Source organism: Diadema antillarum, unplaced genomic scaffold (genome assembly GCF_040938485.1).
Source record: "Diadema antillarum isolate AM-2024a unplaced genomic scaffold, OU_Dant_1.0 seq00000641_RagTag, whole genome shotgun sequence".
Lineage (NCBI taxonomy): Eukaryota > Metazoa > Echinodermata > Echinoidea > Diadematoida > Diadematidae > Diadema > Diadema antillarum.
This window is the reverse complement of record NW_027271555.1, coordinates 446,176-518,264: the sequence shown is the minus strand read 5'-3', so window position 1 is coordinate 518,264 and position 72,089 is coordinate 446,176. Positions and strand designations below refer to the sequence as shown.

At 38.4% G+C, this 72,089-nt stretch overlaps 1 protein-coding gene across 1 annotated transcript; it reads left to right on the top strand.

Annotated features, from left to right (window-relative positions):
* The first annotated feature begins 27,504 nt into the window (after positions 1-27,504).
* Positions 27,505-44,441, top strand: LOC139736366 (uncharacterized). The gene is made up of 2 exons (XM_071647121.1): positions 27,505-28,315; positions 43,264-44,441. Exons 1-2 carry the CDS (start codon positions 27,913-27,915, stop codon positions 44,439-44,441), a joined length of 1,581 nt encoding a protein of 526 aa, XP_071503222.1. The 5' UTR covers positions 27,505-27,912.
* Positions 44,442-72,089: the final 27,648 nt, after the last annotated feature.

Below are 72,089 nucleotides of genomic sequence, written 5' to 3'. Positions count from 1 at the left end.
CTCTCTCCATTCATGCGGGTACGACTGGTGTATCACACCAGCATTAATCAAAGCATGGAAAGAAATTAGAAACATTGTCACTCACGCATTCTCGACTTTTGCATTACATGGACAGGGATCATTAAGTCTATGATTATTGTCTTTTTATGTCCATGTCACAAGTTGTCATAAAAATTCTCATGAATCGTAATGGGGTCAATACAAGCAAAATATTGCTTGTACTAATTAAGGGCGATGTGGAGGAAAAGAAGGAGGTACCTGGAAAAAAAAAGTCATCAAGCAATAAACTCACATTTACTAGATCTCGTTCCATGGAAAAGACTTTTTTTTGGCTGTTTTTTTTTTTACCAGTACAGAAGACTAAAGTCTCAAAAATCTGAATAGATGAATGAATAAATAAAAATAATAAAAAGTAAAAGTAATAGTAAGTAGTAGTATTAGTATTAGTAGTAGTAGTAGTAGTGGTAGTAGTAGTAGTAGTAGTATAAAGGAAGAGAATGAAGCGGGTAAAATGGAGAAGAATAGAGGATATGGAACCCTTCCAAAAGAGATCTTCGATTGTTATAGAACATACAGAACTCTCGTCATCAAATTGTTATTCCGCTTGAAGTATTTTACCCTTGATGAGCAGCTGCCAAATCCATACATTACATCGAGATTGCGTGATTCCACTTCAGGAAAACAGACAATGGCGGGGGGGGGGGGGGGGGGGGGAATAAACTCATAATTTGGAGTGCGTTACTGCCCAATGGTTACCATGATGCCAACTTGTTTTTTTTTTTTTCTCAGAAAACAGAAGCACCTGTTTTGGCTACGACTCGATTAGATCAGGGAGGTGAGACTCTCACCTCCCTGATTAGATCTTTAGGCACGTTGCGCAAGCCACGGTGACGCAATGTTTGCGCTCCTAGTCGGTCGTGTATTGTTTAATTCATGCAATATATAAATCCATTTACTGATACATTAGAAATGCGTACTGTTTCGGGTCTTGCCTAATGATTACCCGACATAACAAAAAAGCAAAAATCGCCATTAAAACTTGGTTTCCTACTGCAAACGGCACATTTGCTCAAATGTGTAAGAAAATTTATAAAGAGATCACCACCACCACCTACAACAACAACGACAAAAATGACGAGGATGACGACGACAACAACAACAGCAACAACAACAATTAAGCAGCAAGCTGAAGGCTTGACACAAGGCAAGCCAGGGGTGTGTGTGATGAGTGCTGATGTCAAGTACCATGGATACGATTACTCAAGCGATGATCTGATGTTGCAACCTATTTATTTGTTGCATGGTTTCATGATATACAACCTGACGTCAGAAGCCAATCATACCAGCCAACCGCAATCTTTCAATACCCAGATGTCATTGATCTGGTTTGAATGACATTTGATGGGTCCTGGCGTAGATAACTGGCAAGTTATATCCCAAGCGCTCTAGTGTACATCTTTTTGACTGAGCGATACTAGTCTAGAGTACGATCAATGTTATTTTTGGTTTACCTTTGGTAGTCAGCAACATTTGTTTTCGACACAATATTATGTCGAATTAAACTCGATGGCTTTATGGTAACAGAATTATCTAGATTTAACCTCATTTTGTCATCCTGAGGCTGCAATATTAATTTGCCCTATTTACTTTCGTCTCTTCGCAGGACATTTTATTTCTCAAGTGGGTTTGATATATGTAACATTACAGAAGCCACCGGTGTTTATTTTCATGCAGCGCTCAAGCACAGAAGCAGTGATGGATCAGATTAACATAAAGTAAGTTTAACATATCTATACTCTTTCTCAAAATGAGTGGACTCCACTGCATCCCACATCTTTCGCTCAAGGCCTTTTTACATCGGCCCAATGAAAATCCAAGTTCGAGATTTGTTGTTGTTGTTGTTGTTGTTGGTTGTTTAGCTGTGATTAGACGTTAGTACCGCGTGGTCCTATGCAACTCACGACACATCTTCTCTACTTTCCTCAATACAAAATGTACGTAGAAATCACTCAGAAAACGACAGTGCAGCACTGTGAGCTGGTCCATTCACATCGATACTCGTATATCGTGCTCTGCGTCACACAGAATAAACATACAATCAGTCGCACACAGGTGTAAGAATGCGCCAACTAGTGTCAAATAGCCAACTTGAAATTGTCTCTCCTTATCCATACTATGTTTTTAAACTACCGGTAAGTATCATCTATAGATAATCGACGCCTTGTATACAGGCCAGAAAGTGAGGTTATTTCTGGCACTACTGAAGTGTGGGAGACCAACACAGGCAAATATCAATAACGAATTGAATATTTATTCTGTGTGATGACCTATCGCAATGATTATGACAAGAATGAAGAACTCTGTACAACTCGATGAATATTAGTTTGATAGGAAGTGCCACTACTGCTGATTCTTGTGTAGCACTGACTGATTGTATTTCTCGATGTCACTTGTTAGTCACATGATCTTCCGTTCCTTCCAATGAAAAATCTTCTAACATCTCAGTCAGTAAGTCCGAGCAGGAGGTGGGAGGATGAGATGCCATTGGGAGGTCTCAGACGGTCCGTCACCTGGTAGAAGTCATCTTTTAGACACTGATTTAATCAAATCCCTGCCAACATAAATATTGATATCAAATCAAAACTTTTTCTCATACTGTAATTCCACAATGTATTTCCATTTTGACAACCACCACTCTGGAAGTATGTGTTTGCGACATTCCTTCTTCATGTAAACGCGCACATTCAGTATTCTGTCCGCCAACTTATGTTCTCTGTCATATAGTATTTTATCTTCACTGTAAATTTTCGCCATGTGCACAGAATTTCTAATACACGTTGTATTACCAAACATCTTTCTACTTTAGATTATCAATATTTAAGGTCATGTTTGCACATGTTTACTTTTCAAAGTCACCGACTTATTCATTCAGAAGTTTCAGTATAATGTGATATAAAATAATATTATTCAAATTATGGGCTTTGTCTAATCCATCGATAGAAAAATCAGAAAAAAATAACACACACACAACAAAAACAACAGTCTCCCTTCAAATATTAGTTAAACGTTCTTCGTTTCGTAGATAAACTCTGCGACATTGAATGTCCATGAACTTATGTAAGTTGCATCATTTACACTTGAATGTCTTATACCTTGGAAATACACTGTTTGCGCTTTAATTATATATCTGTTATTGAAGTAAATAGCTGTATGTATATCACATTTACCATGATTCCCTTGTGCCACTCGAGCTCTATTGACGTGTCTGTTTATTTCAAAGCGCTTGTCGTATTAGAATGTTGAACTCTTTTCGTCAAATAATAGGAATAATGTTTATAGCACACCCACAAAAGTTGACTCTGTGAAACCCACCCATTATTCCCCTCTACATTGTTTCACCAATTACCGCTCGATTGCCAATGGACCTGTTGTCGAGTTGTGTGCCCATCTTCATAGTATAATGTGCTTCCGACATGTAGAGAGCTTCCATAAGACCTGACAAACACAGCAACAACCATAAAAATGTGTGCCAACTTGAGTTCAAGTATTACACTGTACTGAAGAATGATGTGAACTGCATAGGATTATAATGTAGCTCGTTGCTGCAGGTTCTCGGGGTTGAAGAAATCCATGAGTACATAGCAAACTTAACTATTGCCTGTACCGACCAAGAAAAGAATAAGAAGAAGGATTTCTTGCTTCACAGCTGTACTAACAAATCGTGTAGAAATGCTGGGTTGCATGTAATAGCCGACATAGAGACAAAAATATATTTTTAAGAGCCACTCGAAAGTCATGGGTGTAATGGGTAGAAGCCTACGAGTTTCACTTGGTATAGCAATGTATGCATCAGGTTCATACCGTTTTACTGACTGTTAGTGACTGAAGCGGTTTACGGATTTAATAAGTGAAAGTGAGAAACATGTTTCGTTGGTCAATACTGACCTCATTATAAACAAGATGTCACTGTAGAATATGGTGACCACACGAGGATATCGATGTCGGACACTGTAAATTGTACGCTCAGATTATCACTGTGTTTCAACTGTGTTTTAAAATGAACATAAATTCCCTGTTCCGGGATTTGGAAATGAATTCCCAGATGTTATCTCGGAGACTTATTTTGGTAAAATTAAGGAAAGATAATGAATTCACACCAATCAGGTTAGGCTCAATTTTTGCTATGCCATATCGGGGGGGGGGGGGGGGGGGATTCCGCCCCCAGAATTCGGGTATGGGGCTATACTCTGAGCAGTTCTTTTGTATTTTACTGTCTGTGCAATTTCTTATGCATCGCTCTGTTTTGAAAAAAAAAGATAACGAAAAACATAATTGTACTGTACAACTCTCGGTTCCTTGACCAGCTGACCTTGATTTTGAGGACTTCAACAAATATTCAAGCACATGGAATACGTGATTACATATTTCAATGATAAACTTGCAAACATGAAAAGAGTGATTATGATCAGTAAATGCTCTCCCTCAATAATGCTAATGCATAATTATGCTATACGTATGGGAAATTTGATTTTCAGCGCACGCGCACGACTGTCAAAATGAATGTCCTGTGGGGCAATAACCGTCTGAGTGTTAGTCGACATTTTTACAATTTGTTCTCAGAAAATGCGCAAGACTCTAGGCTCAAAAGTCACGAACATTTTTTTTTTCTCGGTTCGGAAATAATCTCCGACAAATCAAGGGGGTGGGGGCTTCCGCCATCTATTGTTTGGAGGGTTAAAGGAATTACCTAATCAAGAAGCGAATATTATAACGAGACAGGATGTTAACGAAATACGAGATACACATGTTTTGTAGCGTTACCTACATTTTGGTTCTGAGTCTTAAAATCTTTTTCACTTTATAGTTACCTTTTTTTTCGCAGGGTGACTAAATTTCAGATGAAACAAATAAGAAACTAAACATCCTGCTCAACCTTTTCAGAATGCGTAGACTTTGTTTGATGCCACAGGTGTGGTAAGTTTTAAACCCGATTTGCGTTACTCGAATGATTGTCCATGGAGCCCTGGTCATTTCCTTACCTCGCAAGCTACTGGATAGCAGATAATAATGAACACCTCAGTATCAGAGACATTTACCGCTCTATTCGATTTCCAAAGACAATATACCTCATGCTCTTATTTTGACAACGAGAAAAAATGATGTAATCATTTAAATAAATCATAAAAATAAATTCCAGTACCGTATGTCATCGAATGTTGATTGTTGAAAAGCGCTGAGGGCAGTGTTAAAGTGTATAGAGTGGAACATATCGAACACAAACTCCTCGGTTTAAAAAACAAAATGAAATAAAATAGAATAACACAAGCTAAAGTGATAGAGGGACAGACAAAAGTGGGTGTGTACATATGTGGAGTGCGTGTGCAGGAGTGTGTGCTCAGGGAATGAGGATACACGAAAGTCAATGAAGTACGAACATTAACCTCACAATCATTCATAATAAAGAAGGAAACATACTTCAATAAACATCAGAGGGAATTTGTGTTCATATTTTCTCCTGATGATAATAAACTCACTGCTAGTCTTTGTGTTCTTTTTCTTTTAAATTACTATCATTCAAAAACACGTGTAATTTCTGGCCGGTAATATTATTTACGTAAGCCCTACCGCCTCCCCTTCCCTCAAAATAGTTTTCAGGAAGTTTGTAGAGTTTAAAACTTGCCCCAAGACCTTCGCAATCAATCTGCTTACGCACTCCCACACACGCTTAGAATTTTTTTCTCCTTCCTATATTCTGGCGATCGGGAAATTTCATTTCAGGTGATATATGTATATATATACATATATATATATATATGAAGGGTTTGTTTGCAAAAACCGATAAGTCCATTTTTGAAAATTTTGAAGTGCGATCTCTGTCATAAAGTACAAAATAATATCTTTTAAATGATATATTGGTCACTACATATAAAGGGGTATTTTTTAAGTTGTGGTCAAAAGAAGCAAAAATTTTCTTATTATTCTCTTTATTTTTCTTGATCTTTAATCGCAAATATCTCCATTTGGCAAATATGGACTTATCGGTTTTTGCAAACAAACTCTTCATATATATATATATATATGTATATATATATATATATAAATATATAATATATACATATGTATCATACATTTTTTTTGGGGGGGGGGGGCGCGTTTAGGTCACCAAAATCATTAAATGTCTTTTTTTTTTCCTTGAATAGACAGGAAGGAGAAAAGAAGAGAAACAAAGAAAATAAAGCCATTAAAAAACATAAAAACCATGATATTGACGTGAAAATTGGACAATATGATAAAGTGCTTCAAATACCACACAGTGTGACTATCAAGTAAGAAAGAAAAACGTTAAGAAATGAAATAATTCAATAACGCACAAAGATAAAATCATAATTCAGTCATATGTAAAAGTTGGCAGGTATGATGATAAAGGGCCTCAAATCCCGCTTACTAATTTCTCTGAGTTCACTACCAGTAACGTATTCAGTACTGAGCTTAGCCATTAAGGATGTTTAACATGATTGTCTGTGGCACCACATACTTATTCATGAAATATTTGTGTCATCTGACAGGGGTATACGTGCTTCTGTTATTGGACAAATAAAATTTGGCCGTGAAATTTGACAGTGGGGAAAAAGTAGTTTGGCTGAATTTTGCCGTAAAGTAAAGTGAGTTAGGCTAGCGGCGATCTGGTAACCCTTGTCGGGGCATCTAGCTGAAATCAAAATCATCGGGGCATCATTATTAAAATCAAAATTGTCGGGGCATCTAGCTGAAAGCAAAAACGAACGTACATTTTCATATGCTGGATCTGTTGTCTGGAACGATCTACCAAAACAACTCCGGCTATGTGATTCAGAGGAAATGTTTAGAAGGAAACTCAAGACTGAACTGTTTCAATTGTAACTATGTTGTTCCTATACTTTGTGAATGACGTATGTTGATGTATGTACAGCGCTTTGATCAGGTCCTGTAAAAGCGCTCAATAAGGAATAATAATTATTATTATTATCATTATTATTATTAAATGCGTGCAGTTATCAAGCACTGGGCCTTGAGTTCTTCACCCCTCTCCTGAATAAGAAAAACACATACAAACACTGTACATTCACCGAAAATATATCATATTATTTTCTTAAAAAGTGATGGCAGGACGTCAACCAGTATAGCATTTCACTAATGGTTTGCATGCATGCGTAAGTTCTTTTTAAGTCGGTTCATCCCCCGGCAAACGTTCTGGTTGTATAGCTATGCATAAAATATGAATATGTCACAGGAACATTTAATGATTATTAATCAATAATCATTTGGTAATTTTTGACCATGTGATTCACCTTTGGACAGGCCTTCATCAGCTCACGAGAAAAAAAAGAGACAACCACGATGACAGTTATATTACATAAGACAATTGGTCTGGCCTCTGTGATATATTATTGCGAGGGAGTTGCGCAATATCAATCTGGTCATTTTTGTTTGAAAATCAAAATACACAACGCAAAGCATAAGACGTCATCTTTCAACGATGGGAAAGATATTTTGTATATTCATAGGCATGATAAACATGTTGGAACCACAATGAAGATAGGATATTGACTTGAAGGGAATGACCCTGGATATTTTGATGCAGGTTGAATTTTGGTCGGTCTCTGATAACTGGTGTTGGATAGACGTTGTTGTTACAAAATATGGAAAGAAGAAAAAAAAAGACCCTATCAAGGAAAAAACTTGTTTGTGGTTACCACATCCTTTAATCACATTACTCTTTCGCAATTCGGGAAGATGGGAGAAGAACATGAATGCCTGGTTCTCGGTGGATGCGCGTGGGTGGGGATTATCTCCCTATCACGGCTTTTTGCACAACACCACTAACGTCTCGAACTTACAGCGTGGTATCATCGTGGAGTATGGATGAAGAAATCGATGCATTATTGAAATCAACATGATTATCTCAAATTCGTCCTCTAAAATCAAGAAAATAGGATTAGATTGTTAAACATGAATATCATACTGTACATCTGGGTACTTGACTTGATACGGAAAGACGAAATGAGTTGATTCAATACGTTATGCCGGATATGGAGATGAATAGTGATATTGGATCAATATTCTGTGCTTTGTTCAAGGCTCTGCTTCAGGACGGGTTTATAACCTCGTCCTCTTTCTACTATATGTTAAACACTATGTAAACTAAAGTTTCTTTGAAAAAGCGCACACATTTCATGAACAGATTCTGTAGAACAAACTATACAAATTCTATATTTTTCCTTTGCTCCATCCATATCTATTCTATTCTTTCTGAAAGAAAACGGCCATTGTTGATCCTTCGGGGACAAACAAAATTATGCAAAGCTCAAGAGTGGGGGGGGGGGGGGAGGAAAACGAGATGGAGAGAGAAAACTTGAATGAAGTGTGCTAAATTTAGTTGTCATGTCGAGATTCTGTACTACACTCACAAACCCACGATGCCTCTTTGCGGTATTATGAAAACAAACAACGTGTTTTTTGTGCAGAGAGGATTTAGTTTCGAAAGTCTCCCACTTCTGCTTTGAACCTTTTTTTTCCCTTCTCTATTCATAATATATACGCTCACAACCATACACACAAAAGCACACACGCACACATAAAATGTATACTCGTTGGCTGCTTATTTTACGTCTTCCTCTCTTTTTCCTCTCTTACTTGTGACGTCATACGAGCGGTTACGTCTAGTGAGTATAAAGTTTTCTACCACGTTTCTCCAATCTGCCAGCAGTCTTCAAACACCAACAGTTTCTGTCCTTTTATTCTCGTATAAGAGCTATTCTTATTTTGATATCTGTCTGGTGATGAGAATATTTGCTCGCTATACATGACATTTGCCTTTATACTCCTTGGAAATATGACATTGATGGAAATTCACAGTTTTGGCATCAAGCGTCAACATTCATTTTTTTTTTTTTAATTCAACACACATTCCTGTTCTCTTTGGTTTTCTTTTCTTTTCCGAAAAGTTGAAGTCTAATTCTAACTATTTCTAGAAGAAGGGATTCTTTTCTTTTGAATTGGTAGCAAGCAATTTTGAGAAAGTGGTCGCTATTTTACTCTCCTTCGCAAATTCCCCACGATACAAAGAAGGATATACAGCCGCTCTCAATGCTAATCAGAGCTGAAAGCAAGGTTGTACCAATGGCTACTTTAACGAGGAGGTTGAAAAAATAGTTTGCGCAATAGGACCGAGATGAAAATCTTGATTATTTTGTCAACATTCATCCTAAACGTTGACGTAACGTTTCCAAAATTATTTTGTCATTTTTCTTTTCACCTTCCTTGTTAATGGCATACTTATAAATTTCACTTTTTATACATTGTAGTACCTCTGTATGCACTTATCTTCTATAAAAAAATAACATTTACAGGTTTTGTTGACATGAGAATTTATGAATAACAAAGCTTCTTCTTTGTCGACGAGTATAGATGAGCTGAAATTAAAAATGTGATAACAACGAATTGTACATAGACAATGATAATCAAAGGGATGAAGTTTTTTTTTCAGTTTTTTTTCTCATGAGGGGACTGCATACTACAAGCTCTGCTTTCTAGCAGTCCCCTCCATTTCCAGCAATTTTGTTTCTGCCTTTACCATAATGATATAACATTTATTTGTATCTCTGTTGATGATTTACCTGTGTCTTTATTACATGTTATTATGTTCATCGCATTGTTGTACTGATTCCCTGACCTCTGTATATACGAACATTTCATTGTATTCCCAATTATTTGTTTGTTGGAAATGAAATCAATCAACTTGAACTTGACTTGAAGTTGTACGTGCGAAAACCTCGAGAAATATTGTGCCTCACAATCTTCTTGATTACATCTTCAAAATGTGTCGTAGTTGAGCGGCCGGAACCTGATCAAGCAGTCCAGGCCATCAGCATTTTTTCTTCAGTTAGACTTCTTCAGGTTGAATCGTCGCCGACATGGGACTGTAGAAGGGTGATGACAGCATCGGTTTTTCAGTCCGATTGGTCGATGTTGTGAGTGTGGCATCGGGTTGTGGACAACTTTTTCGCATTGAGTCAAAGATGAGATCTGGGGTTGTAGCCATGTCTCCATCTTGACCTATTGAATGATGAAGGGAGCTTTGTGTCATGTATGAGAAAAAAATGGTTTGTATCTGCCCACATGCTCCACAAATCGGCCATCCTCGTTGATTTCTCCGTACCCACAGCTCACGCTGTGCCTGTCGAAATCTCCTATTACAATGTAAACGCTATCATCTATTGGCAGCATCAAAGGTGACAAGGCTGAGATGGTGGTTTGTAGACTAAGCTTGTAGGGATGCCCATGAGATTGATAGAAATGGTCTCAATGTTAAAAAGTGTCTGAGAGGGAGAATTTCTCCTGATAGGTAGGCCATAACGGACCAAGATGTCACTACCATACTGGTCATGAGGCTTCTCTACGATCAGACTTACACCAGGGATGGGAGGGTCAGTGTGAGATGCTTCACGATGGGTCTCCTGGAGGCAGATAACGTCTGCAGATTTCAGCCAATAAAGGCCCATCTTGCTTGGCCCCAGTAAGACCCTTCATGTTTGATGAGATGATGTACAGACAATAACCCATGTTTCAGTGGGCGTGGTTGTAGTGTAATGTGGTAGAAAGATTCGCAGATTGTAAACCAGACAGGGACTGCGACTCGAACGCTCCTTCTGCGACCCTTTCATCCCTGATGAAGGCATGGTATCACGAGAAATCCCTCCAACCTCCAACCAGGGAGACATAATGGACGCTCACCTCCCTGCTCAAACTCTTGAACAAGAGCGAATCTCTCTTTTATTTTCAGTTTCAGTTTAGTTTATTTTGCACCAAGCATTAAAATTATACAAAGAATACAATAAAAGAAAAAGGTACAAGATGAGATACAAATAAAAGAAGTTCATAAATGATACAGCATATTAGAAATAACGTGGCGGCATGACTACATTCAAAGACAAATGCCATTGGTGGGGGAAGCAGCAATTTTCTGGTAAATATGTAATGTCACTCCATCTTCAAAGTGACTCTAAAGTGACTCGAAATTATACAAACAAATGGTAGTATAGCCTCATTAAAATTAGACACAAGAATTGTATGGGTTTCAAGGCTTCTCAAAATTCCACAAAGTATAGGTAGCACATGTCTCATTTGCATATGCAAATTATATGAGATAATGACGTAATTTCCTCGCATCTGTGTGTGCGTGTGGTGTGTGTGTTTGTGTGTGTTTGTCTGTTTGTTTTGGGTATGAAATCACATACTGTGTCCTTTAGTATTTGTAATATTTGTTTGTAATTATAACTTGAAACTGATGAGTTTGGGGAAATGATTGTTGTTGTTTTTTTCTGAATTATTGACCAAAAATATGATCTTCAAACTTCGATAACCTACAAGTAAGCCGTGAGGTAATACAAGGTGTAACAGCATCACCTCATCTAGTTTGTAGTAAAGCTTCCAACCAATATCACTATTTCTCATAAACTTTGAAAACTATAGACTTATTTTTTGTTTTGCTTTACGTCCCATTGCAAGTTTAATGAAAATTCTATATTCTCTTTGACAGATTTTACTTTAATCATTACAATCCAGTTGAAAATAGCATGAAGTTGTATTCTAATGGCTTGTACGTCTTCCCCTTCCTTAGGATAGAATGATTTGATTTCATTTGTCAATCGTTTCCTTTATTTAAAACAGAATATTCACGCCAACATACTCTTCATGTTACCCTTCGCTCTGGGAGGGCCAAGACCGGATCCATCGATCCCGATATACGTTTTCGAAATTATCCCCGTTGTCACTTTTACATTTATTTTTGTATCGTTATTGTTTAGTCTTTTAAGCAAGTTAGTCTTTTTTAAATTGCATTTTGATTTTACCAATGTTTGCTTATTAACGGCGATTGTTTCTTTATTTTGACAGTAATCCACATAAATACAACCCCTACTTTCAAGTGGATTTCTCATTTCCGACATTCTTTTCTGATAATTTCGCTACCTACACACACACACACACACACACACACACACACACACACACACACACATATATATATATATATATATATATATATATATATATATATATATTCACAACAGTAGGTCAATATAAAAACTCCGTTAGAGACGTGAATTTGACGAATTTTCGCCCATAGGGCTTTGTCAAATTCACGTCTCTGACGGAATTTTTATATTGACCTACTGTTGTGAATCTATACTTTCTTAGGACTCCGAGCAGAATATATATATATATATATATATATAACATTTTTGTTGTATACTATAGATTTAAGAAATAAGATATGAATGTTATCTATTTTTATATGTTGATGCAAGATGTTATAGTTCAATGATTACAAATAGCAATGTTGAGTTAAAAAATAAAATAAAATAGTCATGAAATATGTTTCTATGAAGACCGAGGTTTTATTTTGATAGCAGCTGCACAAACCACATGCTTGTGGCGAAGTAGTGCAACGTATCCAAAGAAAACTTTAAGCCAACTGCAACACCTTTGCTAGTCGCGGTGCTATCATAGCGTTGAGATCTAGACGGACACAGGCGCATATGTTTCCATCATGAGTAGGGTCAAAAGGGCGTATCATGAGTATTCATGAGCACTGAAAAGTGGACCTGTGCGCTATACAAGTAGCCACTATTGTTATTATTATTATTATTATTATTATTATTATTATTATTATTATTATTATTATTATTATTATTATTATGACACTTGCGACCTGCGACCATTTCTCTCTCACAACGCACCCGTGATCAATCGCGCTGGCACTGCACCCCATATGCGGGGAGAGGCTGTGTGGGCCATACCAAAGAGTCGCGGATGTGATGTCGGGATTAAAAAATCAGAGCTATCTGCGGAGTTGAGACTATTAATCCCGGTTGGAGTCTTGGCCAAACTGAGACAGTGTTGCGTCTGACTGACATGCACAGCATTTCGGCGACATCGACGACCGCATCGAAGATGAATTTTACTTGCAGAGAACGACAAAACTGTTTTCAACTGGTTTCTGAGGTGAAGGGCTTCAAATGTCGGCACGATGTCTATTCTTCTAGTAATCATCAAAGAATTTCGTTCCAGTTGAAATTGCAAGTAAAAGAAGCGTGAGATCGCCTGGTGAATGAAGGAGTTTTCGTCGAGCAGGTTCAAATCTCGAGATGGGAAGCCCCCGTCGTAATACTGTAGTAGTGACAAATGACATTTTAAGGTCACCATCAACCAGGAGACAAAATAGTGCTCACATCCGATCGATTAATAGATTGATTTGAATATTTATCGGTGAATATTTGAATATTTATCGGTGTAAAATAGGCCTACCTTCTATTAGTGATATTTGTTAAAAGATTTGGGTCATGTCATGAATAGTTGAACACGTCACCAAATATGGGACATCTCAAGTTTCCCTTTCAGCCAATTCGCTTGGTTTTGTCTCCCATGCATGACACATTCAAGAATAAAGTACATGTAGTTATCCCCCAGCTCACTATAGCTAGTTTGAAGTCACAACATTTTAAAAGTGTAGGATATGCTGGCTTGGTTAAAGTGTCATTTAGAATTCGGCTTAATTAGGCCGTGTACGTGCAGGGGACTGGAAAAGCAAGCTGGCAAGACGCCATGAACCGGATTCGAATTCATGAAATCAAGGTTGGACATAGCAGCCACACTTGATATATATGTATATATATATATATATATATACAAGTATACTAGTATATATGGAGTGTATTTCGAGACGTGTCCCTCAAGTCAACTCCATGCCTTTAGTGGTATCGGAGACGCAGACGCTGAAAGAGGACATAACGGATTAATCAAAGTGGTGTAAAGGGTGATTTGTGCGGACACAACAGCGAAAATCAACTCCAGGATACATTTGATATAGCATTCTCAAATAAAACGTGAAGAACTTTGAAAGTTTAATTAAAATGGGACAAGAAATTCAAAAGTAATGTGTAATCTTTAATAACTCTCCAGAACAAATAAAAATGACGATGTCACGGACTTAAATATTGCATAACTAGTTGTACTATACTAGGAAATACAGAAGAATGCTCGAGGCATAAAAATGTACTAACTAGTCTTGTAGCCGTCCATTTCAAAAATATGAACAGGGTGAAGATCACGGCAAAGTAAATGTGCTCACTCTTTCTTGTGATCGATTGTCACAAATTAGCAAAAATATAAAATATAGGGCTAACGTTGTTGTAGTGCTTCGACACATACCTACCCACAAACAAAACTATAAAGAAAGCAAACAAAAATCTAAAAGAGTTCCAGGTTGAATGTGTTTGACGATTTTAGTCCAAGAGAAAATTTTTCTGAGTCTAAAGTAAGCAATTTCTTTCTCTTGCTCTCTCTCTCTTTTTCAGAGTGAAAACAAAACATAAACAAAAACAAGCGTGGCATTCCTTCGGGCTCATCAAAAATGTGTGTTTCAGTTTCAGTTTTATTCATCTTTTTCTACAATAACAAAATAATGTGATGAATCAACGACAAGTCATCTATGATGAGACAAGGTGACAAATCGGTTAAACTAAACTTCCTCATAACATGGATAGACATACAGGCACATGGAACAAAATAACCTTTTCGTGTAAACATTAACATATTTCGAGGTGCAAGGGAAGGAGGCCGTCATCACTAAGCACTGGCTTGACTGGGATGATGGCCGAGAGCCCCCCCCCCCCCCCCCCCCCCCCCCCACTCAGGTGGTCAACCATATGGTCAACCATACACATTATTACCTATACGAGGGAGTTTTGCGAGGCAATTCCGGTTGTTATTTTGCAGGGTTAAAGGTCAAGAGTTGTTATTTTGCAGGGTTAAAGGTCAGCAGTCAATATGCTTTTCGCCACGTCGCTGCGTAACAGTAAACAGTATGAGCAAACAGTGCAATCTTCCGGTTTGGGGAGGTGGGAAGAGAAAGAGTGGAATCTCTCTCCCCACCTCCCTGCTTTAAACGTAAACATTCCGATCGACCATGAAAAGAAATCATTCCAGGACGTCCAGGGTGTCAGTTACACGCACCGCAGAAGAACGCTGATAAATCAACTCATACAAGGTCGACCACTTACAGCAGCACTAATGACTAGTCCATTTGTGATCAGTAATTGCATAGTGACCATCAATTTTACAACTCTCAAACTTTAAACAGAGAAGTAAAAATAAAGTGTAAGAACGTTCAGAAGTTTGGAGTTTGCCTGTTACAACTACATGTATCTTTGAAGTTGGAGTTGAATGATAAACATTGATGAACAATTTTGCAATTATTCAACATGTTGATGGTCTACAGGTAGTCAAATGTGGCTTGATCTGTATCATATATAGTGTATAGCCGTATTTACATATTTTCTTAATAATTTACCTAGGGGGATAGGTAATAATTATGATATTGACTGGCCTTTCTTTCGGGAGGTACCAGATAAATATTGCCCGCACTGAAAACATATTGCCCTCGTCTTCGACTCGGGCAATATGCTTTCAGTTTGGGCAATATTTTCTGGTACCTCCCTCAGGTCCAGTCAATATTATATAATTATGCTTGTTCCAGGTTCTATACCCCCTTTAAGGAAGGAAATGGGTAGGATTTTGACCCCCCCCCCCCCCATTACGAGCTTTTGGAAGGTACGCCACCAGAATTACCCCCATCACAGCTTTTTGCAAGGGTAGCTAGCAAAGCAAAGCATGACATACATGCAACGCATGTGACGAAATGACCGTGAAAAAGAGGCCAGCTCGGCATGCTTTACAGCAACAGAGCATTATTACACAGTAAGTATGTACTCGGGGAAAATCCGGCCAAACACGAAGAAGCCGTGCTTTTTCTGCCCCTATTTCGGAATTTTTCGAGGGTTTGAAAGTAACTGTATTCGGGACCCTATTTTAGGGTTGTTCAAAAAAGACTTGAGAACTACCCCAATACAAGATATTTCGGGGGAAAAGATACAAAAAGAAAACCCTATTTCAACGAATTTCTTATTTTTCCCTGAACTATGAGCCCCCGTATTTATACCCTTTTCCCGAAAAATCGGGAACGCCCATGCGGTACAGATGTACAGATGACCACCTGAGTTGGGGGGGGGGGGGGGGGTAAAGCCCCCACCCCCACACTTCTGGCGCTTCAAGAAAAGAAACAAAAATCACAACAAAACCCGTGAATTTCCAAAGGTTCCGTCAAGTTCTATACAGCTGGTTCATGATGTCTTGCATATTTATGTTCTATGATAAGTTTTAGATTTTGCAAATGATAATCAGCTGTGTGACGGGTGGAATATGAATGGATGCTGAAGTTTGAAATAAAATGTTTCTTTAAATATCTTTATACAGGGAGCTGGTTACAGGTATATATTTAAACATGAACGTATATATATATATCTCCCAATTAGTCCTAGCCATGGCTGACGCCCACTCAATAAATCATCCAATTCCTGAAATGAGCCTGCTTTTGTCCTGTTTTTGTGTGAGTTTTATCAGGAAGACGTAACCCGTTTCACCGCAAGGTTAGACCTGGAGTAATTTTGTCATGCGGTGAATTCCAACAGAATTGTGGAGTACAAGCAGTGAATTGGCACGTGTTAGTATTACCAATTGGAATGCGTTCACTTTCACAAAGGTTAAGCACATTTATGATGCAAAAACATCCGCCTGTAACATTTCTGAATATGATAAGGCTCACGTATAGTTGACGGAGGTGGGGAAATGTTTTCCGTGTATACTTACCATTTTAAAACACCGCCAATGGCATCATTGATGCAAGCGGAGTAAGGATCAAAATCCTTTTTGGTCATTATTTTCATTTGCATTTTATTTCGCAACAGTAATAATACAAACGATACCAAAGGATAACAAACCCAGATAGCATACAGGCATTCTGTCGTTAGATAATGGTTGATATGGTTGATTTCTGGTTACCCTTGCCCTCACAACAGTGTTGTAATAATGTTATGTTCTATGACTTTGGTGCTTTACTGAAGGGCTGCAAGAGTAACGTCGTAGTAACGTTATAGATTGGTTTATACGTATAACTCTGGCACTGTGCGGTGCTAAAGTTAATGATTAAAAGACCAACATTAAAGGGAACACAAACCCAAAGAGCAATGTGGATTGAGTAAAAGCATTAACATTATAGTAGAACACATCAGTGAAAGTTTGAGGAAAATCGGACAATCGATGCAAAAGTTATGAATTTTTAAAGTTTTGATGTTGTAACCGCTGGATGAGGAGACTACTAGAGGTTATGACGTATGAGTGGACAAAAATATAAAGAAAATATAAAAGGAATTCCACAAAAATTCATTTTCTAGCAAAATGAAAGAGTACTTGACTAACCGCTTTCAGAAAGCAGGGGGAATAAGTGCACCCCTAACATATGTCAGTATCAAGTTGATGGAATGTGTAATTTTCATGAAAAATGAATTTTTGTGGAATTCCCTTTATATTGTCTTTATATTGTAGTCCACTCATACGTCATAACCTCGAGTAGTCTCCTTACCCAGCAGTTCCAACACCAAAACTTTAAAAATTCATAACTTTTGCATCGATTGTCCGATTTTCCTCAAACGTTCACTGATGTGTTCTACTAATGTTGCTGCTTTCACCCAATCCACATTGCTCTTTGGATTTGCATTCCCTTTAATATCCCCATGATAATGTTTTGGATAGCTTTTGTGTTGAAGTTACAGTAAAAGGCAAACGTTGCAGGGACGTTGAACTTAGGCCTACGTCATCGTAACGTATCAATTTGATTTGCGCTGGCACTGTCTAATATCGATCATTAATTGTCATGAGTATTGATCTTAAATTTTATACTAGTAGGGAAAATAGATACAAATGCATTTAGATTGTAAGTATTTATGTTTGGATTAAACTTTGAACTGTGTATAGATATAGGTTTTCCCGGCCAATTTCGCACTTTTGTCAGTCCATTTGATAAAAGGTTCATTCAATTTAGCGAAAATCCTCGTTACTGCACATTCTGTCATTCAAAATTGCAACTTGTTCGTTCAATAATGATTGGCATTTCGATCAATGAAATTCGCACATGTGCCTTTCGAATTCGTAAAACGGGCATTCAAATTGGCACGTGCTCTTCGGTCATTCAAATTCGCCAGCACTGGCGGAAAATGGTATTTCAGTCATTCAATTTCGCGTATGGGCAGTCAAATTCCAAACATGTTCATTCAAATTGGCGTAATGTTATTTTTATTTTGATAAGGTGAGAACCGTGATTTATACGTACTTAAATGCGAAATTTTGTTTCATCCACATACTGTTAAGTATATAGTAAAGGTATCTTTGACCCTATAGATAACTCAAGTTTGTTGTTCTGTAACGCCCCTCTTCTTTCATACATGTTATCAGAACTATACATGCACCAGTACCATAGATTCACTTCACTTTTTTATGTCCAGTCATGGCAGCACAAGTTAGATACAGGCGCATCTCTCAGGAAGACAGGGAAAGATTCATAGAAGCATTTGAGGGTAATAACCTTGACAAATTGATGGCTAGAGCTGATCCAAGAACTTTATTCCCAATGATAATTAACGCAATATGGCACCCACCAAATGAAAATAATGAAACATGCAGATGAAAGAAATAATCACGATGTAAATTGAAACATCCTCCTCCCAATCAATGTCAAAACAAACTTGAGATTAATGTATCTGTGAATGAAATAATGCTATCGAAAATTATTAACATATACACATATTTTGAAAGTACTATTGCAAAGATGATATCAGAATAAAGAATGAATACGAAAATATGAAATGTTATGATGCTTGCAAACAATGCCTATGACGAATGAAAATGAAGAAAGGACTAGAAGCATAAACGTGTCTGCTAAATTGACTGCAGTAAATGCGAAATTGGATGCCCAAGAATGAATTCGAAAGAACGAGTGCAGCGTATACGTGATCACGCGACTATATCATGCTAAATTGAATGAAAGATTTGCGAAATAGTGCTTGTCTTACGAACTTGAACTGAAAAAGTGCTGATTCGAATGATGTTAAAGGTAATTTTAATGCTCCAAAATGAATTTGAATGAAAAGATTATTGAATTGAAATACCGAACATGCCATCTAGACTAAATTGTGCTAAATTGAATGCAGCAATTAGGAATTGGACTGAAAAAGGTGTGAAATTGGCCGGGAAAACTTATAGTACTGACATTATTGTTATGTTGTACACAATTGCACTATGAAGAAGTATTTTCATATTTTAATGATAAAAGTCTAATAGTAACGATGTTTTCAAACCACAGATGCCTCTAAATATAACAATTGTGACATGATTTTCAGTAGTTTGCAATAGGTCGTAGTTATGGGTGTAGGCTATAGGAGCTATAGAAGCAGGATAGGGTTATTCAATGATCATATCCCTGTTGCAAAAGTCAAGAAATTTTGCATGGTTGAAGAATAACGTTTCCAAACATTGTGTATGAAAGCGTACTGTATTACACATCAGATAAAAAAACCCCAAAACAACAACAATTCAACCCAATGTCACTCAAAACTATATGCTCCCCTTTTGTTCAAAGAATAACGGTAGGATTTTTTTTTTCTGGGTCCGATTAAATTCACTGGAAATCTATAGCACTAATTCCCCCATTATTCTGAGGAAAGGTGTAAATTACCTACCTGTACAATATGCCAACTTGTTAGAGGAATCTAATTTCCATGGTTGCGAAAGGGACACACAAACTTAGATGTCATTATAATGTCTGATCCTGCAATCATCTTCGACATAATAAATCGTTCATTTATTGTGTTATTAGTCATTTTCTTTGGGTTAACGTTATCATACTCTTAAAGCAAATTATTTCTTACACATTATTTTATGGTTATTGTGCAAACTTTAATAAAACGTAAAATCACAGGAAAAATAAACTTTATATCAATTAACGTCATGCAAAAACTGTGAACGTAACCTACAGCAGACTAACATTAAATAACCATTATGTTAATGTTTATGTAGGCCTACCATTAAATAAAGTTGATAAAAAGGCAAAGAAAAGTACCAATAAAATTATGTCACTATGTAACAGTATAGATTTTGATGTTTGAACACCGTTTGGATTTGGTTAATGTGTTAACGCAAATGTAAAAGTTATAAAAACGTAAAAGCAATGAATGAACATAGTGTATAACGTCACATCAATTTCAAATTACTATCTTGGAAGATTCCGGAGCAATTAAAAGTTAATCTGATAAGAAAGAGATAAATTTTATGATGACAACGATGTGGATTTGATAAAAACAGAAAAAAAATATAGAAGTTATGAAATTGTGAAGTTTCGTTAATTTTCACAAAACACGTCTAGAATAGTCAACATGAATATGCACGTGAATGAGCTGACGATGTCATTACCGCACATGCATCTTGCCATTATAGTTTGTCCACAAATCTTGAAATATCTTTTTTTTTTGTTCAAACGTAATTATTCAACAGTCTAAAATCCTTATATTTCATTTCATTTCATTTTAGTTCTTCATTTTCATTTTCAACAAAGAATATAAGTGTACATAACATATCATGCAAAATAAATGTAAATATTCATCGTTATATCGAAATGATGATATACATACAAGAAACTATGAAGCCAAGGTGCATGATATGTTTTACATTCCTGTAGGAGAAACTTAAATTGAAGTTAGATAATTTTTTTTTTTCATGATCAATGTAAAATTGTGAGGTAATGACACCATCAGCTCACTGATTTGCATATTTTATTTCATTTCATGTCATTTCATTTATTGATATCAATTGATTTCATATTGATTGGTGTCATATTGATATTAACTTCGAAAACTATTTTTGCAAAAATTAGCGAAATTTCACAATCTCATCATTTTCGAATGAAATTGTGCTCTTTATTTTTAGAAAATCTTGAATGGTTCAAAATTTCCCTTTAAGAGCATGGGCCTCATATAACTACTGCACTTTAATATCAGCAAAGTCTTTTACGAAGAAAGATGCATTGATTACTGAGTGCGTTGACATTGAGATGGTCTTATATTTGTAGAGAGGTCATCAAGGTACTCAGAGAATTTGCTTTCGCAGCTTTCTTCTACCCTGGTCTGCTTTGATGTTGCCATATCAATAGTGACTAATCACCGAAGAAATGATTCGGTAGTATTCAATTTCTATACATGTCAAAATGTAGCTTTGAATAATCCAATATTCAATGAATACAATCCTCCCATTCCATATCGACCAATGTTTTCAAATGTTTTAGATGAATGAAAGTGTGCATTGACCAGAAAGACTGAGAGAGCGAGACTAATGCTAAGTCACTATCAAAGGCAAACAGAAGGAAACTGACCAGAAATGAATATAAATTATTAGTGGAAAATGAGCAAAGAAAATGAGATTCCATATCATTTTCCACTAATAATCACTATTAAATTCTCACATATCAAGGGATTAGTGTGATGAGCGCTGTTGTCTTGAGGTTTCATATAATGATTATTATGAGTGGCAATCAGCGCACGAAGAATAAATCCATGAAGACATTTTGTTCCCATAACAACCGTCAGACTGCATCAGCATCGCTTAAAATCGACTAAAACAACAACAGCACATTGTAGAGAGCCAATCCGAACGTAACTCACAGAAATTTGATATGAAAAAATCATAGATTTATTGTAAATCATTATGTAATACGCATTCCAGTCAATTCTTGCCCCTATTTGAGACTAGCAAAATGTAAAGGAAAATCTTTATGATGTGCAGTGATCATTGGTACTTTTGACGCTTTCGATTTTTGATTTTGCATGTGTGTTGGAAAATATCTTGATATCTAACATAAACTTGCCTCTGAATTTTTTTATCTAAGCATTTCTTTTTTTTTAACATGTCACGTGATCTTTCCTCGCCAATCGTGTTTTTGAAAAATACCTAAAAACCCTCACTTCCCCAAATCCACCTCGTTCACCAATTATTATCTCCAAGGAAGTTGCCCTTTCTTGTCAGAATTGCGACTTTCAATCGTCAACATGTAGTAACTCTCTCTCTCTCTCTCTCTCTCTCTCTCTCTCTCTCTCTCTCTCTCTATATATATATATATATATATATATATATATATATGTACATTATATATATATTATATATATATTCATATATTAGTTCTAATTAAGCCTAATGACCCTTTTCTTCCCTGCTAGCGCTCAAAAAGTTGCATTATGATTTATGTTCGACAATAATAAATCTTTATAACAAGTACGAGTGAAGACGGCTCATGCATTTTGCATGACACGTTCCTATCCACACCAGTACATGTATCTGTGTACGTAAACATGAATTTCCTGATATTGTGGGAAAGGTTTTAGTCGTTCAGTATGTAGGCTGCTCAAGCATACTTATGACCACTGCTTTACCGGAAGAACCGTAGAGCACTGCCGGAAGTATCTATTCTATTCCGATTCTGAACAAAAATAAGTGAATGTTTCGATAAACCACGCACAAGGAGAAGGCGTTTCTTATATCACTATGTGTAATCGTTGACAAAAAAACTTGTTTTTCACTTTCCATATCATCGTAGTTTTCGTTTCGCTGGGTGTACGAGATTTAAAATTGTAATATGATTCATACTTTATGGAAACATACGCAAAGGGTTGGGAAACTTGTCTGATAATGCCACAACCCGAATGTTCTTGTCGTAAAATTTCCATCCACGTCTAAGATGGAACAAGAAGCGAACCGAAAGCAGTTCCGTTGAGACCTACTAAAACCGTTTCGACGGCGAGTTTTTTTTTTCCTTTCGAGCTTCCGTAGAGAAGACGTGCAGTCACGCCAATCTTTTCAATCTCAACCTCCTCCCCTCTCCCTCCCTTCCTTCCCCATCTCCCACCTCCGCTCTCTCTCTCTCTCTCTCTCTCTCTCTCTCTCCTGCTATCTTTGTTTTTCCTCATGAAGAGGCTTCACGATAGTGCATTAGAAATACATTACAGGTGTTTGATATAATGGTCAAGATATCATCATTCAAATATAATACCAGATATGAATAGGTAATCAAAGATGCACAAGTTGATTTGAATTACGAAGGTAGACTGCACATTTCCAATGGTCACATATCTCGAAATTTGTTCCTTGTGCGTTTTTATTATTACAATTCTAGACTCTGGTTGTACAAAATCGGTTTTGTTATCTATTTTCTTTGGCCTTACATGCACAGAGAATATTTTGAGCATTTGCTTTCTCTAGCTAAGTTACATTTGGTACGCGGGTTTTTCCTCATTTCCACTTTCGAAATTCTAAGTATATTCTTGAGCAAATTCACCTTCGTCGAACATTTGACACCAACCATATTAAACGACCATGCTCAGGAGTACACCTTGATATAGACCTGAGAGCTGCCTATCTCGGAAAGCGAAACTTTCCATCCTCGAAACATAGCACTGGATTCACCTAAATCGCGCGATCAGTATTTATATTTATATAAAGGAAGTTTTCCAACGAAATTGGGAAGTTTGAGACAGGTTGATATAAAAGGAAGAAGACCTCTGCACGCACTGCAAAACGTTGCGATAGAATTTTGAATAGTTCATTTTGATATTGATATTAAAGTATACCCTTTATATAACTGTTTTTTTCTCGGACGATCCATTCGCTGATGCCTCTTGCCCTGTTCTTGACTATGCAATTGATAATTGACGCTCTGGAAAACAATTCTAAGTGATATTTACATCCTTATAAAGCTATATGGAACACGATGTACAGTTTGAATGTTAATGTAATATGACGCTGAAGAATAAGAAGAGCATAATCTATTTGAATGAAATGCAAATATCATTGTTTATCAATTAGAACTATTATCATAAAGAGAAACTGTCACTTATTGTACCTAGTTTTTACCTGACCTAAATGTAGATTCTTTTTTTTTTTTTTTGGGGGGGGGGAGGTCAGTATATGATTCATGTCTATATTCTTACTGAAATATTTTCATTTTGTGTTTTTACAGTCTCCGAATGCTCTTTAGTCGACATAGCTTTATCTGTAGCACGCTTCATTCTCTTAATCCAATATCCTATCAGAGTATCCTATTGCTCCTCATCTTTTGACATGCGAACATAGATAGATAGATAGATAGATAGATAGATAGATAGATAGATAGGTAGGTAGAGAGATAGATAGATATACATAGATAAATACATACAAACACACACATACATACATGTATTCATACATTCAGCACATTCCTTTGAAGTTTTTCTTGGAACATTCATTGCAACCCACTGAACTGCTTGTCATACGTATGTGCACATTATCTATGACATTATTTTTCGAAATTGCAAACAACAACAGCTACACAACAACAAATAAAAGTATTGATACAATTTTGCTTCTTGAAATATGAAACATAATATCAAATTAATCAATTTGAGCGCTATCCATTTGTGGTTTCTTAAGTTTTGACAGTGTTGGTTGTTTCCACAGCGTACTTTGGGAAAGGTCCCATAATAGGGGTGTTCTGTAATAGTCTATCAGCAGGAGAGCTGAATCTATCTGTCTCGTCTCCTCTAAGAAAGCCCATAATTTGTTTCTTCACCGCCATGTATTTCTGACACGAGTGTCTCTTCTCGATTGCGCGTAAAAAAGGAAGAAAAAGAAAAGAAGAGAAGAAGTTTCTCTTACAGATGTGATCATATGATTTTTCAATGTAAAAGCTTGCCTGACGTTTACCAGGGTTTTCTGTGACAAGACAATAAATAATGTACAATCTGCCTTCTACTTGGATAGGTCAAATGATTGGATTGTTGATTACCCATGCTATTTGGACAGAAACATATAAATGTAATATTGAAACTACCCTGATGTCGACATAACCCCCAACATCAAGTTGTTTGAGTGAGGAGGAGGGATCGGGGGAGATAAGTCAGTCAATGCGACCAATCAAGGACCTAATATACGGCACCAATTCCTATCATGCAGGCACCTAATCTGCTCTTAGTTTATGCGCTCTATAACCATTCCCTTTGTCTTTGTACAACGGCAGCAGTTTAACCATGTGAAATGAATGCTTGAGGGCGGGTCATAACTGACGAATTGCCTCCTGGTCAATGAAGCAGACAGTGGAAAGCCATCTGAAGCCGCTTTGATATCCATCTTCTCTTTGAAGTGCAATTCCAAACCATGTACAACTAGCCATTGAATTCATGTATCAGAGTAAAATACATAAAGAAGAATGTAATGTTGATGTTTCATCAAAATCGGACCTGAAATAAAAAAAGAAAGCTAATGAAATATCTATCGATCTGTTCTGATTTAATTTGACTCTATTTATTTAAACCAAACTGGTGTGGCATCGCACTTTAAATCTTCCCTGTGTCCACGCCTTGAGGGCGGATACACAGCGCAAGCTTATTCGTCTCACCCCATTACAGTTTCAGAGTGTTTACTCTACGCTCATACACGCTAACTTTGTTTGTGCGGTTCAAGTTCCTACATGGGGAAACCCCTTCAACCGCCTACGCTTCATTCCACGAGATGATGATGACGTCATGTTGGATTTTCATGATCAAGAAGTATAGAATTGGCAGCCTTTCTGTTTGAGATTTTCTGTCATTTATTTGTCAAAACCTTTAATGAATTTCTCCTAATGGTCTGTTCAAAATGTTCGCTTTAGTTTACTTCTTTTTCTGTCCAAAGTGAGTTAAAATGTAATGACATGAAAAGATGAATATTCTGCAGCACTGAACGAGTCTAAAGCGTTACAGAACACTTTTAGGAGTATACTTTTGTGTGCGTGAAACTAGGTTTAGTCCGACCTAGAAACATTTAGCAATATAGTCATCGTTTTTCATGTTTCATTGTTCTCTCTTTCACTCTCAGTTGCTTTCGCAAGACTTCGTCTTTCTAAAATTGATAAGTACTTCGCTGACACGATAATAATGCATATATTCTGTATCGGTTTTCTATCCCTTTCTTGGTCTCATTCACGTTTATACATTACTAGATGTGTGTTTGTTCGTTTGTTTATTCAAACCTACCTTATCTTACCTCCCTCAAACACAAGAAAAAAAAAACCACCACAACACACAAATATACACAAAATGCTTGCAGTAATAACCAAAGGCACATCAATAGACAAAGACGGTACACAAATATATCTTATATACACCATTGTCAGATACAGCTCTCATTATATATATGGCATGTATTCTCATGAACCTATCAGTTGCAGGGTGGTTTTGTGTGAATGTATATTTGTGGGGTGTGTGTTTGCAACACAAGTGAACTACGGCGAATAAACAAGTTATATCTGAATTCATGGACAAATTAACTGCTGATGAGTACACTGACGGTCTAATCCTTTTCGTTTTAACCTTCTTGGTTTATAATACAGAAGTTAACTAGTATTTGCTGAATTTCATTGGGGGGGGGGGCAGGTTATTCATTAAACGATTTAAGATTGTTATCAAGTTGTCATCGTCGTTGTGTAAGTTCTAATAGGTGTACAAAGTGCAAGCAGAGAAAAGAAAGAAAATCACCAAGAATTATCGAAGTCGAATTGTTTCAGAGCACGCTGTGACCTTGTGACCTTGTGGCACTGATAGACAAAATAGACGTATGATATTTTCCTACTGTTAAATGTCTGTATACTACCCAAACTCTGAGAGGATGATGGTGGAGAATCTTTAGACCGTCATCGATCGGACGCAGAGTAGAAGATTGATGGCGTCTGATCGAAGTTTTGAAGCTCATCAGTAAAATCAAAGTCTCTACAGAATATAATACCTGGGTGACCTGGATGGGAGAGAGATGATTGGGGGAAGACTTCAGGCCTATGTACCAGATATGGGCTAACTATTGCTGACAAAGACATGTCTTATCTTGGCATTTGGTACACATACTTATTGAGATATTCACCCTACAGAACAAAGAACACTGCCAGAGGTCTCTATACAATGATTGAAAAAGAAATGAAATTCAAGGAATAGACCTACTCTTATTTCCCAATGGTCTAGACCCGAGACAACATGAGGTTTATGTTGCATGCTGAAGCTATCTTTGGAGGGAATTTAAAAGAACCATCTGCAATTCGCCTAAAAGAAAACAATTACCTCCACGAGTGAAATTTAACCACCTTTCACCGTATCTTAATATATTTGTTCCACCCCCTCCCAACATTCCCCCACACATACATAAATCGGAGATGCGGAGTACCTGTACACCACACACACACACACACGTACACACACACACACAACCCAAGCGCCCACACATACTGCTATTGCAACGAACGATCGACGAAAACAGTCGCGCGCACTTCAAACTCATGAGCACGATTTATCGCCCACTTCGAAATTCGCAGAATCCGGGTTTACCCTTAGGTTGCGTAGTATGTGCAAGATGAAATCAGAAAGAGCATTGCTACTAGAAGCAACAAACGCACGGACGCTAGAGAATCTTCGGACGAAGTAAAAAGTATTGACAAATTAATAAAAAATTGTTTTGAAGCTACAACGCACACATCGATCAGAGCGCCAATACACTACCTCAGTGTTCTGGATCGTACTCGTGAACTCTTTACCCGATGTGGATGGCCGGTACCACGTGATTACCTTGACTCTTTGTAAACGCTCAGGGGACGTCATCATCAACGATCAGCTTTTTTGTTTTTTCTAACTTTACGTTTAGCAGCCCCTTATTTCTAAACGTTTGCTCACCGAGACAACATCATCTTATATTAGCTTCAATTTACGACACAGCTTATTCGTCAACCTTAAGTTTGGAAAACTTACATCGTAAACTTCATGTATAATATTATTTAGAGGACGAGTAAAAAATTAAAGCAAACGAAGGCGTTAAACTACACGCATTAACTGATTACTGTACTGCTTTCGTCAAAGGATTTATCATTTTGGAGTAACAACAAACATGGACAGACAGGGTAGGCATTGGACTTTTGCTCCCACATCATCGGACAAGGATGATGAGGTGGTAAAAGATGACTCTTCGACAGTGTCAGACCGTTTGTCTGGTCTTACAACAGCCGCCACTACAATTTCTGAGACACCGGTTCCAGTCGGTGCGGGAATCTCCAGCGGGGCCGGAAGAACGGAGGTGGCGATAGCTCCCGAGCCCATGGACCTTGACGAGAGGCCCTCTTGCCGATATGCCAGCACAGCAGCCACGGGGCCAGCACATGCTTTGTTCGAACGGGCCAGCTCCGGGGAAGGGGAGGGCACGTACCGCGCAAACACACCAGCGGTATGGTCTCCAGAAGTAACATTACCGAATACGGATCTACTGACTTCAACCAAAGAGGGAATTTTCGCTGGTGAGTTCACGTGCCTTTCTTCCTCAACATCGCTCTCTTCAGGGCATAAATATACACATGCAAAAATACCCCCTCTTGACTTAATGTCGCTTTACGGGGTCTAACTTCCTAGTCCGAAATGGTCAATCAATGATCACTGGGTGTAGAGCATGCATGACTAGAAATTTTGACCATGAAGTATTAATGATTCACGAAACGTCCTGCTAAATTTAGTGCTAAGGTGACTTTGACATAAACATAGAAATGTACCAACGTGCAGCTAATCTTCATTCAACATCACCGTGCAATATTTCAAAGGAAAAGACAAAAAGGGAGAGCAAAGTCAGATCACACGAATCAGTCTTTTTTTAATAAGGTGACAATGAAATGGAGGAGAGAAAGAAAAAAAAAGATAACCAAAGAAACAAACCTACGTCAAATTTCAGCCTATACAAGGAAGGCAAAATGTAATCTAATGGTAGGTTCTACCCAGGGACTAAACTGGGTGCATGGATGCTCGAACTTACAAAGGCAACACTGGATATCCTCCGATCACGCCCGAAAATTAGGGAAACCCTTGAAAGTGTACTTTGTGTGGTGAGACGAGCGTGGTCGACGCCAGTCGCCGCTTTCACGGGGGACGAGGGTGGGTATGAGCACACCTACACCCATTGCCGGTGTGCCGGCTTGGCAGCCTGTATAGGAGCGACTCTCGGGGAGGTCACGGGAAATCTTTTTGGAGCGTGGGCCGTGACTTTCCGCAGTTACTAATGAAGGCATTGTAATGAATTCTACGCTTCATGTGAAGGATGAATCAATGTTTAGACCTTTTGAAGAGGAGAAAGTCTCCTCTCACACTATTAATAATCAGCATTCATAAATGATTGTCATTGTCTCACAAAAGTGAAGAAAATATCCCAGTAGAAGCGTGAAAAACATGATTACTTGTTTCCAGCATACAGTTGAAAACTTGATTTAAAGTACAACTGCTGAAATACTCTTTGCTAAATACTCCACGATCTAGCAGCAGTACAGATACATGTATTGCTACTATCCACAGAATTCCTGATACCACTACATGTTGATATGTGTTGCTTTTAGAATTGTTCAGGAACTTGTTTACTAGTTTACTAGATACCAGACACGCCCAGTACCTCCCTGGTTTAACAACCTGAGCCTGTAGGCCTGCTCTGCATATTCGTTCCTGGTCACAAGCCCTGAACTAGTGAATGATTTTATTGATAAATCGCATTGTATCATTCCATATCTTTACATTCCTTTGTATCATTTAAACTAGGAAATATCGAATAATTAAGCATTCACACATGTAATATGACTATTAAATACCGATTGGTTCTCGTCCCTCTATCATGACACAATCCCTATCTTGCAGCATATCTTCTAAAAAGAGGCATAATATGATAATGTTAACACAATGTAGATGAAATATTACCAGCAACCGACCTGAAGCGTTTATAAATATATATAAAAAACTTATGATATCAGTGCTCATGTTGGCATAATTGCTGATAATTGTTGGTAAATATAAAAATGATGACGGTGATTACGATCACATCAACAAGCATAATGGTCATCGTCGTCATAGCGGCTATCGTCACGTTCAGCATGTTCAGGTTTAATATCATGATTGCGGTAATAATCTTCTTTATCACATGCCACAAACCTTAACTCTTATTCCTATATCTCCAGCTAAGAATCGCTCCTGCATCTTACTAACAAACCAACAGAACTAAATAACTGATTAACTAACCCTTACAGCTTTTTATGATGTTGGTAACGTTACCATGACTACCTGATCGTATTTCTGGTTTCATTTACTGTCGTTTGGAGTTAGATTAAGTTAAAAAAAAAGTGAATATAAACTAAGAATGATACAACATCTCTTGAGAAGAAAAGGAACATTTCCAATGTAAGGATGATGTAACGGACAAGGAAGGAGATATGAGAAGAATGAAGGGTGGCTGGCATGCTTACTACCCATTTTTAGAAATGCAAAAACCTCGAGTAATGCCATCTAAAATTCCCATATACAGCCCATATTTTAGAAATATTAAAATCTCGAATTACTAAGTATGTCGAGATGCCCATGAGTTCCTGATCTTACATAGGTATGAGGATTTGGTGAGCAGAATTGTCACGAAATTCCATTATCTGTGATTGGATGAAAGAGAAGAAGAAAAAAACAGAAAAAAGAAAATGGAGATTTGGACGTCATGTGCAAAAACATCAGGTATATTGTTATTCTTGAATGACTGATATTTTCCTAGAATATGAAATTATTCTATTGGGCGTTCTTAAGCCTGTGCCACAATGTAGATACTCCTCAGATTGTGAGAGTATGATACAGGGATAGAATTCACATTTTGCTCAGGAGGTTCATCTAGATTTCACAAAGTAGTAAAGGGTAAAACAATAGAACTATGGTGTAACTCCAAGAAACAAGATATAAAAAAGCGCAATACAAACATGATGTCCAGCGTGAATTACTGTAATCTTAAACGTCCTTAAGAGGACACTTACATCAAAAGTTCCCAGACATGAGACCACATATTGTGTACGACCATGCAGGTGTCTCTGGGAGCGAGGTGGATGAATGGTGACTTGCTTGTCTATGACAGTGCCAGAACACTTGAGTACCTGGGGTATTTCCTGAATTGTTATCATTGTAACAGTAGTTAAAGCAACAAAAACAAATAAAAAATAGGAAAAAATCAGCAGTAGCAGCAACAGTAGAAACAATGACATCAGATATTAGAGGTAGCTGTCCCAGTAAGTAGCTCAGGAGTATTGACAGTAATCATAACGGCGTATGATAATAGCAATGAGAAAAATCAATATAATGATGTGAATCTGTGTACTGGTAATATTGATATCAATATTGAAAAAAACCCCGTACAATTACAGTTTTTACTAACGGATACAGAAGCTCCTATAGTTATATTCTTAATTCATGCCTTTTATCTGTGGTACAAGTAAAAAAAAAATGCCATGATGAAGTAATTTAGCTGCATCGTAAAAACGCAGCTCAAATGTGCACTGTGTCTGCAATCTCTTGTTCCAATTCCGAATTTGTTTCTTGTTTTTCTTTGACCCAATGATAATAGACTGAAAAAAAAATTCGTTGTTGTTGTTTGAAGAAAGAAACTCATTTGGCGTTTGATTCAGCAACAATGTTTGCAGGTAGAGTTTCTTGGAAACATTCCAGGTAGGAAAAAATCGCAAAACTTCCTCGTGGAAAAACAACGACAAAACAACCAGAATATGTGCGTGGTCATTCATAAATGTGTCTCCTTAATGACAAAAAAAAAGAGTCAAACTGACAGTTCGGTTATGACACGAAAAAAACATAAGAAACCCCAGAATGTGATTATTACCGTCAACAGTTGTCGGGAAAACTATTTATATACATCCAATGATAATTTTAACCTTATGATAACAAGAAAAACTATTGTAAATTTCCGAGTAAGAACAGCCAAGTCGAACACAAAAAAAAAAAAGAAAATAGAAGCACTTGGAGTGATGTTAATTAAAGCGAAATTCCAGGAAAATGTTTCGTGCTAACACGAGCCAACCGACAGCAAAACGACACTATAACAATGAGGGAAAAATGGAACTCCAAACTTCCCCATACCACTGCCATACACAAATCACGTGAGTCTCACAAAGTCATCCCAAAGGTTTTCTATCACAAAAGTACACCGTGGATATGGTGAACAGTAACTTTGTACGATAACCTGTCGTGTGGCTTATGACGTCGATTAGAGCGATGACCGTTTCCAGAACTTTTGTCTTAAGGAGCTACATTTCAGCTTATTATCGGGAGCCTGAATGATGTACACCCACTGATTAGATTTCAGTTCTCGTTTGCTAGTCACTTCAAATGAAATTATTCCAAGAATTACCAATTGGATCGGAGGTTTATAATATATGATAGGTTACATAATAAGTTACTTTTAGCAGGAAAATAGAGAAGTTAGCCTCAGGTAATATATGATTATCCAGGCTTCAATATATGATTATCTAAGCTTCATTTCTGCTTCTCATTATCTATGTGGAAGCAGATGCTTATATCTGTCAAAGACAATTTGTCCTTTGCCTCTTCTCTCCACTCTCTTCTTTGACTGAACATTGTAAAGACGAAATATATCCGTGCAAACAGGCGAAGGGAGACTCCTATATAGTCGTTGCAAACAGGCTGTCTCGCGTCTCATTATCTTGCGGTTTAAGGAAATTTTGAAAGGTGCGACAATTCCAGCGTAAAGTTGTAACGCTTCAATGAACAACATTCTTCAAAAATGTTTTCATTTCCATATCATGGACTTTGGGAGACATAAGCAAAGTTATATTTTCAGCCTTCTCAGAAAGATAACATGTATATCTATGTGGAAGCAGATGCTTAGCTCGATTTGTTCAGGCGCCTAGAATAGTGGGCGGAAAACGATCTGAATTGAGGATGGGTGCTTAATACAGGAAAAAAAAACAACTAATTTTCACATTACGAAGACGTCATTATAAAACACACTTAAGGTTATTTAGACTCAAAATAAAAAAAAACTTAGCAGTGGACCCCAGCTCCCTCCTCCCTACCCAAGAGCCAAAATTTGTATCCGACACAGTGACCTATAAATGAACATTGAATTTGAGATTTGAGAATTTAGGCATTGAGACACAGCCTAGGAAGATGGCTGACACAGCTATAGTATAATATTGTTTTTGTAATGGATAGAGGTTGGGATGGGAAATGGTGGGGTGAATATTGATAACTTTCATCACTTGGTGATATAAAATCTGTGGTCATTTCGAAGCTGTGTAGATATGTCAGTTGTGTTGTCATACACACAAAACGAGTTTCTTATCTTAATTTCCCCCAGTTAATATGTGAGTTCATTTTCAAATTTGACTCGATGTATTGGGAAATCGATGGCGATATTGTTCATGAATATATTTGTGCAAGCACACACCAGGATGTGTAATTTGTATGTGTGTGTGTTTGTAATTTTTCGTGTGTATGTGTGGTATTTTGGGGCAATTGTTTAGATTTCATCTAATTTAGAAGTTATTCATTACTTTTCAAAATGCTGCGGTCAGGTCATTATGTTGTTACGACTACCAGCAATATTTTGTAGCATTCTAGTACAAGTATGTGTACATTTATGACAGATTTCAGTTTAAAGTGTAAAGGAATATGTTTCCTTTTTTGTGGGGGTGTTTGGAACACGCACTCTCGCTCTCTCCTTATAGAACCTTGGAATTGTGTCGTTTTACTTTTCCGCCTCTCCCAATATATCAAATACACCTCCCCCACTCTTTGGCACGATCGTTGTAGGAAGTATGCTCTGCGTTTCTGATATTTAACTCAAATGACCGGATCTGTGTATGTTTATTGTGATGACATCAAAATATATGTTATTGCACAATGTTGACAGGAAAAATAACCTCCTGCATTTCTATCTTTAAAAATCTGCTGTTAGATGTTCAGACCTGCTCAGTCCTGATGCACTGTTGACAGGGAACATTCGTATTCTGAAAGTGGACATTTGATTTTTTTGTTGTTGATAAAATTGCCTTATGGTCGGAATGCTATTCTTAAGTTGATGTTGCTTAACATACAGAAAACTTACATGCTAACCAATTTGCAATGCTAATCAAGGATAAGATTGAAATTTGCTGTTGGAAAACATACCACTTACTACTTGGTATCTCCCCAAACAGTTAGACTTCCACTTAGAGTGTTAGAAGCAAGAAAGAAACAGGCCTACATCCGCTATGGAGACGTTGCATGATTTCATACCGCAGATAAAGAAAACCAAAAATTGTAATGCTTATGTGAAGGAGTTGATATCCTCGAAATTATACTTGCAACAGTTTGATAGCATGATGATGATGATTTTAATGTTTTATACACTTTATATATCACTCTTTGCCCCTGAGTGATATGTTCATCAGATATCAAATGTTCCTTAAATATACAGGTAAACTCAGAGCTTTTTTCATTCTTTTCATAACCTCCGGTCATTAGTCTTTACTGAATTCTCAAATAATATTTGTTCACTTCCAATCAAATAATACAAAAAAAGAAAAAGAAAAAATCAATTCCCTTTTGTATTACTGTACAAACATATTAATATATATATATATATATATTTTAAAGATAACTGAAATATTTTTCATTAAGGATTTTATATAGACAAACACACACACGCACGCGAACACACACAATACAATGTATATATACAGTGATGAAGTTGATTTAGCTTTATTAGTGCTGCAGTAAAGGGTCGATTAACCTTACGGTAACACAACGATATGGCTGTGTTGACAATGTACACATTTAATCAAATTGCAGAAGTTCTTAGTTCAGAAAGACTGCTGTTATTATAGGGGAATCCGAGTTTCAAACAGACGGAGGTGTATTTGCGACTAAAGTATTGTATTTATGGAAGGACCCGCTGTCATAAAACATTGATTTCCCTTTGACGTGTTTTGTAGGCATGTTTAATCATCACAAGCAGAACGCACATATTGATATTGTTTACTGGCAATTCACAGAAGCCTTTTCTTCCGATACACGTACGGCGGTACATGGGACTACAGCATTTTATGCAGTAGTCCTGCTGGTCTGTACCGTTACATAAAAAATAACGCAAGAAAGATGTGGTTAAACAAAGAAGACTGAAAGCCGGTAGCAATCATGGTGCATGAAATGTGCTCTAAACTTATTCATTTTCTCATGAAACTCAAAATGACTCGACGAGATCTTGTATGATCAGTTTCAACTTTAAACCGGATGTAAACAGTTAAGAAGATACCGTCGAGACTCTATACTGCCTTAAATAAAACGCCGAACCCTCAAAGTGAACACATCACTTGTCGCTGTAACTTGTATTTGACAGTCTTACCAACATCCTGTACCCGAAGCCGTTATTACGTCAGCGAAAACAGATTCGGCTGTCATAACTTATTGCAGTTTACAGTATTGTAAGAACCAGAACAACCATCATGTAGAGGAAACCATAAAATTGTACAAATATTGTCTCCATGTATAGATTTGAATGAATATATTTACGTTGGTTGGCCTTGAAATCTCAAAGTTTTGCCCTTTCTATTCACAGAGTTTATACACGGCATAACTTGCATGTACTCGCATCAGCGTTTCGTTCATGTTCTAAATCTGCAATATAAAATATTTAAGGGAAAAAAACAGAAAAGAAACCATGATTAAAAGCGATAAGGAAAAAAAAAACCCGAATACATACTAGTATTTACACACTGCATAAAACAAAAATGGAGACCATTCGCATGAACGAACGTAAACGGAAATACCAAAAACAAAATGTTAAAAATGTTAGAACTAGTTCCAGGGAAAGTACAATAAGAGCAGGACGCAATAACGATTCTGATATGCAGGTCTGTAGTTTTGTTTCTACAAATCAAACTACTTTCCTATGATTTTTTAATGCATGAAATCAAAGTTATTCTTCATTATATCAATGTGATAGACAGAAATATGAAAATTGATAGATATATCAATATCATATATATTACAACGGTTAATTTCAAGACGTTCGGTGATGACAGTTCTTCTTTTTCAATCCTCATCTTCAATCTAAATTTTATGCTGAAATATTCAAAGGGTGGAATCACCTATGCAAAAAGTTCGCAGAGCAAAAATCGTCACATAGGAAAAAGCGTTACAAAGTGGATTTCCCCATCTCGCTTGTCGGGTTAGAAATAGAAGGGAAATATTAAAATAGTTGTCATAAACCGTTTTGTAATTCCTTGAACTTCTTTCAAGGTGTTTTCATTCATAATAATAATTGCTTTTCCCATCAGCAACACCAGCAACAAAACATGGAACCAAAACGTTTTGATGGGAGACTTCGACACGGGAGAAAATTTCGCGAGTCGACTGCGTCCTATGTGAAGCGAAACTTCGCCAATATTGACTAACCTCGATCAAAATGCAGCCTGTTGAGCAAAAGACAGAGAGAGGGAAAGAGAGGGAGAGAGAGAGAGAGAGATGGAGGGAGAGAGGGAGATAGGCATATGGACTTACATGACTGATGGGATATTTGTAAGTGAAATGGCAGACAAATGTATCCAAAATGGAATAGAAAAGATAACACTGTTCCATTACAGTTTGTGGCAATGAATGACAAACTTCTTAACGAATAAATCTAAACGGAGAAGATTCAAATGAGCAACTCATCACTATTCAAGACCATATGAAACAGTGAAGTCAGAATCACAGTTTGTTAATTAGTTTTTAAAATCAGTTCTCAGAATGACAGAGATGAAGTGGAAATTCTATTAACCGAGATAGGTAGTCAATCTTCTATAGTCCAGCGCATCCGAGGTGGCAATGCAGTCATTCTTATGTTTTTCGCTGTTCACCGTTTAAATGTCGTTACTAATTAAATACGGTCGCAGTAACGCCACGAATGATATTTAAAAAAAATCAAATGTATGATATTCCTACACAAAACAATGGACCAGATACCATCGCGTACAGTAATTTTAAGAAATTACGGCAATACAATCAAAAAAACTTAAGGGGAACCTTAGTAATTAAAGCCGGAAACTCTACCACTGACATCGGGGATCATCCCTTGGACATGACGCAATTTCACATCATTTCGCAATAACTTAACCCATTAAACAAACAGTTCCACTGCTGGAACGTTGTTACCATGGCTCCAGGATTCCATGGGTCCCACAATGCATTGCGATAGGAGGATACATTCGGTTTTTAAGTGATTCTATCTGTGTAAAAGCTAATATCGCCCAATGCGAAATGAGTCTATGTCACTGAGAAAATGATAATTAGGTGAGGGAGGGATGTTACGCAATCAATGCGCTACCACTTTAAAATATTGTACCTATGTTCTATTCGATTTTGTTTTTCTTCATCGAGAGCACTGTTTTTGTTTTTGTTTTGTTTTTGTCTGTCTGTTTGTTTGTTTGTTTGTTTTTTGCTGTAAAAACCACTTCGCTTGAAAACAAATGTCAAGCGTTTGTGGGAATCGAACCCATAACCCTCGCGCGACGAATGTTTTGAGAGTCGCATTTCATGACATTTCAAAAATGAAGAGGAACAATGTATCTACAATGATGACAGCGTATGCAATTCGATGACCCTTCATATCAAGCTTCAGACAAGGTGCATGGAAAAACCGACACTCTTCGCGTATCGGGAGGGAAGCGGAGTGAGTACGATCAGGGAGGTGACCTCCCTGGTACGATGTCGCTTTTTGCAAACTCCGTGTGTATCTCTCGGAGTTGCATGCGTCTGGTGGAATACTGAGCCAGCCGTCTCGTGGGATACTGAGCCAGTCGTCTGGTGGAATACTTAGCCAGCCGTCTGCAAATTGATTACATATAGCATTTAGTGTTTAGCAAGACGGGTAATAACATACAAACTGAAATGATTCCTTCTCGAAACACCAACAAGTATTCATACTCCATGTAGGGTTTGGATTTTTAGAACGTAGCTTCTTGGTTAATGCAAATAATTAGATCACTGATGGCAGGTATTTGCCGAAGCTTATGATTCCAGGTATGGAATTGGTTAATACATTGAGTTCGGTTTTTTTTACATCAATATAAATTTATATGACAAAAGATTTTACATTTACATTCTGCAGTAAAGTGGAAAGCACCAAACCATTACAAGCACTATGACAAGTAACTTTCGATTTTTTGATTGAAAAAATGAAGCATTTTCAAATGTTGAGTAATTTACTATTGATTGATTGATTAATTGATTGATTGATGCTATTTCTGCATTTATTTTTCATACGCAATTGTTACAATTGATCAACTGGGCGAGCAACATGCGACTGCAACCCAAGTCATGACAAGGCCTAGTACATAAGGGTTATTATGGCGGCGGAGCCGAATGATTCTTTCATGCATCGCATATCAAATCTTTGGAAATGACAAAGATTTCACAGTTACTTGAATGCTATGTCGGAATATCAAATATCAAACGTTCAGATGGCACCTCATGCGCAGGTGACATGTGAGTCCACACGATGACTATAGGGCACCTCAAAGGAGAAGCACAGGCTGTAAAGTCAACTCGGTCCCAACCGAGATGACACTATCTTGTCGATCCGAAGTCGTTCGTCACAATCACCGTCATACCAGTCGACCAAACAGGTCAGTGAATAATCTTACTTGGCAGATACCTCTGAATACTGAGGCACGACGCACCTATCGAGGTCGTCAAGAGAAGCCCATGATGGCTCGTAAGTTCTTCTTTGCCATACTACAATGCTCTGTATTCACGACATCGAAGTGCCTCTTGGTAACCCGACCTCAGGCATTGTCAAGACAATTTAGTTGCACGGTATACCGAATACCCATCTATCCCTTATTAACGTGTTGCTATCGTATATAGGCATACCAGGGAGGCCACCTCCCTGGGCATACAATGGAGTCCCATTCCAACACGCCACTCCACAACCACACCCGCGAGTGAACTGCATGGCGTCACTGTCCCTCACCCGCTCGGCAAACACCATCATATGCCAAGTCACTGAATTCATGTTGTGACAAACTTCGATAGATAAACGAATTCACTGCTTACGGACTTACGAAAGCATTGAACTACGAACAGCATGACCTTCATTCGGTTCTTCTCACTTCTTCTATCTACGTACAGACATACAATTCTATACACTGTCGTATTGATGCTTACTTATTTCCACTTTAGAAAGTGAAGCAAATCACAAGAAATTATCATTTCATCCAAATATTCTATAGAGAAAATAATATCGATTAAGTAAAGTTTCGACTGTTTTCATGGGGAAGTTCATGGCGTGCTAGATATCGACATTTAAAAAAGTGATGGGAGAGTTGTGAGACGATGTCGTCACTTCATTAAATTAGGATAAGATGACCTATATCACTGTTTGAAACATATGAAAGTTTGATATATCATATATATAAGCATGAATATACGAATCACTTTTCACCTGGTGACAAAATAATGTCAGGAAGTCACACACACACACACGCACACACGCACACACACACACGCACACACACACACACAAGCGCGCGCGCACGTATTACTAGTATATATACAGAGAGAGAAATGATAATGCTAATGCAACTGTCTGAACCTAAATTGCGTGGAAGACCTTGTCAGCTAGTAAGTGGTATTGTATTGTACGATAAATAGTGAATGACTTCGCTGATCTAAAAATAGAATAGTTTGGAGTGTTGTGAGAGATCGAAACTCGTCACTCATAATTTGTGCAGTTATGTCAGTGTACAACGGTCGTCATATTCAACTGGTTGTTGGATTGCACAGCTTGGGTTCGGTTTCGCTTCTCTAGCGAGACGGGATTGCCTGCCAGGATGAAAGGCGTGTCGTCTAGTCAGGGTGGGGTCATTACACCATGGCAGCTTTTGGAACAACTATTTATACGAGTATCTATTCAATATGAAAATAGGGAAATAAAAAGCAGACAGTTTAGACGTCGAAATCCCAGCTTAGTTTCGAAATCGAGTGATCGAATGAAGGGGACGTACTGGCTTTGATAATATGCGGCAGTTTTGTTGTTGTTACTGTTCAGACTCTAAACTATTTGTTGATACTGAGAGTCATTTCCCGACGAGACGTACGTGCCAAGCCATTGCCTGTAGCGATGAGTAGTTTACTATTTACAGCTGTGAAGTACGTACAACCGTTACGACAAATACTGAAATTATCATCGGATAGCTTGGAGAATATTAAAGAGGACATTTATGAGATGAGGAGAAGAAGATTTATGCTGAAAATGTTTGTGTATTTTCTATTTTATGTTCAGTAGAGGAGTGACAATTTAGCAGGATAACTGATCACTAGGACTAGGGAAAGTTATAGCTATAAATTTTCCGATGGAATCCCCATTTCTTTGCTCATTTTTCCCCTCAAAAGAAAATGAAGATTAAATCATTGTTGCATGTGTTGGAGGCATAGCATCACCGAGTTTGTGAGTGTTAATGGAAGAACAAAGAGCGTATCATCGCACAAATGAAGACTCGGAGAGTAAAACCATTTGAACAGAAGACGTCTCACAATTCTGAAAAGCGGAAGTTCGATTGTGTCTATTGAACTATAAAATGTTTATCGTACAACACATTGCTAACACGCAAAGCTATTATCTAATACGTGTAGTAGGGCAAACAGGAAGGAAAATAGAAACGGAGAATGATGGTGACATTCAGGTCTACCTATGACTATAAGCAGGTATTTAGTCCCTTCTCCCACTGACCTAAAACCGATACCTCTTTCACTCCCCATTGCGAAAAGTGAAAGTGAGTTCAAACGATTTCCATCATTTTTATCAACTGTGTCTGTCTAAATTTAATTAAATGATACATTGCTGTAAAAAGGGGGCGTTTACTCAGATTCTATTTCATTGAATCATTGATATTGCAATTAAAATTCATTATCTTCTGTACTTTATTAATTCTGAGCTCTTATGTCGTTCATATCCAAAGTCATATAGATCGTCCCACGCTCTTCTAATTTCGCGCAGTCATCAAATACTATAAGACATTCAGGATGACCACGGGCTGAGAAGTGTTACATACACACTCTCTGTGTGTGTAAGTTTGGGTTTTGAATACGTAAAATATTTCCAAGCTCTGATTTTTATAAATGCAATCGTAAAGATTTTTTCCTTCTCATATGTTGGACCACGTGTACCTCACAACTGCTAATGCGCCATATACAAAATAACGTATGTTTGTCAATATGTCAAAACATATGTCAATATATACGTTACATGTAAATATATATATGAATATATATATATATATATATATATATATATATATATATATATATAGTGTGTGTGTGTGTGTGTGTGTGTGTATGCGTCGTTGTTGTCGGTTTTTATGCTAACCGTTGACCTTAAAATACACTCTATACGTATACTCAGTATACTTTAGAGAAGGACACGTAATTCCCCAGTCCTACTAAAAAAGGATCGCGAGAATGAAACCCAAATGTCCATGTCAATATCGAGAGAATGCAGCAATGTTGGGAGAACACAGCAGCGATTTTGAAGAAAATCGGACAATCCGTTCAAAAGTTTTGGATTTTTGAAGTTTTTTTGCCAAGATCAATGGATGAGAAGACTACCAGAGTTGGTGATGTCACTTATGTAAAACGATATAAAGAAAATGAATATAAATTCAACATATTTTCACTTTTCTAGCCTTATGAGTGAGCACATATAGACTTACCTCTGCCAGAAAGCGTACTATTGGGGGTATTACCTTATGTCAGTTACAAGCCGGAGGGAATATGTAATTTTCATAGAAATGACGTTTCGTGGAATTCTCTGTTATTTTCTCTATACATTTGTCTATACTTGACGTCACAAAGTGTTGTAGCGTTCTCATCCAGTGAAAGCTGCCATATTAGAAATTCATATCTTTTGAAAGGACTGTCCGATTTTTCTCAAAATTCTCTGTGTTTTGCTCTTGTTGCTGAATTCACTCAATTGATCCACATGTTTATTTGGGTTTCATTCCCCTTTAAAGCGCCACTCCACACTCGATGTGCAACTTGGTTTTAGTAAGTACAGTTAAGCGAATAGAATGGTACAAGTTTAATCAAAATCTGATCTTACATATCAGAAAGTTATTAGTTCCTCATATTGTTACTACTCAGTGTTTTCAGTCGAAAGGGCATAGAGTGAATACGTGATGATGTCATCAGCTGATACGTGTCTCCCTTTATCTTCACTGACTTTTCTTTGTTGACACGAAATCATCGAAAATTAGATGCATTCTTCATATAATATTGCATTCTATAGTCTTAGCTGTAAGCTACCAATGGTAATTTTTAAAGGGAAATGGTTGCTGTTTCTGAATCATCTACAAAAAAGGAGATGTTTAAGATATTTGGGATGTAAACCAATGGGAGATTGGAGGTGTGAGGGTTCGACATCATTGCCCCCTCCATTCCCCCGTAGCTTTCTATTTTTTTTTTTTCGTCCGATTTTCATGAAACTTATTCCGTATAAGAAGCCGTATGTCTTGACTATATTGTTTTAAAGTCGACTGGTACATGATGTGGAGTCGAACTTTAATTTCTATTACACGTTGTTGTTTCGTTTTGTTTTTCATTTTCGAGCTTAGTAAATCTATTGTTTCGTGTAACAACACTCCGCCACTACTCCATCACCCATGCGATGAAGGGAATTGCTTCGAGTGTCGCCCACCTCTAGTTTCTGAAACTGTATCTGCGGGGCACTAACACGTGCTAGACGCGGAACGACAGGACAACCTATGGTTGACCGGCCAGTATCTGTTGAAAGTGACATTCACGCCCATCACGTCGCCCATGATACACTGTTATATTGTCTTTACCTTAACAGCCTTGTCACTCAACAAATGGAATTTATTGACAGCATTGACAGCAATCTCAGTCCTACTATAACAGAATTATGAGCAATAGAAACGAATTATGTCGTCGAATATATAGAGTGTCTTATATTATTACCTACATAATTTTGACATAACGATAAGTTTGATATTCTTTTTTTTTTTTTACATAAAGGGAAAAACTGACTTCTTTGTAACCATCTGAAGACGAACATATTTTCCCCACATCGGCAGATGGGTCTCAAAGTTCTTACCTCGTGTCAGGAGGAACGTATGGTGCTGTCAAAAAAAAAAATGTTATTCTGACTACACCATGTTAAGAACCCTAAAGATGTATTCTGCAAAGTTCACCATCTGGTCACCTGTGTACACAATAAACATAGTAAAAAAGCGCGTCAACCGAAGCGAAGCCAGGAGAGAAAAATCATGATAGATAAGTAAATATTTCCATAGGGCAATTTGCTTATTTGAATTAACGAATGAAGTGATAAAGTATGAATATCAAGTTGAAATGGGAATTTCTTTCACAGTGTGTTTTGTCTATGCTGCATTCACAGACTCGGATCATTCTGGACAACACACCCATGCCAGGAGTAGGCAGCATTCAGATGATTCTGCCGCCCAGGCTTCATCCCAGATTGACTCAAGACGTCACCAAGCCTCAGGGAACCTTTATCCTGTTTTCCAGTTCCCGCCATCCAGCTTCCAGACACCCTCGGCAACCCGAGTAGTCAGTTCGGAGATGAACGCGAATATCCCTTCCTCACCAGGTGCTACACCAGGGGTACCCACTTCGCAGGCAGCTGCTGGCCCTCGGCAAAACCCGATATCCTATCACCAACAACTTCAGGCCGTCATGAAAAGGCTTCAGCACCTTGGCTCCCCGAAGACAGCACCAAGGCAGAGTCAAGATAGGGACTCGCAACAACAGCAACAACAACCACAACATCGTCAAGATCAACATTTCCCTCAACGACAACTGCAGCCACTTCAGCGCCGCAACTCTGCACCAGAGGAAGGAGCGAACCGTCATGCCAAACATGCAGGAATCAAGGGCGTGCTACAGGCGCCCCACTTGTCAAGCATCTCATCTCAAGGTACCGGTCAGACAGCTTCTTGCTCCGGTTCATCAGGAAGTGCCGCCACCACGTCCGTGCTTTCTCAAGCATTCATAGGCCACCACAGATATCCCGCGTTTCGCCCCCAGTCACCAACACTAAGCGGGATGTATGGGTTTAGGCACCCTCGTGGCGGCGCCTCTGGAACCATCAGGCAACTGCTGCAAAATCGTACCACAAGGCCGTACACCGTACCGTCCGCCCATGCCAGCAGGTTGCCCTACCGTACGCTGACTGGAGCGGGCCCCTTGTCACCCCCACCACTGGGTAGCAGCCATGGCGGTATGGTATCAACCCAGTCGACTCAGCGGCGCTACTCCGTGCCCGCCTACCCTGACGACGTGTTCATGAAGGAGAAGACTGATGATCTGTTCTCTGGTGTTACTGGCAGTGATGATGCTATCCAGAGTGACGATAAACAGGGAAGCCAGTCGTCTGCACCCAAAGCGTCTGATGTTGGGGGCTTCGCCATTCTTCAAAGAGGTAAGTGTAACACACAAACTTCTTCCGTGAAATTTTCAGGCAAAATAATCATCTATCACCTTGGTTTTGGACGTGACATACTCTTCATTAGGAGCTATGCATTTGATTTTCAGCTGTGGGAGAAGGAAGGATGATTATCCGTTTGTATCAAGGCAATCACGACGACTGGAACATCAACATCCATGAGTAAAACACATGGGATATTATGATTCTAAACTGCCTGTGTATTTAATTTCATTAAAATATCTCGGTCCTAGCTTGACATCATGGGGTCAAGATATGGAAGAAATATAGGTGAATTAGAAGATATTGGCCTTGGTAATATCAGTGGTTTGGAACGTAATTTGCTTACACATCAACGAGCTGAATAGGCGCGTTTGTCTGCTTGTTTGTCTATATCTATACATGTATTTTATTTAGTCATGGAATCTAAAAGTCCCCTATCAGCGGAAAGGCTGTCATTTAGAGAGGCAGTAAGAACATAATAGTTGACGTAAACAGAACAATTTAAAGATACAGAAATGAAACAAACTGCTGAGTTAAAAAATACAAAGGTAGTACAAATAACAACAAAGAAACACAAAACATAAACATAACAAGAATTAACCATATTATGGTAAACAAAAATAATAACGATGATGGTCACTTAAGGTGCTTGTCTTCTTGTGATCAAGCGCGTAAACCAAACAAGCCTTGACAATCTTCTTGACGTTATCACATAATCATTGTTTATCAGGTCATAACGATCAGACAAAATGTTATGCACTTGACTTTCTGCAAGTATCGGCTGCCCTGTTCTATCCCTATCCCTAGTCATGTCTGAGCCGCATGAAGTCGTTGAATATTAACAAGTACTCAGTGAGGGCTGCGTAGTGATATTGACATAATGTCTGCCTTACCGTATTGTACCGGGAGCAGTCAAGGCTCACTCGATGGGAGCCACGTATACGACGGGGTACAAAATTATTTCAACGCTTGTTTGTTGACTAGGTTGGCCTTATTTATCGTGTCATGTAGTTCGGCCTTATTCGCTCTTCATTTGTGAACTGGAAACAAATTCGGAAGTCCGATATCACACACTCAGAAAAGGTTCATTTAGGCACATTATTGTAAAATTCTAGAGGATTGTCACAATAACGTCACATTTGATGCCTCGGACACCTCGTTATGAAGTGGGTCCACTGTTGACTGAGGCAAAACTCTCATTATGATCTGTATACGTCATTTATGTTAGAGAAATTTGAATACCCGCCTTGCTTATAGGACACGCATGTGTTAACAAACAATTAAGCACGGAAACAAAAACCGAACAAAAATGAATTGAAAAAAAAAAAAAAAAATATATATATATATATATATATATATATATATCTTTATATTACGGAATATAGCATATATAATATTTCTTTCATCACAATTTTAGTGTTACCAAAAATGAAAATTCCAACACTACGCAAGAGCAGATGGAGACAGCAGAAGTACTCACATAATCATGTGACAATGATATCGAGGATATTAATACACATCACATTTATCAGTATCACCACTTATAATGACAATAAGGTAGAGACAAATGATAATAGAGATAGATAATAATATACATTTATCATGTTCATTTATGTTGGTTTCGGTATGAAGAAAACAAGGTACATTGCAAAAGACACAGTAAGCAAAAGAGCTTCTCGGTTCACAAAAGATAATGAAAAATAATATCGTTGACCTGCAGTCTACATGTATTGTGTAAATCACATGCATTATACACCTACCCACATTGCTCTCACGCACATATTAGGCCTATTTAGTTTCAGTCTCAGTTTTATTTCATTTTAGCAGTTTTCTTGGAAATCATGCGTAATGATACATGTATATTTGGAACAAAAATCTACAAAAGAAATGCGTAGTGTATAAGTCACAATATTTTCAAAATATTTAAACAAATATATGAAAATCACAGAATTCAACAGTAGCATCAATTCCAATTTATGTGAGAAAAAAAAGGATGTCTGTCATCTTAATGCGATAATTGCAAATTGATAGTACCCCCATACATACACACTACACACACACACACAAACACACACACACACACACACACAAACACAAACACAAAGAAATGAGCAAATTACCATGGAACAACTTCTTTTGTGCAGACTTAGGATGGGGGGGGGGGGGAGGGAACCAACAAAGGAAGAAGAGTGGGGAAGGAAGGACAGAAGCAAAGAATTTAAATAAAACTTGAGGGCTGATTGCTCGTTATCCTGGTCTAAGTTCTGTACGTGCTAGTAAGCGACCAATTGCCTACTCCTCAGCATTACGAATGCATTTTCTGGAGTCACAAAACTGGTATACTGCCTTTAAACCTGATTTCCCTGGGTACAAGGACTATGGACTATCTGAACACACTTAAGACCAGCCACAAAAACAACCTTTTAAGTGAGCACTACATGGACTCCACCAAAGTTCACTTCGGATGGAAAATATTATATAAAAATTACTGTAAGAGATCTTCATTATCAAACGTGGGCTAAAAAAGTTACGACCGTTAAGGGAAAAGATTTCAATCGCGTCGGACATGACGTATCACTAATTGCAGGGGAGTAAGACCCAAATATACGGGTGTACATGTGGTTTGATCGAATGCAGTAGGTAATGATAGTAGAACACATCAGTGAAATCCGTTCAAAGGTTATGAATCTTAAAGTTTTGGTGCCGCCATCCCTGGATGAGAAAACTACAACAGTTCGTGACGTCACTGCAGGACAACGACATAGAGGAAATATGAAGAGAATTCCGCAAATTTCTGTTTTAAAAAATCCCTCGACTTGTTACTGACGTAAAATGTTGAGAGTAATATTACTTCCCCTGCTTTCTGAAAGAGGTAAATCAAGTGTTATGTTATTCTGCTTGAAAATGAAAACATGTTGAATTGTTCACTAAATCCATATAGATATCATATATTTTTGGCATTCATTCATAGTGATTAAACAGATATCGTTACTCTACGTAATATTCGACGGTATAAAACAATAACGGGAGGGAACGTACAGGAGTAAAGTCACAGCGTCCTTTGTATTTTGATGTCGTAACATAGTCGATTAGTGCTTCATGAATATGGCATATCATTGAAAGACAACGTATTTTCACACTCTTTGCCATACAAAAATAAAAGATAATAACAAAGTGAATAGATAGACAAATGAATAAAAATAAATGTCATTATCGAGATTGAACTTTTTCTGTTCCAGGGACTTTGGACATCTCAGGCATCTCAGCCATTTCAAAACCGGTTTTTCATCAAATAAACTTTGAATTCCTCTTAGAATTGTATGTTTTTTGATATTTCATAAGACGTTTCTCATTATCTCACAAAAAGTCGGAAGCCTAGCAACGGGTTTAATGAGATCTCTTTGTAAGATGTGATGTGCATTGTAAATACCCGTTTCATATAAATCACACAATAAAAATACTCTCTCCCTTTACACAAATATTCATATTGTTGAATACCCGTTGGTTCGTTGTTCCATCCTTAAAATTTTTACATTTCTCCTTTTCCTACTTTGCCTTAAAAAAAAAAGGTGCGATTTGGTTTGTCAGCGTCAATTTGGACCACTTATAGTCACTTAAAAATATGAATCTTCCTCCCACTGTTAGGAAACAATAATCGAAATACATTTTCCATCCAGATTTCTTTTCACGTTTCAACAACTTGAAATTTATCATTCGAGGTCCTCCTCAGCATAATCTTGATAAATGATCTTCCCTTTTACACGATCTTTACCATTCTACAAAAATTCCAAAATTATCTTATCCAGATCTGAGAAGAATATCCATTGAGGAAACGCTGTAAGTGATGAAACATAATTCTGTCTTGAATATGCATACGTTTTTCCTAACAAATTACTTTTGCTCATAAGTGTTAAATCACGCTCTTTCCACCATCATAATATCTTTTTTTGTTTGTTCGTTCTATTTCTTTACAATTCAGATCATTCTTTACTCTAGCATCTTTAGAAAAATAAGCCCTTAAAATTTTAAGTTCGTGCGCATTATTTTCCCATTAAAGGTTATATGGGTTTCTCTACATGCGTCCTTGCCCATCCACAGAAAACCTCTTCATGAACTGATAAACCACTTACTTTTCCCAATTTACCCAAAATATATGACAGATCACTTTTGTCTGAACGTAAATTGCTGTTTGTTTGGATTTCTTTTCCTCCATATATCTAATGATATCTACTCACGAAATCATCAAATTTTCATTAAATACAGTTTTAAACATCTTCCTTGGTCCCACATAATCTACACTTCAATTCATTATCAGATCAAAATCCCCTCCTATAAAAAGTAACAATACACGCTGAATATACAAATATCTAATTTCTGCAAAAAAACCACTTGCGTTCCATCTTTATCTTTTGTAAGGGATTTAAAAATTTCACATCAACAAATTAAACTTATCCCTTACTCCTTTTACATTTAAAGACAAAAATGTACTAGGTCACATTCTATTCATATGCTATACATAAATTATATCCTGTATAAACTGTATACTCCACAGAAGTAAAAAAAATCTTTTCTTCGAAATTTCTTCCCAACTGAATACACGAAAAAGGAATCACAATTTCCGAGCTTATGCAAACTGAAAATAAGCACTCAAGATAGAAACAAGTGAACCCTATATACCGACAATTCTCATCCAGTAACATTCACACTCACAGCACTCCAAACACACAGCACACGCCTCACAACATTTTGTCGTAGAATTAACCCATGATGGACGACCATTGTAACAAGTTCAACGAGCCTTCAAAACAAAATTCATTATCTGACTACCAAGTACTCTTATCTGTTAGCACTTTGATCCCCCCTTCTTAATAAAGCTAAATGATACATAAATTATAGTTCATAATAACAAGGGCAAAAAATTGGACATAGAAATCAGACCAATCAGTTAGCTTTTATCTACGACATGGATATTTCCCTTCAAGTTTTCCATCAAAAATAAATAAAAAGAAGAAAAATGAGAGGAGTCCACACCCTCTGATTAGGTGCATTCATGTTTTCAACAAATAACAAGTCCATATAGAGTCTAATCAGGGAGGTGATAAGAAAGGAATGTAATTTTAAGATGTATTTCAGAGGAAATGCTGAAGTTCTGTATGGAACTTGGTGGTAATCTTGTATTGAACAACTATACTAAAGGCCCTGTCACATCTTTCCGGGCAAGCTACGCGAGCTTGTTGCGAGTAGGGATTTTCCAGCACGTATAGGAGAATTTTCTGCGGGCGGACAAGGATGTTGGCGAGTTTCGCAATTGCATCTTACCTGCTGTGTATAGACGAGTTCTACGTACTTACCTTCTACTTGCGTGCATTCCGTGTGACCTGCGTGAGAGCTTCGAAGCCGATCCGTTTTCAGTTACAAGCGACATACGGGGAATGCGAAGTACCTGCGTTGCAGCTGCAGTTGCAGCTGCCAAGTAAATGCGTGGGAGTTGCCTGCAAGGTGCTGCCGCTAAGGGCCTCCTACTAGTGTTCTGCGTGTACCTCTGTGGGCAACCCCCCCCCCCCCCGCTACTCACCCGGAACAAGTTTTGAGCATGCTCAAGGCCTTGTCTCACCGTGTCTGGGGAAGCCTTGCGGGTTGACTTGCGGGGACAAATTCTTGCTTCCCGGAACTCCCCGCAGTTGGCCCGCACCTGACAGTACCTAGCACGAATCTCGCCCGTAGTTGCCCGGAGGTGCGCACGGAAGTCCGATTTACCCGCTGCAGAGTTTTGAGCATGACAAAACTTTTCCGGGGATTGCCCGCAGAGGTCCACGCAAAACACCAGTGAGGCCCGTAGCTGTCGCAAGTCACAGGCAGTTGACTCGCTTGAAGTAGGCCTACGTAAGTTGCCCGTGGATCTATGCCTATATGCACCGGAAGCGAGTGCATGCTGAGGATCAGTAGTTTCCGCCTTTCTGCTGGTTAGTTGAGAGTCAGCTGCGGCCAAGATAATGACATTCCGTGGGACCTCTGCGTATATCAAATTCCTTCAGAAGAATTCCTTCACCGAGTTGTCAGCCCTCACTCACCACCCATGTGCCTGACACGCAGGTCACACGGAATACACGTAAGTAGAACATAAGAAGCACGGGTTCAGCAGGTAAGACGTACGCGAAACTCGCCCAAATCCTTGTCCGCCTGCAAAAATTGTCCTGCATGCTGGAAAATCCCCACACGCAACAAGCTGGCGTAGCTTGCCCGGAAAGGTGTGACAGGGCCTAAACTTGGCTGCGGGTAAATAGGATTTGCGTGCGCAACTCCGGGCAACTACGAGCGAGATACGTTCTAGGTACTGTCATGTGCGGGTCATCTGCGGGGACCTCCGGGTAGCAAAATAAAATGTTCTTCGCAAATCGCACGCAAGGCTTGCCCGGAAAGTGTGACAGGGCTTCAAGAATGTGTTTCTTGAAATCTCCATGTTATTAATACCCATGTACTAAAAAAAAAGAAGAAGATTATTAATATCTCATTAAAAAGTTTACATATAACCATCTTGCTCACATTTGTGCATATTGTTCGTCAGGTTTAGCACTTGAATGTTAAGTCCTTCGAATTCAGTAATTATTGGCCAATGCGTATTTCTGCGTGTATAGTAGCATTTTACAGTTAAAGAAGTTCGATTTTTTACTAATTTCCTTCCTGTATTCTTTGCACACTAAACCCACAGTTACTGTTTTGTTGCTGGGGACAGCGAAGTGCTGCTGGCATATGTTGTATTTTAGGAATGTTGCATATTTTAACAAAAGTGTTGTCTTTTGTCAAAGCAATAAATTCATTAACACCTGCGGTAGAGCTCATAACTTCTCGGCTGCACGGAGCATGGGTAGAAGTGAGAGATTCTTGTTTCTTCTCCTTCTCTAACACCTCCCTGGTCTAATCAGCATTCATCTACTAGTCTTGGAATGGACCATTCCTGTAATATATTACAATTTATTGATGTTTCTTTTGCCACAGCCTATCTAAGCCATGTTCAGACGTATTTCTAGTCGGAGTGAAATTTTATGGCGCAGCACTTAGAATTCAAATTTATGCTTATCTTACCACGACCCTGTGTCCACACGACGGTCGTGGGAAGAAACTCCGACCAATTTACCACGGCCTTCGTGGGGATCACCGTGGAGGGTCGGTGTAACTTCCGGAAGTGGTAGCGCCGCGCTCGTCGACCATACCATTGTTTTTTACCAGCGGCATTTATCTTCTCCATTCTTGTTGATGAAAATTTCTGAGCGCTAGCTTCTCAGTCGCTATCTACTAGATTAGAATTGTACTGCACGCGCACGTGTACTCGCATTTGACTCCAGAAGTTTTACCTAGGTCGTATAAGGTTTGTAAGGTCTATAATCCGAGGGCTTGTCCGCAAGGGCAATTTACTCCGACCGGCTAGTTGTGGTAGCGAGATACTCCTGAAAAAAACTCAGGAGTATCTTGGTCGAAGGAAGAGGTCGTCCGACCGGAGGTTCCTCCGACCGGAGGAAGTTACCACGACCTTGTTCACACGGGCACTACTCCGACCTTTCCTCCGACCTTCCTCCGACCCTTCCTCCGAAGTTACTCCGACAAAAACTGCCTCCGTCTGAACGCAGCTCAAAGTTTTTCATTCACCTGTTCCCTCATTATCAAAGTTCCATAAGCAGGACTTCCCTAATGCCCCAGTCACATAGACATCCCGGATCACCCCGGACCACCCCGGATCTGATCCGGGGAGAGATCCGTGTTGACGCCGGGAGGCCAACACGGCAACTTTTGGAGGTCAAAAACATCCGGCGTCATCCGGGGATTGCCGTGTTGGCAGAGCAATCCGGGGTGGTCCGTGTGGCTGCCGTGTAGATGCCGTGTTGATCCGTGCAGCTGCCGTGTTGATCCGTGAAGATGCCGTGTTTGTCCGTGTAGACGCCGCGCTCTTCCGGCCTTATCCGTGTATCTGCCGTGTTGATACCGTGTGTACAAATCCCGGATCTCCCCGGATCTCCCCGGACGTCCCCGGATTTCCCCGGATCACCGTGTAGATCCTTGAGCATCCGTGGTTATATGTGACTGGGGCATAATGCAGCTACACGGATAAGGCCGGAAGAGCGCGGCGTCTACACGGACAAACACGGCATCTACACGGCTCAACACGGCAGCTACACGGATCAACACGGCATCTACACGGCAGCCACACGGACCACCCCGGATTGCTCTGCCAACACGGCAATCCCCGGATGACGCCGGATGTTTTTGACCTCCAAAAGTTGCCGTGGTGGCCTCCCGGCGTCAACACGGATCTCTCCCCGGATCAGATCCGGGGTGGTCCGGGGTGATCCAGGATGTCTATGTGACTGGGGCATTAGTTGTTGCAAGGTAGGGCAGGCCTTGGGCAAGCTTTGTGGTTGTTAAGGGCAACTTTTGTAAATAAAGCATGCATAAAATTTGAAAATACAGAACCGGTCTATTTCTCCCTGTTCTCAAGAAGCACTCAACATGCGTGACATTCCTCACCCAGGTATCAGTGGAGTCGTTATCTCATTCACGCCATAGAAACTCAGTGTTCCCACGCATCGTGTTATGCTATGACCGTGGTCCATGGTATGACTACGAACTACCTTCTTTTTTTTTTCCAAACAAATTCTCGTGGCTTCTCCACTCCTTTAGAAATAGATGAGAAGAAAGGAAAATGTTAAAGTTTTACATTTTATACAAACCTCTGCTATATGCCACTTGTGTTTTCTCTTCACAAACTTTACGAAGTGCAACCTCAAACAAAAAATTTATTGCCGTAAAAAGCTGACAGGAAATGCTGCAGAACTTTGTAGATGTAGAAGCTGTAGCTCTCCGTCCTCTTCCTACACACACACACTATCACACACACACACACACACACACACACACACACACACGCACACAAACATACGCACAGACAAAATACATTCAAGGCTGATCTGTTACTTCTCGCTATGAATATGAACAGGATATATTCAGCAGAGCACAATTTAATACGCAGGTATTATCTCCTAGATGTCTCTTTAATAGTCAAGTGTGTCTAGTACTGTCTGTACATTTGTATGTCTAATTTCTATGTATCTCCTGAGTAATCAATCGTCAAGGGCAAGCAATAGTAGTCTTTCTAAGAAGCTTGAGATAAAAACGGCCCTGATGGATATCCTGCCGTGCTGTTATAACTATGATGATTCAGAACTGTAAAGACTCAGAAGGTCCTTTTAAGCGCTTTACGTCAACAAATGTTGTCATACTCTCTTTTTGTCCAATATCGAGTGATTTTACCCTGTAATCATTCGTGTAAACTGAAGAAAACTGAGAGTGTAAACAAGAAAACAAGTCGAAACAAAAATACGAAACAAAGAGCTGGTGTTTTTCTCAAAACTTGAATAGGAGCGTAGGCCTTATAACACTCTTGCAGATGACGTTACATGCTCAAAATTGTCCGCTTTACATGATTATGCCATCAGGGATTTTATCTGCTTTGGGAGACAGCATCCTATGGGACTTTTGTCCTGCCTCATTCCCCAAATTTCAACGACTGCCTTTTCGGCGGCTGAGTTGCGAGAAAGGAAATAACACTTGTTTTATGACGATCGTTACCATGGTTTCTGAGGGATAACAAATCTCTTGTGGGAAAATCACACATGCTCTGGTTCATGAGCGCATTTTAGCTTGGATATTCCGACCAACATATTCTGTGCAATGCTGAATATGAGGAATGTATGAAATCAGGGCCGGGAGAGGGATTGACTGCCTACTTGGCATTTACGCTTTGTCCGCCTTAGTAGTATGGTTTCCCCTTGCCATTTTCATTTTGAAGATGCCATTCAAAAAGTATTATTATAGGAATATTTTGATCGTAAAGGATAATGTTAGGAAAGGCAATTCACTTCTAAGAATGTATCTTTAACCAAATACATCACGTAAAATCAAGCTCTTTCCCGTGGCCAGGAAGACAAAAGAGCAGAAAAAAAACTCAACCCAACAAAAGAAATAATCACGAAGAAAATGACAGACTATAAATACTGCAGTCACTCGGGACTGTCCCGTTTGTGGCTGACGAGTACGTCTTCCCTATACTTGTAATAAGTGTAATAAGTTTTATCGACATTCTATTAAGCTTTCAGTTTGACTGAATATATTTGGACAGATTAATTCAGCTTTGTAGAAATCTAAAATCTGCAGATTGACGTTGACGTAGGAAAAAAAAAAACGCGTCGCTGTGATTACGAAGAACAACCACCAAATACTCGGAAACAGAGCGCAACGTGAAAAGCACGTTGTGTGATCTCGCGCAAAAGGGGGTTTTCCCCAGACACAGCGATGCGGAAATAAACTCATTTGCAGCACAACGTGGACATGATGTGCTTTGGTGGGTCGGCACTGGCCACACGTATAAACAGGAGGCCGCCCCCATGCGTTGAAAAACCACGTTGCCCCTAACACGTATCCACGATACATACCCATTCCAAGCACTAGTTGTCTGCCTCCGAATCTTGGAATTCGGAGATGATCCACCATTTTACTGTGATGGTCTTATAATCACTATAGACATTTGCTAGATGTGTTAACTTTGTAAGCCTCTTTCGTACCCTTTATATCGATCCAAACTTTGCAGCGATGATGTTTGCCTTGTTCCGTTTTATTACAACTGCTGTCGCCACTATGATCACGACTGCTACCACCGCCTCAACTTTTACCCTACTACTACCATGGCCGGCCCCACGTTTCCAAAAGTGGGGAGAGGGGGCACTTCCGGGTTTCACGAGCTAACAAGAAAAGAAAAGAAGAAGAAGAAGAAGAAGAAGAAGAAGAAGAAGAAGAAGAAGAAGAAAAAGGTCTTCAGCGCAAAAAAGGCCCTACAAACAATTCATTCTATTTTTTTTCTAGTGCCACTTTTCCAGGATAAAATAAGTGGGGGCCCAAAGTGGTGACATCCTATGTATTCCTATGTATGGGTGCAAAAAATGCCCCCCCCCCCCGGCCCCCTGCCAGCCCTGACTACTACTACTACTACTACTACTACTACTGCTACTACAGCTGCTACTTCTACTACTACCACTTCTTCTACCACCACCTCCGGGGTACAGTATTCACACAAAATAACATTACGTCTTATATCAACTGCTACCTGCTCCTATCATAATATATACATCCTGTGCTATTACCATTATCATTTAATTCAGTTAACTCATTGCAACTCCACTGAGTTACATTTTGTGAACACAAAGGGGAAATAAATTCAAATCAAATCATTTCAAGATTTTCCTAGACAGAGGACCACGTCTCTCCATGTACCAAAACAACATTGGTCTGACACAGAGACAGACCATCACATACTTTCCTCTTTAATCAACAAAACCCAACCCTTCGCAAATTTTTATATCCCTCATAAATTCGAAAAAAAAAAATGTATTCCGCTATATAACATTTTTTCTTTATAAATCACTCACTACTTTTTATATTCGGTCGGTAATTTCAGTTGACAATTGGGTTTGTTTGATGCTTTAATTTAGTGGTCCTCCTTTTGGCAGACTGAATTCAAATGTAAACGATAATTTTATTCAATAAAGGTGTCTGGTGTCATCATGGGTACGGTAAGATTATCAGTAGGAGAAAAAAAATTAATTAAAAGGGTTATTATGTAAAGCGTTTAGAAACATTTGGTCTTAAGCGCAATATAAAGTTGTCATAATGACGTTACATCCTTAATGTCGATTACTACTCTTCTTCTTCTTTTTTTTGGGCTCTCTTTCTGTTTCCCCGCTTCGTTTCTTTCATTTATTAGTTTGACAGTTCAACCATTGGTTAACAGTGAATCTTTGTCAAGCTTAATCGCGTTTTTCTTGTGCAGGTTGACCTGACACCTCTCACCTTTCATGTCAACACCTTTACAAGTATGTACTAGCGCCATCTCTCGGTGACTTTTCCTCTTGTATCCACACGTGTCGTATCTATTTTACCTGTTAGTCGATATTGAGCATTTTATAGATATGTGGGTTAAATAAGACACAAAGAAATGAGTTAAAGCATATGAAAGATTCTAGCTGCTTCATGTCTTTCTTCCCAGTATATCAACTTTTTTTTCAATTCAGAGACTGAATTTTGATTCTGATTTTATTTTATTTCTGCATTCTTTTTCATACATGGGTGTAATACAAAGTCAGTTGAACAATAAAAATTATGTTCGAATCTAATAATGGAAATACATGAATAGAGGTACAGGATTGACTTAAATGTATACAATAAAGTTTCATGATAATGCAATGTGAAGACGAACAGGTGTCATTTTTATGCACATTCAAACTTTAAGGTTTCATCTATTTGTTCAAGAGACAAATTGAGCAATTCTGGGTGTAATAAATGCAGGAGACCAAAATCAAATGGATTGATGTGGCTCTGCCTCACAACCCTAGTTTACTTGATTCCTGAAAGCAACAAATTACTCTTTTTCTATTCCTCAAAAGTACCGAAAATCAAATGACAATAACGACGGAGACAACAGAATTGTCAACAGTGGCGTGCAAGCATTGGGGCAAGGAATTCATCTCAATCAGCCCCAGTTTCATAGACTTGATTTTAGATTTTTTTCTTATTCATTTTATCATCATTATTTCACAAGAGCATTAGGGCCAGTGTCCCAGGCGTGACATATTCATGAGAACACAAACTACTTCACCTTTCTACATTTTTTTTTCAGATATATTGTACCACCCTTTATCTAATCTAATATTTTCTCTCGGAACATTACATCATAATAAGTAAGTTTTTATCGGTAGCAAATAATCTGACAACATTGCAATCGTAGGAGATACAACTCCCCTCACAGAGTATATTGACTTATTTGCGGCACAAATCGCTCCATTTTTATCGTATTAAGTAGGTACTATGTTAACCCAGGTGTTAACCATGTCGGCAAGTTTGCCTACGCCAGCCTCCACCCAGCTGTACACTTATTCTTGTTGCTCTTGGTTACGGACTATTTTGGATCACTGGAATACCGGTGATATTAGGTGCCGAGTGTGTACACAGTCTGTTGATAATAGTATTTACCTTTCTTAGCCGCCCTTCTATGCATTTCTTCACGCTAAAAAGAAACAAACAGACAAAAAAAAAAAGCTCAATAAGAATTGCTGCTAGGAAGACGTACGCATGAACATGGAAGCTTTATTTGGAATAGTTGGGTTTGAAGAGAAGAATGTTGCGAAATTTTGTTGTGGGGAATTTTTGTGAAAAGATACTACCCGCTCCTTCCCCATTTGACCACAAGAGACAATTAGATGAGATAATAAAGTGGAGCACCCATATAAAACTTCTCAAGAGATTGTGCTTTACAATGTACATGCATGACCTCTTGCATGCTAACCGATGTTTTATTTCTACAGAGACGCCCTCTTTAGGAAAAAGAAACAAAGCTCGGTGTGGGCATGGTATGGGGAAATGTCGGGTTTGCAATCCAAGTCTCTTACTTTTCTGGGGAGCAATAGCGCCACACTACGGCAGTCATGAACAATGGTGGATCTTTGAGGGGTGGAGGGGAGCCTGCTTCCCCAAACCCGCTACACCTGCCCTCCAAATCCTCCATTGCCTAATAATGTAATTGGTAACCAAGCTGCAGGGGGTAATCATAGAGTTTGAGAGAGTAATGAAGAAGAATCAATTTGTTTTGATTTCACGACTGCCATTAAACGCTGTTTCCCTGGTTACACACGACGGTCCTGTATCCAATGAAACTGGCGTGAGACAACTTCATTGGGAAAGCCGAGAGCGTGACATTCACCTGGAAAACGAAGCTTGTAGCTCTTGTAGCATAGTTGCAGAACAGTCATACAATTATTCACATTCTTACCATTTTACGCAGGCATAGAAATTATTATTGCTATTATTATTATTATTATTATTATCATTATTACTATTATTATCATTATCATTATTATCATTATCATTGTTATTATTATTATCATTATTACTATTATTATTATTATTATTATTATTATTATTATTATTATTATTATTATTACTATTATTACTATTACTATTATTATTATTGCGAAGTACATATTAAATCTGGGAAACCCTCAAAGGAAGTAAAAGCGTTGTTATTCCATTTCCCTTTGGCAAACAGGCGCAGATCCCAATTGATTTTACACGTGCTCTGATACCTGCCACTGTATACGTATTCGAGCTTGAACAAAATTTTGATCATTTCTGATTGCCTTTGAATCGCACTTTTTTAATGACATTACATTAGTCTCTGAAACAGTCCCAAATCCGTTCCGACAGCAGATAGATGAGCAACAACTATGAATTAGCTGTGGAAGGTCTTAAACCATTTTCGACCGTTTCCTTCAAGTGAGAGAGCATCAAATTCCACTGATTCATGAAATATAGCCATGTGTTATACTAGTGTGTATGGACGAGGCAAGGGACAATGCAAGGCATCACATCAGACCAATTCATAAAATAATTCATCTGTGACAGTTGTGGAAGATTTTGTCGCTCAAATGCAGGCCTGATGACCCACCAGCGAGCGTATACCGAGCTTAAAGGTAGGGGATACCTTTTACAGACCTCCCAAAATGCAGCAAAACATTAAATATGAATCTCAGGGGACTTGCTTAGGCCACTGCTTAGACATTTGGAAGTCAACAGTTATCTAAAATTTGAATAATGTACAAAACTCAACTACTCAGTAGTTCTGTGTGTCAGCCACACTTAAGCCTTTTTGTTGCATTCTTCTGTATTTGTGATCTATAAACACAAATCTAAAAGTACAAGAGCTGATGTAATAACATATAGAGTGTGTGGTAAGAATGTATATAGAAATGTTTGTAAGTGTTGATGAACTTTCTTCACAAAATATACATGATGGACACACATGCAGTACATGGGTCTGCAAAGGTAGCCTAGTACTGTACTGGAATTTACGGTGAGCCCCGAAAACAATTCAATTCAAAATCTAACCGTCCAAAAAATGTACTAAATGTTACCTTCCACTTTCAATACTTTATGGGAGTTTCTCAAATGATATTCTCTTCAACATACCACTGTATTTATACAACTCTTCATTTAAGGCGTGCAAATGGGATTCCCTACCTTTAAACACACATCACAGTTATCATCGCTTCGGCGGACTACCAGAGGGAAAAAAAAGATAATGGCACAGGTATTAGAAAATTACAAATTAAGATAATTTCCGCTCCATGTGTCCGTTAATATATGGCATTCAGTGCAAGACTTTTACCGGAAGAATTTCACTCACGCATGGCTCATTATTACGGGACACATGATTTGACGTGTGGTACTTAGTAACTTAGTAAAATAATATCACGTGACAATTAACAAATCAGAGTGCAGCGAACCTGAGGCCACGTTGTATGATACGCCATGACACCGTTGTCGTGACTACAAATGACGCGCAGTCGAAACCAGTTGAGGTCAAACGGGGTCACCTGGCTCTGCCTACTCGCTCTGTTAGTCTCGCACGCAGTCTCCGCCCCTATACTCCCCTTGTAAAAGACATGCAGTATCATTTTCTTTTTCCAAGTGAAAATGTTGTAAAAAGCGTCATTTCATACCCAGGGAAAGTGAACCAGTGCGATTCAAGGACAAAATAACCACGTATATAATGAACGATACTTATTTCGTGCGTAGCTAGTGAGCTAATGGAGGATGTACTGTATTCGGCTGCTACTTATTGAAGACACGCTTTCAGAAGCTTCAGGCTCGATAATAATACATGTACTCGATATGAAATTGTCGCCATATCAAACACATCTCCGATTTAAACAACATGATATAATTTGAGCTATCAGTCCCGTCCTGGAAGAACGGATAGAAGTCAAGGGGATTTATATCACATGAATGACAAAACAAATCTTTAGTTCTAGTGTTTTAGTAGCTTGTGGTTATTCGGTTTTCGTAAGGGCTTTTTACACTTGTAAATTTTTGCTTAGCCCCGGACCAACGGTGGGGCTAAGGGGGGGCCTTAGCCCCACCGTTGGTACGGGACTATCCTTAGCCCACTTTCTGTTTACACTCGTTTTTGCCAAAGTGGGCTAGCCCCACCGATAGTACCGTACTATCTGGCCCTGCAAAATAGCAGGGGTTAGCACCGCAATTGCGGTGCTAGCACCGCAATTGCGGTGCCAAGCAAGTGAGTGTAAACAGAACGAAAAAATAATCCTGGGCTAAGCGACGGAGACGAAGTCCGACCCTCACTGACCAATCAGAAACGAGGTAATCAAGTGCTGCCGGTGCGTGCGTGTACGTGTACAGTACGCAGCGTAATTATGAATATTCATGTGGTTTGGAAAGTCCGGGGCTAAGAAATACGAGTGTAAAAAGGTCAGTTTTCTCCTTAGCCCCGGACAAGAGATAGTACGGGACTAATTGGCGAGTGTAAAAAGCTGAAAAAATTGGTACGGGACTAATGATAGTCCTGGGTCAGAGAAAGTCCGGGGTTAAGAAACACAAGTGTAAAAAGCCCTTAAAAGACTTCTCCTGTCTTCAAACCAAGCTGCAATTGTATCTGCCTACTGTACCTTATCTACTTGTCTTCTTCACCAAAGCAAGTCAACAGAATTTCTCCTTGTTCATTTCTCGTTCTACACACATTTCATGAAAAGTACAATTCCTTCGATTTGTTAGCCTTCTGACATATTATAATGTTATGTTATGTTATGTTATGTTATGTTATGTTATGTTATGTTGTGTTATGTTATGTTATGTTATGTCAAGGCATCATTATTCCCCCTGCCTTCTGAAAGAGGTAAGTCAAGTGCTCTTTTATCATGCCATTTGCATGAAGATTTGTTGAATTCTCTATATTTTCTATATTATATCATTGCCCTACTGTTAGATCGCGAATTGCCCAAGAAGTCTTCTTATCTGGCGATGAAGGCGCCTTGTTCTTATCACATAATATGTTTTGCATACCAACTTTTGAACGGATTGTCCAATTTCCCTCAGACTTACAATTCAACAATCACTGAATGCACATGATATTTGAGGTAAATCCTCTTTAAAAGAACTGCCAGAACGTATAGGAGAGATGTGCCAGAAAGGTGAAGGAAAAAAAATCTTCATTTTTTTTTTTCATTCATCTACCACCTTTTGCTGTAATTTCCTGTCGGTGACTACTATCTCATGATGTAACATCTTTGTTGTTTGTTTTATAAAATTGTCCACTAGTGGAATATAATGCAAAAAAAAAAAAAATAATTTCTTCGCAATATGCGGACAATAAAGGGATGGTATAGTTTTTGTTGAGATTGGGGTTCAGATTTTAAGTTTTTGCGAGATAATTCGAAACCACTTGTATAATATGATAAAATATTCTCAGAGGAATTAAAAGTTTATTTGATGGAAATCGGTTTTGAAATGGGGGAGATAGCCAAAAACACAGCCAAACAAACAGTCCTAATAAAAGTTGGGGCATAGAATTGAGACTACTTACTTTGATAATGGACCTGACCCTCCACCCCCTATTACCTCAATTCCCTATTACCTCCATACATATTCATGAGATTCGTACTGAACTATGGTAAATCGCATCGGCCGGTTTGAAGGCATCGAGATTTCATCCCCAGGTGAACCCACTGACGTCACATTTACGTCGATTTCCCCGTAAAGCTGTGCATATAAGTCTGTAATTCGAATGGAATGGTAGGCGCTACCTCTAAACTTGACTTGTTTTGGTCGGGGGTCAAATTTTTGTCTCTGTGCTTGTTTTCTTCGTTTTGTCAAGTTGAAAAACTTTACACCTCCACAAACAGAATTATCTCAAGCCGCAATGAGTGTATGATTATTGTCAATAGCATACGGTCAATATACTATCGCTGTTTAGTATAAGACATCCCTTGGATTGATGCCAAAAGATCAGGCGGCTAGTGACGAGGGAGCGTTGCTTTGATAGTGAACTATAAAAGAAATTCGGGGTAAACTTTCAGATAAGGTCGCCTCTCAATCGCTCTATCTCTCTGTGTTATCAACGTGTTCATGAACGCGTTTTTTCTCTGTTATGAATTTAATGTTACCAGCTCGTATGCTGTTAAGTCATACTACAAGAATTTAGATAGTTACTGCGCTTCGGCGGGACCAACCCTCCTGATATGTTTTGGAAACCGTTATAGGCATATATCTTCAGGAATTTGGCAGTCGACGATGAATTTCTTCTTGTCAAAGTTGTCTACTTCTCACACGGTTACTTTTGTTGTGTTTCTTGTGTATTATTCGAAATCATGTCCAAATTCAATCATTACTTTGTATGTTCTGTTGAAGAAAAAAAATGTTTGAGTCGAATCGAATCTGTTGGTGTAACGGTAAATTATCACTTGGGCTATTACCACTTGGTCTAATCACCAGGTGGGCTAACACCATTCGGGCTAAACCCAATTGAGCTGCAACCACTTCGTCTATTAACTATTTCGTCTAATTTCAACTTGGTCTAATATCCAGTTCGTCTAATGACCAGTTAGTCTAACATCACTTAGTCTAATTCCCAGTTAGTTTAGCACCACTTGGTGTAATTTCCACTTCGGCTAATTGCCATTATGTCGAATTTCCACTTCGTCTAATTTCCACATGGTCTAATATTCACTTCGTCTACATGCCACTTGGTCTAATATTCATTTGGGCTACACCCATTTCGGCTATTACCACTTGGTCTACATATCACTTAGTCCAATTTCCATTTCGTCTAATTGTCATTTGGTCTAATTACCACTTAGTCTAATTACCACTTGGGCTAATCTTCACTTGGTCTAATTCTCACTTAGTCTGATGCCACTTGGTCTAAATAAGAAACATAACCATGGATTTAAAAAAGGAAGTGTTAACAACCGTTATATATTATACAACTCTATGATACACACACATGCGTGTGTTTTCATCTTACAGCCATCTTACAGCAACCTAATACACAACTGATCATTGCAGAGTTGAGCGGGAGGAGGGTGCGGGAGGGGGTATCCCCCTCCCACACCAGGGACTTTTTCAGAAATCTGTCTATAAAACTTGTATTTCAGAGCATCCAAAATGGTATATAATTGCGCTTTATAAATTGTTTTCATTAGACCGGTTTACTGCCACTTGGTCTATTGCCACTTGGTCTAATCACCAGTTGGGCTAACACCATTCGGGCTAAACCCATTTGGTCCACTTGGTCTACTTGCCACATGGTCTAATAACCAGTTGGTCTAATGACCACTAGGGCTAATCGTCACTTTGTCTAATTCCCATTTCATTTAATTGCCAGTTGGTCTAATGTATTTTCTACCACTAGGTCTAATTGCACTTGGTCTAACATCAGTTCGTCTAATATTCAGTTGGTCTAACACCAGTTGGTCTATTGCCATTTGGTCTTTTCCCACTTGGTCTAATAACCAGTTGGTCTAATAACCACTTGGGCTAATTCTCCCTTGGTCTAATTTACACTTAGTCTGTTTTCATTTAGTCTAATAGCCACTTGGTCTAATTGCCAGTTCGTCTAATCATCATTTGGTCTAATTCCCACTTTGGCTAATGACCAGTTGGTCTAATGACCAGTTGGACTACCACAGACTCTAGGCTACTGAGTCTAGGTGTCGATTAATATGGTAATTAAGTTGGCTGAAAAGCAGATTTGAATTTTAAGTTCAATATTGCGTAAAAAGGTGGAATGGTTGATTTTTTTTTTCTTGAAAGGGTCCGGGTGAAAGCCCATAATTTAAATGCGCGTATTAATTGGGCTTGAATTATCTACTTTTATTCATTCATTTTTTTGAATATTGAAGTAGTAGGCCCTATAGCAACGGCGTAAATCTGTACTGAGGAGTGGGGGGGGGGGGGGTTGGGGAAATGATCGGCGATAGTCACCATCACCACAATTACAAGCCCATAACCGGACCGGCGCAGCCTTGGGGGGGGGGGGGGGGGGGGAGAAAAGCTTGGTGTCCCCCCCCCCCCCCCCCCCACACACACACACGCGCGCGCACACACACACTTTACAAATTATGAAACTAAGTTTTATTCCTTTTTCTTTCATCCTTTGCAAGAGCAACTCATAAATCTTGGACCGTGTGACTCTATCCCCAACGTCGCTCAACATGTCCACCATGCCTGTCCACGCACGTCTGTGCTCTACCCCTCATAGCTCCTACTAGGAAAACTCTTTGCTGTGTTGTTAGCTGCATGGTCAGGCGCGCAAGTGAAAGCTTGTACTTAAAACCGTATTCATTCTCATTGAGAAATTTGGTGAAAGAATTGCTAATGAGCCCTCCCTTTGTTAACAAACGTTGCAGCATCCTTTCAAATCGTGATGACCATTTATACTGTGCAACTTGATTTTGACATTCAAATTTTAAACTCTCCTTGCTCGTCAATGCATACACTTTAAGTGTCATATTAAAAGAGGAAGATATAAACTTTATGATGATAAATATTATATGACATGAATTGTTCTATTTTACTGGGAAAATAACTGACAATTCCGGTTTCCTTTTTATTGGGACGCACTGTATATTTACGCCTGTGGTTCCCTCGAAAACAATTTATAAAGCGCAATTATATACCATTTTGGATGCTCTGAAATACAAGTTTTATAGACAGATTTTTGAAAAAGTCCCTGGTGTCGAAGGGGGATACTCCCCCCCCTCCCGCACCCTCCCCCCGCTCAACTCTGCAATGATCAGTTGTGTATTAGGTTGCTGTAAGATGGCTGTAAGATAAAAACACACGCATGTGTGTGTATCATAGAGTTGTATAGTATAACGGTTGTTAACACTTCCTTTTTTAAATCCATGGTTATGTTTCTTATTTAGACCAAATGGCATTAGACTAAGTGAGAATGAGACCAAATGACAATTAGACGAAATGGAAATTGGACTAAGTGATATGTAGACCAAGTGGTAATAGCCGAAATGGGTGTAGCCCAAATGAATATTAGACCAAATGGCATGTAGACGAAGTGAATATCAGACCATGTGGAAAATAGACGAAGTGGAAATTACACCAAGTGGTGTTAGACTAACTGAGAATTAGACTAAGTGGTATTAGCCGAACTGGTCGTTAGACGAACTGGATATCAGACCAAGTGGAAATTAGACGAAAGAGTAAATAGACGAAGTGGTTGTAACCCAATTGGGTTTAGCCCGAATGGTGTTAGCCCACCTGGTGATTAGACCAAGTGGTAAATTAATAGTCCAAGTGATAATTTACCATTAGACCAACTTGTTATTAGACCATGTGGCAAGTAGACCAAGTGAGAAGTGGACCAAATGGGTTTAGTCCGAATGGTGTTAGCCCAACTGGTGATTAGACCAAGTGGCAATAGACCAAGTGGCAATAAACCGGTGTAACGGGCAAACAACTCAACGTTAGAAGCACAGTCTTATCCTTTTGCCCAGCCAACCAGAAATGAATTTCACCTTTCATACAACAAGTGGAGTTTCGTAATGTATTCAAGTAAAACAACCTTAGAGCGTGAACCTACTACACCATGGACTTTCATCGCTTATTAATCAATTTAAACACCTATTTCTGTCCAAGTTATCACAAAACATTTTACACATGTTTTCATGCTTTCATCTTATCATCACCGCCGACAGCCGGCCTGGACAGAAACAAGTCAGCGCTATGAGAAAGCTAAAAACTACGTGCGCTGAAGAAAGTAACTCTCTTAAATCAAGAGAAATGCATGTGAAGTTGTAGTGTACATTTTGAAATCATCGCTCAAGCAATTTCATTTGCGAAATGCACGTAGGCCTACTTTTACATGATAAAGCACATATTTTGACAGGTTGACTGTGTAATCTACTTTTACCAATTTTTCTCACATCGTTTCAGCGTAAACACATGGAGAGTAACGATGGAGGATGTGTATTTACCGTTAAACAACGGTACATGTGTGTTTTGTGTCCAGTGTCCAGTTCAGTAATAAGTACCAATTTTGTGACACTAAATTTGTCATCTTTTGAGGCTTACTGCTCCCCATTATTGGTGTTTATTCAAAAGCAATTGAGTCTAAAAAGTCACCTCAGCCAAATAAGGCCGAAATGAGGGGAACGGTTCTTTTGTCAGTGACGATGCACGATTACACAATCGTTAATGTCCTATAACATCTGAATGTACTTTAAAGATGCACGTAATCAGGTGGTGGTGGTGATGATATAGGATCATAAGAAAGACCTCGTTAATAGTCCATGTGTGTCGCAGTAGGTCCATGCTGAGAAAAAAAAAGATTTTCTGACCTCGTTCTATTATGATATTATGAAGCAACAACAAGCACTGAATGCATAATGGTACAGACTCGGGCTATAAGATAATTTCCACAATAGATGCAAGGCAGGTGACTGAATAACAATTTTCTCATATCACCTTAAAAGAACCTCCATGAATAATAAAATCCAAATCGTGTATGGCTTGAGTAATGATGTGGAACGACACTCGCCTAGTACGCATGATGTTTGGGCAGTGAGAAGAGACTGGGCGTGTTTGCGTCTAGGTCTTTTGTTGTACCGATATATTTAGACGAATCTTCCAAAAATAGCCAGAAGAACGCCTTTAGGTGTACAGGTGTAGGAGGTGGTAACCGTGATACGATTGTCATGACATTGGTGAAGTGTAAGGTGAGGGGTGGAACTTGTTTGATTGAAAGAAGCCATTGACGCAGTGCCCTGCGACACCTGTCGAGTGACCATGGATGGCTGGTCTCCATCCAAAGGTGTGCAGACGTGCGTGATCCACTCGGAGCTTCTGACGTCTTTACATTACCACTCAAAATAACCGTGGCATGATATGGCACAAATACACTTTATCCCCGTAAAACAACAGATCACATAAAAAGACACATACACGCACAATACACACACGAAAGGAAAAGAGCTACAAAATGTGTAATGCGTGACTTCTAATTTTCAGAGGGCGAAAATTAAAACCATATTTGTGATACTGCATGACCATGAAATGAGGGGAAGGTTATGACTATATGATGCTATCATTTCCAACAAGGTTTCATTCAAGGACTCATATCGTCTTCCTGAAAAGTTGCATGTCTTATCCTATTTCAAAGTTTTAGCAATAAACAGAGTATAAGAAAGATAGGCATCCGAATTTGAGGTGCTTTTTGTGACAGAACGACGCTTTATTAATTGCCTTAACTTCTGAATCGATACGACAATGTAAGGTTAATTTGATCACTGATTATTTCACTGATACACTGTTCTTTTCTTGGTTATTTTACTTTGAACCTACAACCCACTTTCCTTGTGTACTTTCCTGCATATAATGTGTGCATTATGTACCGTTCCATTGGATTTCATGGTCGTAATGATATATGTTCCATTAAGAGTAAATGCTGTTTGACGTATGTAAACCCAGCTGACGGGAGATCTACATGACTAGTTTGTGATCCAGATATCATGCCAGTTCAAATAAGGGTTGATTTAAAGCGGAGCCCAAACTCCTGCCACTCCCATGATCGGATTTTCCTTTCTTGGTTGAGACAAGCGAAAGAAGTCTTCCGAAAAGAGATTTTTGTTGTTGTTGTTGTTGTTTTTATAAACTTTGAATCGTTGCCGAAGATGCCCTGTTAATAAAGTTTTGAGATCCTTTGACGTGGTGCAAAAAGCAACGCTTCCTGCGTGCGTATAACAGGGGGATTGTGATAGATAAAAAGAAGTAAGAGAGCGTAGAACAGGTGAATAAATACTTGCGACATGACTTAGTGAGATGGAACACTAGCAGATGAAATGTCATCATTGTAGTCTCTTCTCTTTGAGGGATTAGTGTGGCAGTAATGATCCTCTGGATCAGTTTTTCTGTTTCGTTCTTTACATGTCTATCAGTTGAGGAATTCCGTACTTGGAACTTGAATTGTGTCTTTCATTAAAACTGTCTGAATGACCTTGAATGATCCAAGAAAATGTATTTTAGGACAGAGGTATACGGCTTGTAAAACACGCATAGTGACTTCGTTTCTTTGAATTGGTCCATTCCATTCAGACAATGTGTGAATTATCACTATAGTTGTCTGCGCCGTCTTTGAAAAAAAGAAAAAAGAAAAAAAGAGGCAAAGAAAAGGCGCGGGACAAACCCAGCCTGGTTTGTTTGTCTCGATGGTTTCAGACCAGGAAGCACCGGGCAGGCACAGACCTAGATTCCAGAAAATCTCACAGATTTCACGTTTAGATACGAATGAAACTTTATGAGGGTGTTCCCTGTTGAGGCCCAGATTTCTACTTTCATGGGCTTAGGTTAAGAGTTGCCGTTAGATGACACCAAGCAATATGGTTATATGGGAAGCCAGAAAAGAAAATCTACGAGTGTAGCACGTGTTCAGTTGTTTCCTTGCTAAATCCGGATTGGTCCATGTCAGTAGGGAGCTCTCTATCTACAATCATCCGCTTTGCATTCCATGTGCCATTGAACCTAAATCAAATTTGTAGACAACACCAGAAAAAGAGTCATTGAAATTACAAGGGAACGATTAAAGAAATATATGCTTTCCCTTCTTATTGGACTGATACGATTTAGCAAACATGAAAGACAAAATGGTCACTTTTCAAACGTCATCAAGAGTCATTATGGGGCTTGGGTCTCTGAAATGATTTTGACAAATTCTGTCTCTGGTGTATGTTTAAGTACTGGTTTTTTTTTTTAATCATCTATCGTCTGACCTCCTCATCTGACACTTTTCAATTTTTTTTTTCTTAAGGCTGGGTGAGCACAGTTTTCTTGAACAGATGACTTTGTTCAACCCTCCTAAAACCCTGCAAACTCAATTCAGTTAAAGAATCGTCAACATACATAATTGTTACCATCATGTAACAGCACATTTCTTTTTTTTTTGTGCGTGTGATCATACGAGGTAATTGTTGTGTCGTGTTGAGTGAGCACACTTTAAAGATGAAGTTCTAACTGTTAAAATGCAATGCTGACAAAGCATAAATGCATATTCACTTAACGATCTGTCAGTTTAACACTAAATAGGTATACCTCGTTTCACACACACTCAAAAGTGACTCTTTTGACTTTTGAAAGTGACCATGATGTCTTTACTGTGTGCTTTATACTCATGCGTAACTCAGCAGATCATTCTCATGCTCATCGCACTATAATGTAAATAATAGTAGGAACACCCCTGCAAACTTATTTTGCTCAAAAGATTTTCGTTAAAAAGTTACACCATTTCGATGCGATGGCGGGAGGGTACTTTTTGTTGTGACAAATACATTATATACCTTATGCAATAAGTCGGTAGTACAAGTACATTGTATTTGGAAAACACTCCCTCTACGACAGAGTCACTACTTTCGCCTCTCCGCTGACTTTTGCCTTGTTCGAGATGTTTCCGTTTCAGAAGATATGCTGGCTGATACCTTAACCGTTCGTATCACGAACAACACATTTCATTCAGCTAAATATGGTTTCCCTTTTGCAATGTGATTATCAGCCTGGAAACCCTCAGGCTATTCCTACTCTGATCTTAATATGTTTTTTTTTCTTATTTTTCCCCCTATAGTAGAAGCTGTATACTGCTCAACTTGTTTCCTAGACCTCTTATTGTAGTCTTTGAAGGTAAACAAAATGCCAAGGTGTACTAGTAAATCAAATACTTGACAAATACATTTCAAGGTGATACATTTGATGGGTACAGTTGCGTAGCAATGACTGGGCATAGACGCGAATAAATTTACTCGTTTTATTTGTATACTCTTCTATATGTAAGCAACAGTCTATATGGATTAAGTTAACAATGACTGTATATTTGAGTTATTTAGTGGAGGGTTGCGCGAATTGTGCTGCTATAATATGGATCATATTTTCCAAGTACAAGCAAATAATGTTTAAAAAAAATCTATCCTTGAGTGAACAAAGCAGTTACCAATCAGGACGAACTCGAGGTCTCTCCACAACAACAACAACAGCAACAACAACAACAACAAAATCTCGATTACGATGAATTAAAATGTCGTATATGTAGTATGTATATAATATATAAATGTATTTGCTTAAGTGATGATGTCGTGACTTATGAAAAACATTGTCAAATCATGTCATCAGATTTCCTCAGTGTAGAAATACCCTTTTACCCATCATACAGCCCACAGTAAACGTAAATCCGAACTTTCGTGGCAAAATCGTTTCTTGCGTCTGTTACGACAGTTTTGTTTGGAGTTGAGTGTCTCTCTCAGACCTCATAAACTGAAATCTTCACAGCTTTGAGGCTCTTTTTTCTGTTTCTGGTTGATACAGTCATCGTCAATTTCTTTCGACGTTTGCACAGAAACAAATCTTGGAACCATTGCGTCACTCAGGTGGTATCTGTACCTTCCACACCTATCAGATCTTTAGGTCCAGAAGACTGAAACAAGAAGCAACTCTATGAGGGACAAGGGTTACAGATCAGCCCATTCCCCTCAAACAGGCTGACCACTCCAAAAACGCTTAACAATTGCAACACAATGTGTTTTCTGATGCGTGGTATACTTTCGATCTTAGCCTGCAAGCAACGTTTCAGTGAATGACTAAAGTTTGTGTTTGATATATGGAACGCATATACATGAAATTTGGCATTGTTGTGGGGGATTCTACGTCATCACTTTTATAATAGTCTTAATGAAAATTCAACTTTCTGAAAAAAGCATAAGTTTAGAGGATAAAGAATTTAACAAGTGTTTATTTCAAGTTGAGGCAACAATCAGTCGCTTCTCTTGATATTGTTCATACAATCGTAATCTTTAAAGTGTGAATTCTGGGTAATGTCTAAAAAAAAATCACATCATTGCACATGTCGGGTCAGTGTCACTCGAGTTCTACATAGCATTATTCGACAGACATCGGCATTTCAATATATTTTTCTGTGAATATCATTGATAAATGCACACAGTCAGTTAACAAACTGAAGGTGTACTGCTGTTGGTTCTATAGATCAGTTGATGGAATTAATGAACCCTCCGTAAACATCATGTTTCCGTCTTAATGATGTAATCCTATTTATATTCCACATGCATCGTTCAAAGTTTGCGATTGAGAGGAGGGTCATTCCCTTTAAACTCTCGGTGTTACTATTAGATAATTAGTCAATTGAGATAGTTTCAGTTTCTTATGAGATGCGATTGTCAAGTTAGGTCTTGTCTACTTTCGGTTTCAGTTTCTCTCCAGCATATAGGCAGCTGTCCAAGTAGTTCTATTTTTAGACTTGCTGTACCATACTTCCTTAATTTACATTTTGAGATGACGACAGAGTTCGTAATTGGTCTTGGCCACGATGTTGATTGTGTTCCTTATCTGGCTCTTATAGTTTACGTTTCATGTATCTAGAGCTTCCAAATGCGGCATCGTCTTTTCTGTAACTTTTTTTACAAAACCACATCAACCCTCTTTGTCTGTCAATGAAGACAATTATCTCTTTTAAAAACACAATGGCAATAGGCTGAACGAATCATTGAATGTGCGAGTTTCATTCTGCAATAACGTGATTTATAATAGTATTGGTTGAAATGAAGATTGGGCGTTTAACTTTTTGCGAGATACCAAGAACCATTTATGAAATGATACACAACATACCATTCTAAAAGGAATTCAAAGTTTATTAGATGAAAATCAGTTTTGGAATAGCTAAGACATCCAAAAACATAGTAAAATAAAGCGATCCTAATAAAAAGCGGGTTCCACCTTTTATTAGGATTGCCCTGTTTTGGATATCTCAGCCATTTCAAAACCAATTTTCATCAAATAAACGTTGGATCCCTCTTGAAATTACTTGCTCTTTC

Excerpts from the sequence above, each read along its gene's own strand:
- LOC139736366 (XM_071647121.1), top strand. The coding sequence starts at position 27,913 with ATGGACAGACAGGGTAGGCATTGGACTTTTGCTCCCACATCATCGGAC. Across the intron at positions 28,316-43,263 it reads CAAAGAGGGAATTTTCGCTG|ACTCGGATCATTCTGGACAA; the intron begins GTGAGTTCACGT and ends CTGCATTCACAG.